The sequence below is a fragment of the Balaenoptera musculus genome, chromosome 1 (genome assembly GCF_009873245.2).
Source record: "Balaenoptera musculus isolate JJ_BM4_2016_0621 chromosome 1, mBalMus1.pri.v3, whole genome shotgun sequence".
Taxonomy (NCBI): domain Eukaryota; kingdom Metazoa; phylum Chordata; class Mammalia; order Artiodactyla; family Balaenopteridae; genus Balaenoptera; species Balaenoptera musculus.
The window spans coordinates 5,830,369-5,902,457 of record NC_045785.1 but is presented as its reverse complement, the minus strand read 5'-3'; the positions used below and the strand labels follow the sequence as shown (position 1 = coordinate 5,902,457).

General features: G+C 42.5%; 1 protein-coding gene and 1 non-coding gene across 4 annotated transcripts; both read left to right on the top strand.

Moving 5' to 3' along the window:
* The first annotated feature begins 36,722 nt into the window (after nucleotides 1–36,722).
* Nucleotides 36,723–50,793, top strand: ERRFI1 (ERBB receptor feedback inhibitor 1). Of its 3 annotated transcripts, XM_036848302.1 has the most exons (5): nucleotides 36,723–36,860; nucleotides 37,195–37,404; nucleotides 46,856–47,053; nucleotides 47,142–47,239; nucleotides 48,099–50,793. In XM_036848302.1, the coding sequence occupies exons 3-5, from the start codon at nucleotides 46,932–46,934 to the stop codon at nucleotides 49,277–49,279; spliced, it is 1,401 nt and encodes a 466-aa protein (XP_036704197.1). In that variant the 5' UTR covers nucleotides 36,723–36,860; nucleotides 37,195–37,404; nucleotides 46,856–46,931; the 3' UTR covers nucleotides 49,280–50,793. The 3 variants fall into 3 exon arrangements, with proteins under 3 accessions (XP_036704197.1, XP_036704205.1, XP_036704187.1); XM_036848310.1 differs by lacking the exon at nucleotides 37,195–37,404 and having other exon boundaries at nucleotides 36,725–36,860; nucleotides 47,163–47,239; XM_036848292.1 differs by lacking the exon at nucleotides 37,195–37,404 and having other exon boundaries at nucleotides 36,725–36,860.
* Nucleotides 50,794–60,022: 9,229 nt separating this feature from the next.
* Nucleotides 60,023–60,095, top strand: TRNAA-CGC. Its single transcript has one exon. It is a non-coding gene; the product is annotated as a tRNA-Ala (tRNA).
* The last annotated feature ends 11,994 nt before the right edge of the window (nucleotides 60,096–72,089 follow it).

The window sequence follows — 72,089 nt, the reverse complement described above, 5'->3', positions numbered from 1 at the left end:
CATTGGGTCTTCTTTGCTACACGTGGGCTTTCTCTAATTGCTGCAAGCAGGGCCTACTCTTTGTTGCGGTGTGTGGGCTTCTCATTGCAGTGGCTTCTCTTGTTGTGGAGCACAAGCTCTAGGTGCACGGCTTCAGTAGTTGTGGCTCGTGGGCTCGGTAGCTGTGGCTCTCGGGCTCTAGACCGCAAGCTCAGTAGTTGCGGCACGTGGGCTCTAGAGCGCACGGCCTTCAGTAGTTGTGGCGCACGGGCTTAGTTGCTCGGCGGTATGTGGGATCTTTGCGGGCCAGGGCTTGAACCCGTGTCCCCTGCATTGGCAGGCGGATTCTTAACTACTGTGCCACCAGGGAAGCCCCTGTATGGTGTTTCTTTACTGCACATACAGATGAAAGAAAATTGTCCTCTTCGACGTATTACTTTAGAATTCAAAAACATGCTGGATAACCAATAGGCATCTCACGTTTGTGGAAGCTGAGGTCCTCGCCTGTCTCCCCAAAATTGCTCTCCCACAGTCTCCCCATTTCCTTATTGGCAACTCCATCCTCTGGCCACCCAGGCCAAACCCCTGGGAATCATCGCTTTCCCTGACATCTCACACCTGATCCATCAGCAAATCCTCTTGGTCCTTCCTTCAAAATAGATCTAGAATCTAAATCCTTCTCAGCATGCCCACCACTAACACTCTGGGTCAAATCACCTCCATCTTCTGCCTGGATTATCGCAAAACCTCTCAACGAGCCTTCCTGCTCTCTGTCTTGCTCCCTTGAGTCAATTCTCCAGATATAGTTCAGAGGGATCCCTTTAACATGTAAGCTGGACTTACACCCCTCCCCTGCTCAGACCCTCCAATGGCCCCCTTCTCATGCAGAATAAAATTAAAGCCCTCAATTCCTCCTGCTCTCTCCCCAGCTCACTCTGCTCCAGCCCACCAGCTTTCTTGCTGGTACTTGAAAACGCCAACGCCAGCTCTGCACTGCTGTTCCCTCTGTCTGGAATGTTCTTCCCCAAACATCCTTCTAGCTCACTCCCTCACCTCCTGCAGGCTCAAATGCCACCTCCATGAAGCCCTCCCTACTAACCTATTAAAAATGGAAACATACCTCCTACCACCTCACCTGGCGTTCCCCATCCTCCTCTCTTGCTTTCTTTTTTTAATTTTTAAAAAAATTTTATTGAGGGACTTCCCTGGTGGTCCAATGGTTAAGACTCCGTGCTCCCAATGCAGGGGGACCGGGTTAGATCCCCGGTCAGGGAACTAGATCTCACATGCCGCAATAAAGATCCCGCGTGCTGCAACTAAGACCAGGTGCAGCCAAATAAATAAATATTTTTTTAAAAATTTTTATTGAAATATAGTTGATTTACAGTATTGTGTTAGTTTCAGGTGTCCAGAAAAGTGATATATAGATAGATAGACAGATAGATAGATAGATAGATAGATAGATAGATAGATAGATAGATATTCTTTTTTAGATTCTTTTCCATTATAGGTTATTACAAGAGAGATATTGAGGATAGTTCCCTGTGCTATACAGCAGGTCCTTGTTGTTTATCTATTTTATATATAATAGTGTGTATCTGTTAATCCCAAACTCCTAATTTATCCCTCTCCCCACCTTCCCCTTTGGTCACCATAAGTTTGTTTTCTATGTCTGTGAGTTTGTTTCTGTTTTGTAAATAAGTCATTTGCATCATTGTTTTAGATTCTGCATTTACGTGATATTATATGATATTTGTCATTCTCTGTCTAACATACTTCATTTAGTATGACAATCTTTAGGTCCATCCATGTTGCTGCAAATGGCATTATTTCATTCTTTTTTGTGGCTGAGTAATATTCCTTTGTGTATATATATATATATATATATATATATATATATATATATATATATATATATATATATATATATTAATACCACATCTTCTTTATCCATTCTTCTGTTGATGGACACTTAGGTTGCTTCCATACCTTGGCTATTGTTAATAGTGCTGCTATGAACTTTGGGGTGCACTTATCTTTTCAAATTAGAGTTTTCTCCAGATATATGCCCAGGAGTAGGACTGCTGGATCATATGGCAACTATAGTTTTAGATTTTTACAGAACCTCCATACTGTTCTCCATAGTAGCTGCACCAAATTACATTCCCACCAGCAGTTTAGGGGTGTTCCTTTTCTCTCCTGCCTTCTTATTCTCCAACACTTGCCATCAGCTAACATGCTCCACACCTGGCTTCATTTATTATCAGGCCCTCCCTACTAGGATATAAACCCCACGAAAGCAAGAACGTGTGGCTGTGTGTTCATTGCTGTGTCCGCAGCCCCCAGAACGGTGCCTGACACAGAGTAAGGGGATTAGTAACTGAATGAATGACTGCCGTGATAGACTCAATGTTCTGTCTTGGGCTAGGTGGCTGTATCACTTCTAGTTCAGGGAACACACACCTGGAACCTCTTGCATGAGGCACACTCCGTGCTCTGCAGGATCTAGGGGTGTAGAGGTGAACTGGAGAGGCCACCCTTGCCTTTGTGGAGCTGACAGTCTGGTCTAGCGAAGGAGACATTAGAACATCGCAAGCGTCAGGAACAGAGATGCTCAGGAAACAGGTCACAAGGACCCTCAGTCTAGTCTAGGGGCTCAGGAAAGGCCTACCATGAAGAAGTGACATTAACACTGGGACCTGGTTGACAGTACAGTTGGCCAGATGCAAAGAGAGAAGAGAATATTCCAGGCAGAGGAAAGAGCAGGACAAAGTCTGAGGCTGAGAAAATTAGATCCAGCTCATTGGAGGATAATGAGAGAGGACAATGGCAGAGACAGAGACAGAGAGACATAATAGGGAGAACCAGCTCCAGGAGGATCCTGGGCTTTATTCCCAGGCAGTGAGAAGTCAGGCTTTAAGTGATATGATCAGATTTGCAAGTTTTTAACATTTGCTCTCTATTAGGAGAAATGACTTGAAGACAGGCACGAATGGATGCAGCGAGATAATTTAGGTGGCCAGAGCTGATAGGGGTTTGCCCTAGGCTAGTGGTCATAGGAAGGACGTACCAGGAACGTAGTATGAGTTTATATAAAACTATCATCTTTACTCAGGTACTCCATCTCCCTCAAACCCTCATGATTCAAATCACCCAACAACCTGAACAATGAGAGAGGATAGAGTTGTAGATGAACTAAGATAAAAATGATTCTATTATTACAATTTTATGTTTATTTTAGAAACATATTGCAAAGTATGTTAATATTGTCTTGTTGTTTATATTGCAGGAATAATCAAAACAAAATATTTTAGAGCATTTGCCAAATTAAATGTGCCATTAACAAAGAACAAAAATGGTGTTCTTAATGGTGTTAAAGAAGATAAAGCCCAGAAAAGTATTTTACTCCATTCTACAATTGAGGAAATTGAAGCTCAGAAAGGTTAAGTCACTTCCCCAAGGTAATACAGCAAAAAAGTGATAGAGCTAGGACTTAAACCTAGTCTTTTGGACACCAAGTCTGGTTTCAATCCACTGACTTTTCTCTACAGTGCTAAGTGTGTATCAGAGTCCTTTGATGTATGACCCTGTCTGATTTAATCCCTCCTTCAGGATTTTACTTAGGAGAAATAGTTTCACTTGTTTATTAAGTGTCCCCTATGTGTACAATGCCAGGCTCTGTGGACACATGATGGGTAAGACCAGGTCCTGACCTCAAGGGACTTACAGCCTTGTAAACAGTGATAACACTGTCTGCAAAATGCTAAGAGTACAGGATGGTAGGGGCATGTCTGGAGAGCACAGACCTGGGTGCGGGAAGGGGTAGGGTCAGGGGAAACTTTCTTGAGGAATTTCATCTAAGTTACCCAAGTGGGGCCCTTCCCAATGCCCCTAAAACCTCGCTCTAGAATGAATTCCCAAAGAGGATGCACTTTCCTGCCTGTCTCATATTTTCTTTCCAAAATAACAATTACATGTTACTTCTAGAAAGAGCTTTATTTCTTTAAATTATTTTTTATGTTTTTTTTTTTTTTTAATTTTTGGTTGTGTTGGGTCTTCGTTGCTGTGCACGGGCTTTCTCTAGTTGCGGCGAGCACTGGCTTCTCTTGTTGAGGAGCACAGGCTCTAGGCGTGTGGGCTTCACTGGTTGTGTGCACAGGCTTAGTTGCTTCGAAGCATGTGGGATCTTCCCAGACCAGGACTTGAACCTATGTCCCCTGCATTGGCAGGTGGATTCTTAACCACTGCGCCACCAGGGAAGTCCCTAGAAAGTGATTTTTACAAAGTGATTTTTGCATACAGTATCTCATTGCATTCCCACTACCATCCTAGGGAAACAGGCCACACGGGTGTTACAATTTCTATTTTATAAGTGAGGAAAATGGGGACTCGAGAGGCTGGGTGACATTGTGCAATTTCACACATCCGAGCAGGGAGCACAGCCTAGAACCCAGGTTTCTAGACTTCTGGTCTACCGCTGTTTCCATTCAATCCCAAATGTCTCAGGGAGTTTACATTCTCTCCTTCCTGACAGTTTCTTCCCGCCTATTTTCTTCCCTTCAGGCACTGTGTACCGCCTGGGGCCCTTAAGCCTGTGAGCTGGCTGGAGAGAACATTTACAGAATAATTCACATATGACCGGAAGATAAGTTAGTGCTTGGTAGGTAAATTCCTAAAGGAACCAATCAATTTAATTCAAAATAAACATACCCTGGGCTCACTACCATTAATTAAAAACTTTCCAACATGACTTTTGATGATAATTTTGAAGGGAAGGGAGGGAGAAAGAATGGCAGGAATGAACAGTGCAGTTTCCTCCTCTTTATCAGGCCTGGAACGAGCTGTACTCCTCAATTCTGGGAGTACATGTTGCTTTTATTTAACTCATTAGTCACAGGTTAAATGAAGCAACTGAAAAACAAAAAAATGTGGCAAGAAGGAATCCACACACAGATGCTGGTCATCAGAGAAATAGAAATACACGAATCGCAAACTATGAAAAGTAGGAAAACAAATTCATCTGAAATAAAAATGGCAATTTCAAGGTCACTTTTACTTAAGGGGTAATCTCACGGTAAATGTGAAAGGAATCCACCACTCTTAGAAAGACTAAGGTTTGTGAACTAGATCACTGATGTTTCCAAATTTACTCCCAGTATACATGGGTATGCTGTGGGGCGAGGCCTTGCGGGGTCAGATATTATGCACAGTCCTAGGAAATCGGGGAATATGGGCTTGGATTTACGGGGTAAAATCTGTTCAAGGGACTTCGGGGCCCCCGACCTCACTTTCTAATTCTAGAAAGCGCGAGAATTCATTTTCTACAGGTCCGGTCTGACAATGCAGGCAGATCCAAGCACTTTTTCTCTTGAACAAAGGAGTAACCATGCCCAAAGCCCAGTCCAACCTGAAATACCAGATTTCCTAATGAGAAGTCAGCCCAGAGGCCTGTCCCAGCAACTTCCTACCCTGTTTAACCCCTTCCTTTCCTCCTGCGGGGCCCCGGAATTCTACCTTCAAATACCATGAAGATTATTTGAATTTAAAATACATGTATATCTCTGAAAATCCTCACATCTAACTACTTTTTAGAGATAAGTATGCATAACATTCTTCATACACACATCATTATTCTAAACAGTACTGAATGAGAACACTGCAGGAGATAGTAAATAGTACCACCAATCACTACAAAGTTATATATTCATCTTTCTAATTCATATACCTTTTTGGATAAAAAAATTAATTAATAGCTCTGATCATTTTTCAAACTATATCACCAAGAAATTTTGAGCTGGTCCACAAATAATATAGATCAGATGTCTCTTAAATCACCAAAATCTCTCTATTACTAAACTTTACACATTCCCATCCAGTAACTGAAAATACAAAGTTCCAAACTGAGTTTCTTTGATTCCAGTTGTTGAGATTCCTGTTGTCTTTTTTTTTTTTTTTTGGTTGCGCTGGGTCTTAGGTGCGGGGGAGGCGGGCGCCTTAGTTGCAGCTCGTCAGCTCCTTGGTTGTGGTATGTGAACTTCTAGTTGCGGCATGCAGGATATAGTTCTCTGAGCAAGGATCAAACCCTGGACCCTGCATTGGGAGCACAGAGTCTTAACCACTGGACCACCAGGGAAGTACCCCTGTTCTCCTTTTTGTTTGTTTGTTTATAATTTATTTTTGGCTGCATTGGGTCTTCGTTGCTGTGCGCGGGCTTTCTCTACTTGCAGAGCATGGGCTTCTCATTGCGGTGGCTTCTCGTTGCAGAGCACAGGCTCTAGGTATGTGGGCTTCAGTAGTTGTGGCACGTGGGCTCAATAGTTGTGGCTCGCGGACTCTAGAGTGCAGGCTCAGTAGTTGTGAAGCACGGGCTTAGTTGCTCCGTGGCATGTGGGATCTTCCCAGACCAGGGCTCGAACCCGTGTCCCCTGCATTGGCGGGCGGATTCTTAACCACTGCACCACCAGGGAAGTCCACCCCTGTTGTCCTTTTTGAAAGTCAGTCTTTAGGCTCTGGAGTTTAGTCTTGTGATCTTTCTTAATCTCAATGCATGTAATAGCAGTATCTCTTTCTCCTCTTCTGTTTAAGTTATGTAGGTTTTTTTTTTAAGTATTAGATATGAAGAGTTTTGGTTGTTAAAAATCCTGTGAACAGAAAAATAGTAGACTCTGAAGCATACTTTTTTTTTTTTTTTAATAATTCTTTATTTTATTTATTTATTTTTGGCTGTGTTGGGTCTTCGTTTCTGTGCGAGGGCTTTCTCCAGTTGTGGCGAGTGGGGGCCACTCTTCATCGCAGTGCGCGGGCCTCTCACTATCGCGGCCTCTCTTGTTGCGGAGCACAGGTTCCAGACGCGCAGGCTCAGTAGTTGTGGCTCACGGGCCTAGTTGCTCCGCGGCATGTGGGATCTTCCCAGATCAGGGCTCGAACCCGTGTACCCTGCATTGGCAGGCAGATTCTCAACCACTGCGCCACAAGGGAAGTCCCAGAAGCATACATTTTTTATCAAAAACTAGTAAAGAAATGTAAATGAGAGTGCAATTTTTTTCTCCCGTGCAAGAGCGAGCTATACCGTTTCTGTTTTTCCTTTTCTTCTTCCTTTTTTTTTTTTTTTTGCCTATGAAGTTAGGCAAGATAAAAAAACAAATACTCTTTGATAGCAGAAATGTAGAGGAAATGAACACTTTCAAACACTGTTGGTAAGAGTATAAATGAGTAAAAACCTATTTGGAACGTAAGCTAGCACTTAGTATACAAAGACTCAATCATTTCCTTTGATCTGATCATTCTGCTTTGATCCATTTATTCTAAGGAAATAATTAAAGATGCACAAAACTTTTGGGTAAAAGATGTTCATTTCAACACAATTTTTAATGGTGAAAATTGGAATCATCCAAGGGAGAACTGAAAAACTAAACTGCAATTCCCTGATTACTAGTGGCCAAGGAACCAGCCAGACATCTTTACTTCTTACTTCTGGATCTACTCTGCACATTAATGTAACTTAATCTGTGCACTGGATTCTTCAGAAACCGAGTCAATGAGTTTAATAAATTGTAGATAATCTGCCAATCAGTCAAGGTTCTGACTTAAATTACTAAAATTCAAGAACTGTGTTAAACTTTTCTGCCCATGAGTAAACAATTTCTTTATTTTAAAAATTTTTCATTTTCCTGGGTAAGAACCCTACCAACAAACAGCAATTTGTTGCGATTGATATTAACATGATCCAATTTATTCTCTTACAACTGAATACAGCCCTATTTATTTATTAACATTTAACTAACATAACTAAATGAATAATTTTAAAATAAAATATTTTTAAAGTACTTTCTCTAATGAGATCTATGCAATTCACATGACAACTTCCTCGCGGAATGAGCAATGTGACAATTAGCTTGTCACAGGCAGTGAGTGGTGCAAGAATTTTACGTGCATTGATTCACTGAATCTTCAGTCCAGCCCTAGGAAGTGGGTGCTATTATTATCCCCCTTTTACACATGAATAAGCTGAAGTATGAGAGCTTCAGTAATTTGTCCAGTAACCCAGCTAGGAAATAGCAAAGCTAGAATCGGAATCCAGGCAGTCAGCATGGAGGTCTCAACCACCTGCCACATCGCTATTAAAATACAATAATTAGATACAAATGAAATAATTAAAATTTACATAACCTAGATTAATATTGAAAACACATTGGGCTTTTGGTTAAATCAAAGCAGAGGAGGGAGGGAAGAGATGATCACATAAGGTTTATCAAGGAGGTAATGATGCCAAAACCTTCACTGGGCCTCAGGGAGGGGAAGTGGCTGGTGAAGAACATTCTAGGCCAACAGCACCATGTGATCAAAAGAACAGACTCAGAAAAAAAAAAAAAAAAGAACAGACTCAGGAGTGATCGGCTTGTCCCTGAGGCTGGAATACCAGCGATGAGGAGGAAGGAAGGGCAGTCAATGATTAGAAAGCAAGGACTGTCTTTTATCTTGTCTCTGTATTTTGTGTCTCTTAATTTTGGTTTTTTATTTTATTTTTTTCTTTCTGGGAGAAATAAAGGTGGAAGAATTTTAAGTGGCAGAATGACACAACCAGGTATGTTTTCTAAGGAGCCATCACTCTGGCAGCAGTGTGAAAGGTGGGTTGGAGAATGGAAGATTTGGGGGCCAATAAGACCAGTTAAAAGGCAAGAAATATAAATAACTGCAGAGGACTTCCCTGGTGGTACAGTGGTTAAGAATCCGCCTGCCAATGCAGGGGACATGGGTTCAAGCCCTGGTCCGGGAAGATCCCACATGCTGCGGAGCAACTAAGCCCGTGAGCCACAACTACTGAACCTAGGCACCTAGAGCCCATGCTCCGCAACAAGAGAAGCTACCTCAATGAGAAGCCCACGCACCACAACGAAGAGTAGCCCCTGCTCGCTGTAACGAGAGAAGGTCCGCGTGCAGCAATGAAGACCCAACGCAGCCAAAAATAAATAAATTAATTAATTTAAAAAGAAAAGAATGTTCACCAAAAAAAATTTTTTTTTAAATAGTAACTGCAGGGCAGTTGGATTGGAGAGGAAGGGACAAAGTCAAAGCTTCGTTTAACAGATAGAATTCAGGGCTTTGATCACCAATTAGATGTGAGGGATTAAAGAAACAGTGATGTGACAGGTAATTGGTTAAAGAAAACTTACTTAAATACATATATATGCATATATTTTAGAGGCACCATGCTGAGTAAACTACTTGCCAGAAGACCATGTAAGTTCCAAAGAGGGGAATTTACTTTTTTTTCCTTCCTTGTATTTCCCCTCCTTATAACATCCTGAATCACAATGGTTCTGTTTTCACTTTTAATTACTGAGTCACTTCAAGATAAACACAGAATGAAAGACAGAATTGGTTTCTCAATCATCTTTCCATAATCAAGTTTCTTCTGAATTTGTTAAGGACCCAAGAATGCACATCGAATACAGACAATTCCTAATAACCTTGTTTTTTAAAACATAAAAGTTGTTTTTAAAGTATAGACCTGACTCTGACATAGAAATGCAAATACCATAAAAATTTCCGTTTTACCTCTTTCAAATTTCACCCTTTAAGTAGTCAGCTTCCTAAAATACATCTAAAGGAATACAATTATAAATTTATGTTCTAGAGGAAAATTAAACAATCAGCTTGAGTATCTTAGTTGATAGTAAATGTGCCTTTGTCTCATCCAGTTTGCAATTCTGTTCTAACTGAGGAGAGCAAGCTGTCCAAATAATTGTCAAAGACTGATAAAATGAAGAACTAAGAAATACATATTTAAATTAAATAATAAAAGCCTTTGAAAACTACTAAAAGCACTAAAAAACAATGATCTCCCAAGAACCAGAGAGTGGCATCTGAAAACCCCATACAAGAAACAGTAAGGATGACACACCAGAGAAGCATGTAACAAATCCACTGTTCTCAGAGACAGGACACAGATGTCTGCTAAAGCTGCATGTCCTGACCTCCATGGCTAGGAGGCTGAATTACAGCCTAATTAGAGCCAGAGAAGAAGGCTTTGTCTCTTTCTTCTCCCAAGAGATGCAAAGGTAAAGCTGGAATTGTAATTTTCTGGGCGGCCTGGACCAAGCATAGTTTTGCACCATTCTCTAAAGTAAAAGAAAAGTATATGAAGGAAAAGCCGTAATGGAAATATAAGACATCAGAACAATGACAAAGAAAGCTTGTTCAGAAAAATGACAGAATACATGTATTTTCTAAATCCAGTAACATTCCCTTTTATCAATAACTGCTGTTACTAAGTATTAATGGGAATAAGAAAAAGTACACCGGCTTTTAAGTCAGACAGACCACCACCACTTGGGAGCTGTGTGATCTTGGGCAAGTTACTCAACCTCTCTGACACTTCATTTCCTTCATCTGCAAAATGGTGGTAATGATACCTATAATTATACCTTTCAAGAGATGGTATAAAAATTAAATGAAGTAATAAATGTAAATAAATAAAACCTCTAACATAATGCCTGGCATATAACACAAATGGTCATTACAATAGTATGCCTGAAGGTTCTTCATTGACCTAGTATTTGTAAAAAATAAGTTATTAGAGATCTTTTTCCCTTTTAGCACCAAGTGAGGCGAAGTTGACTCTTCTCCTCCTGCCTGTCCAACCTGGCCTCATCTTATGATTTGAATCATGGCCAAAAAAACAAAAACAAAAACAAAAAAACCCAAACAAACAAAAACACTTGAGTGCTTACTGTGTGTGTCTAGGAGCATGCTAAGTGCCATGCTAGGTACAAAAGAAGAGAAAGGACGTTCTCCATCCTCATGGGCCCTGCAACAATACAAACAAGAAAGTGAGACCTCCATAGATGAAACAACTGGAATCAAGCTTAAAAATATAAGGTCCTGGGGCTTCCCTGGTGGCGCAGGGGTTAGGAATCCGCCTGCCAATGCTGGGGACACAGGTTCAAGCCCTGGTCCGGGAAGATCCTACGTGCCGCGGAGCAACTAAGCCCATGCACCACAGCTACTGAGCCTGCGCTCTAGAGCCCGCGAGCCACAACTACTGAGCCCATGTGCCACAACTACTGAAGCCTGCACACATAGAGCCCGTGCTCTGCAACAAGAGAAGCCACCGCAATGAGAAGCCTGTACACACCACAGTGAAGAGTAGCCCCCGCTCGCCACAACTAGAGAAAGCCCACACGCAGCAACAAAGACCCAAGGCAGCCAAAAAAAAAAAAAAAAAAAAAAAAAAAAAATATATATATATATATATGTATATATAAGGTCCAGCACAAGATTACATGATATCGACTGGATAACCATGGCGACTCACAGTGGGAAGAACTGATGTGGGTTAGAGCACTGATGCTCAAACTCTCTGTGGTGAGAGACCAGTTTTGTTTTAATTTCCAATCCATCGCGAACCAAGAAGTGGTCCTATTGACCATGGCCGCAACACAGCTCAGGCTACACCCAGTTCATCACCTAAGTTTGACAGCACTGAGGGTGATCTATGCCTTGTCAACAAGACAAATTCATCCGTCACGTGCTTGGATGCTGGGGTAATGCTAAATTGCCAAAAAGCTTTTAAATGCTATTCTCTATTTCTCTGCTCATACTGTTGCAGACCATTTACAAACAGTTTCTGAACTACTTTTGAACTTGTAGTCTGTGGGCTACTCTCCAAGTTGTCCGGAGCTGGACCTAAGGGGAAGGGTTTTGACTGTTCCAGAAGGAGCAGTGGCAGACAGACAGAGAAAGGTCTGGGGGCTGGGATGAGCCCTGCATGTACTGGGATAATTATTTTTATCACAACTTGGAACAAATCAGCAGAATTTGGGGCAGGGTCTAAAAAGGTAAAGCAAGCACCTCTATATCTCATAATGCAAGGGAACAATTCATTCAGTAGGGATCCCGAAAACAACAAAAAGGAGAGGACCTACAGGAAGCATTCCCAAACTGTCACCTGATTGGCTTATGAGCTACTGAGGAGGAGAGTCAAAGGCACACCCCTCAGTAAGAACATCAACACTGTGTTTGTGGGTACATCTCAGGGGTCCTCTTAGTCATCAAAGCAAAAGAAGCAGGAATGGGTTCAAGGTTTGGGGCAAGTTCTGCTTGTGATGCAGCAATGAGCACAGGCTCTCAAGCCACACTATCGGAGTTCAAATCCCAGCTCCTCCGTTTACTTGCTGTGCCATCTTGGGCCAGCGGCTTGATCTCCCTTCACTTTGGTTTCTTCAACTGTCAAGTGGGGGTAACAATAGCGCCTTCCTCACAAAGGGTTGTTGTGAGAACTGAATGAGGTCATGCATGTAAATCCCTTAGAACAGTGCCTGGCACCCTGCAAGGGTTAGCTATTATCATTATTACCACTACTGCTACTATTATTATTACTACTACTACTCATTATTATTAGACTTTTCTCCTCTGACAGGTTCATCCCCAAGGCCAATTTTAGAGGTATTTAAGAAGTCTTCATCCCACACCCTTGAACTCAGACGATGAGCCCCTGACATTCAAAAGCCCCCAGTCCAATAATTCAAAAAGATGCATGCAACACTATGTTCATAGCAGCACTATTCACAATAGCCAAGCCATGGAAACAACCTAAATGTCCATCGACAGATGAATGGATAAATAAGATGTGGTACATATATACAATGGAATACTACTCAGCCATAAAAAAGAATGAAATAATGCCATTTGCAGCAACATGGATGGACTTAGAGATTATCATACTAAGTGAAGTCAGAGATTATCATACTAAGTGAAGTCAGAAAGAAAGACAAACAACATATGATATCACTTATATGTGGAATCTAAAATATGACACAAATGAACCGATCTACGAAACAGAAGCAGACTCACAGACATAGAGAACAGACTTGTGGTTACCAAGGGGGAGCAGGGGAGAGGGAGGGATGGATTGGGAGTTTGGAATTAGCAGATGCAAACCACTATATATAGAATGGATAAACGACAAGGTCCTACTGTATAGGGCAGGGAACTATATTTCATAGCCTGATTTACTGTACAGAAGAAATTAACACAACATAGTAAATCAACTATATTTCAATAAAATTTAAAAAAACAAAAACAAAAAAAACCAAAAGCCCCCAGTCCAAACAGACCGCTTGAAAAGACTTCTTTCCTTGGCCCCCTTTCCCGGTTAGTTGCTACTCAGGCCCTTCAAAGCCCCATTCAGATGCACATAAGCTGTATTCATTAGGAACTGCATGCAACTGTGTGGAGTGGAAAGCCAGCTGCTGCGCCTCCATCAGGTAGGGGCTAATTGTCAACACCTACCAAAAAGTCAGGGGGTGGAAAATCCGGGGCTGGTGCACCAGGTCTTCGACATCCTCAAAACCCCGGGCTCCTTTTACCTTTCTCCTCCACCATCCTTAGCATGTGACATCAGTCCCCATGTCAATCCATGAACGTCCCCATCAGGCAGGAAGCGGAACAAAGAGTCGAGGATGAAGAGGTAGCACCTGTACCTGGAAAATAGCACCCGCCCAGCATTCTCCTTGGTGGAGGCTGTGACAGGTGGACATCCCGAGTTGTAGAGGAGGTAAAAAGAAGGAGTTTTTAAAGCTGGATAGTTTGCTGATCCAAACACAATCTGGATTCTGTTCATAACAAAGAAGGAAAGAATGATTATTGGAAAGATAACCAGCAAAGATGCTATCCTTGATGCCTAAAATTGTAAGATATTTTCATAGCATCATACACTCCTCCTTCATGAGTCACTTAGATGTACGTTGTAATTCAGTAATTTCTTACGTGAATAACTTTTAATATCTTTCTCACAACAGAACATAAGCTTTAGGGAGGTGGGAACCATGTGTCTCCTGCTCAGCTGACCCCAGGACCCCCAGGGCCTAGCCCAGTGCCTTATGTACAGTAAGCACACAATAAATAGATACAGAATTGGCCAAAAAAAAAAAAAACTTAAGAAAAGCTAATGAATATACTTATTAGCTGTAGACAATTAACTTCACTTTATTCTCGTTTAATCTCAGACTAGAAATTTTTTATATGCCTTATAAGGTTAATGTTATGAAGAATATGTGAAAAGAAAATCAAGAAACACTGGGAAAATATGTTGGGTAAAAACTTGATCCATGTGGTAAGAGAAAAAACAGAACCTTACTATTCATAAGGGATATGCTTTAAGGTCATGGGAATAGAGAAATGTCACATAGGAAAATGCCAGGAATATCACTATATTACTTGGTATTAAGTACTGGAGGTAGAGACATATTTAGATATGGCTGCCTTTTTCTTTTCTCCTCTTTCTCTCCTCCCAGTAAAAGACAGACATGTTTTTATAAGCTGAATTAAACTACTCAGGGGAACTCATTTACCAGTAGAAGGTGATCTTTGTTCACTCACTTAACCAACACTTGTGGGAACATGCCCTGTATTAGATCCCAGGAGAGCAACAGTCCTTAAACAAACTCGGTCTTGACCCACATGACACTATGTGCCCGGTGGGGTAGTAGGGCAAGACAATAAAGAAGTAAACGGGGCCTTCCCTGGTGGCGCAGTGGTTAAGAATCCGCCTGCCAATGCAGGGGACACGGGTTTGAGCCCTGGTCCGGGAAGATCCCACATGCCGCGGAGCAACTAAGCCCGCGAGCCACAACTACTGAAGCCCGTGCGCCTGGAGTCCGTGCTCCACAACAAGAGAAGCCACCGCAATAAGAAGCCCGAGCACCGCAACGAAGAGTAGCCCCTGCTCGCCGCAACTAGAGAAAGCCCGCGTGCAGCAACGAAGACCCAACACAGCCAAAAATAAATAAATAAATTTATATTTTAAAAAAGTAAACAGATTTACTGCTGGTCATAAATGCTATGAGGTGCTGTGCATAGAGTAATGAGAGGGAGGTGACATTGAAGCCACCACCCGAGAATGAGAAGGCAACCATTGGAACAGCCAGGGAAAGAACGCCAGGTGGCCAAAACATCACGGGCAAGGGGAGAGATTGATATGGTCCATTTCTCTGATGGCATCTCTTACCACTCACCTTGACTCACTGGCCAACTCTGCTGGTACTTGAACATGCCATGCATGCTCTTGCCTCAGGCCCTTTGCATGTGCTGTCCTGCCACACTCTACTTAAACACTCTTCCCCTGCACCTTCCAGTTATTCACTCTGATTCAGATCTCTGCTCAATAAAGTAATAAGGAAACGGATGATGCTACAATGATATCCCTTCCTGCATTAATTCAACACATAGGGATTGAACACTTATTATGTGCCAAGTACAGCCTCAGGACCTGGGGATATAATGATCAGATGCAAGATTAATTTCCTGCTCTCACAGATACTGCATCCTAGTTGGGGAAGTGGACAGTAAACAAACAAACATAAAATGTCAGATAGTGATACATGTCAGAGGATGAGAGTTTCTATTTTAGATAGGGTGGTCAGAAGAGGCCTCTTTGAGCAGAGAGCCAAATGATCTAAGTAAGCCATGAGAAGACTGGGGGAAAAGAAAATGGAAGCAGAGACACAGCAAATGCAAATAAGGCAGAAGCTATTTTTCAAAAAACCACAAGAAGATATTTCAACAGAGCTGTTATATAAAAATTACATTAAAATGCTGTGTCCCCCAATAAAGATAGGTTGAAGTCCCAGCCCCCAGAACCTAACAATGTGCTCTTGTTTGGAAAAGGTGTCTTACAGAAGTAACTAGTTAAGATGAGATCATAGTAGAGTTAGCTGGGCCCTTATTGTTAATCCATATTGGATTAACAACATGACCAGTGTTCTTACAAGAAGACCATGTGACGATGGGGGCAGAGATTGGAAGGTTGCAGCTGCAGGTCAAGGAGCACCAAGGATTGGTGGCCACCACCAGAAGCTGGAAGAGGCAAGGAAGAATCCTACCTAGAGTCCCAGGGAGGATGGCCCTGGCGACACATTGATTTTGGACTTCTGGACACCAGAGCTGTGCACCAATATATTTCTGTTGTTTTAAACCACCCAGTTTGTGGTGCATTGTTATGGCAATCCCAGGAAACAAATACAGATGCCTATTAGACATCCAAGGTCTGGAGTTGAGAGGAGAGTTTGGGGCTAAAAATGTCAATTTGGAGATATAATTTTAACACCATGAGCAAATAGACTGGACTTCACTATAGCGCAAAATCCAACAGTCTGCTACACACAGGCTACAGGAGTTACATAAACATGAGCAGAGGCCAACCTCTGAAGTAACAAGATGGTCTACATTCTAAGACACCTGCACAAATTCAAGAACAGAGTGATCACCGTAGTATCAGATTAAATCAATGCCAGAGCAAGAAGCATCAGCAGATAAAATCACCATATAATGGTAAACCACTAGGCAATAAAAACATAACACTAAATTCATGTTCCAATGAATATAATAAAAACGTCTTAAGTGGTGGAAATGCGGCCAATAAACATATATAATGGTAACCAAGGTCTCAATACTTACCCAAGCGACAGAATTAAGTATCAAAGAATTAGACAAAGAAAGTAGCCCAAGATCATACGATAAGTGAGATAAAATGAGCAGGTATAAATGGAGAATACTGGCAATTCAACACTCAGCTTCCTTTACCAGTATACAGATCTCTCTCCTAAAAAGTTTCCAAATTCTAGAACAGAATTTGGTTATATTCTTAGCTCCAAATAAAAACCAAAAAATGAACAAAAATAAAAACTACCTTGAAGTAATCTAAACCTACACACTGTGAAACAACATCTAGAATGGGATAAAATTCAGAGCATGTCAGACTATTTTCACAGTGACTAAGATACATATAATACCTCAATTTATAAAATGTTGTCTTAAGGTATAAGTCTTGTTCATTAGGCTCTTGGGGGTGAGAAAAGTCTGCCTGGGAGTACTGTCTTCCATCCCTCAGACTGCCGTGGCTGGCTCTGCTGATTGGTCAGGCCCTGTGCATCCCTCCCCAGAGCTCAGGCCCCATCTGGAGGGAGCAGGCTGAGCTTTTCCTGGAGAAGCTGTTGTTCCCTTTACAGAAACTTTACTAAGTTTTCTTTTCTTTTTCTAAAAAGTCCCTGAAGATGCTCATTTTTAACGAAATCTCATTGTATCTAAACACCGGGTCCAAATTTTTATTCCAGCAGCCTGATAATCAGATTAAAAATGGTGTAGAATCCGTTTTAACAAACAATGATTCTCAGACTCCAGTGAGTGTAAGTGGGTGTCTGGCAGCGGGAGGGATTTCCTGCCTCCTGTGTTTGATGAAATCTCTAGTTATGACATTGTTATGTCACTAAGACACGTAGCTTGCCAAACCTCATCCAGGACATTTATGTGGGTTTTCCCGAACTCCCTTCAGCAACTTAAATCTTCGATGTGATTGCCAGCTACCAGGGAAATTAAACAGGGAATATTCAGGAAATATAAAGTGACTAACAGTTCATAGTTGCACAATTGTTTCTCACGGGCATTTTCCACGGCTGGGAAACAAACTTGAGGATACAGTAGAACCCCATAAAGTGTTCACAGACTCTGAGGTTCAGAGTCTACTGACGTATGCAGACATTTCTGGTCCTGTTCCTGGAAGGACAGGGTGTTTTTGTCATGATCGTCTCTGCCTGGGGCTTGCTCAGTGATGTCCCAACAGTCATGATTAAACACAATCAGAACTGCGTTAGCAAAGGTCAAAGTTTGAAAGTATTTTAGGTACATGATCACCTTTCCCTCCTAAAAATAATGAATTCCTAATCATCTGAAATCAAGAACTGTCAAAAGAAGCACAGTAAAATCTTTGCATTCAAACTTAACATTCCACAATCATTTGAGATTATGTTGTTATACCCTCAAGACATAAACAAACAAACAAACAAAAACCCAGAAAATCTGAATAAGAAGTGCTAATTTGTTACACAGAATGGGGGAAATGTTAGGAGTTAGCCAAATCTGGACATTACCTAACAGTGTGACACAACTTCTTGAGATGAAGGTGCCCAGGAAGGGAGTGTGATTCTTAGGAAAGTAAAGAGATGACCAACGTCAGCTGTCTAAGCTCAAGCTCAAGTGTACGCAAACAGAACAACTGAAGACCAGAAAACACAACATGGCCCTGTTTGAAGTGGACTGAAAAGATATCTTCCACAAAATGGAAAACAGGATTTTTGGACCAGGATCATAGACTTCTGGAATCCCCTCTATTTTTAGATAAAATAGGAACCAAAACCTTCTGTGAAAACTTTACTTTTTAAAGTATATATTTATTTATTTATTTGGCTGCGTCGGGTCTTCGTTGCAGCACGTGTGGGTCTTTCATTGTGGTGAGCGGGCTTCTCTCTAGTTGTGGCACGTGGGCTCAGTAGATGTGGTGTGCGGGCTTAGTTGCCCCGCAGCATGTGGGATCTTAGTTCCCCCACCAGGGATCAAACCCTCGTCCCCTCTATTGCAAGGCAGATTCCTTACCACTGGACCACCATGGAAGTCCCAAAACTTTACTTTTATAATAGGCTTGTTTTATCTCAGACTTTCCTGTGGCAGTTAATTTATATTTATATATAAACTGAATTATATATTAAGGTGTTTATTTGCAAAATATGTAGCATGTGCTTTCTCTGTCCCCATTCATCCTGTAACTAACAAAAAGAGGGGGGGGAAACTCAGAATCTCTAAAATCCTGCTTGGGTGAAGTGTTTTTGTATCTATGGACCCATCCCACAAACTCATCAACTGTTTCACTCCATGCTTGTCTACCCTCCAGGATATATACTGGAGCCAGATGGAAATTCCACTGCCTAAATTAAAACACACTAATTGGGCATCAAATTTCTCCTGAAAATGTTCCTTCCCAGCATCATAAATGAGGTATCGTGTGGGTGTCGGATGTACGACTAAGAGGAAATTCACTCTTTCTGTACAAATAAATCATTCAGATTCACTTTACTAAATTTTCTTATTGGCTCCTGGAAATGATCAAATGTAGAGTGTGGGAATTTAACTGCTCAAACATACAAAAGGTTTATTCAGTGAAGGGGAAATAAGAATAGTGGAAACAAGACAGCTAAATGGTTTCTAGATAAGATGTATTCCTTTGCAAAACAATACTAGAAAATCGAAGGCTACATCTGGGATACAGAGGTGTACAGATGCTCTTACCTTCAGTGGATGCACGCAAGTATTTTTGCAGTTCAAATAATTTGCTAAATGTTTTGAAGAACCAGTTTTAAGACTTTCTGTTCCAACATTAATTTCTAGTTTGTAGTATCACCAAAAACACACTGTATAACATTAACTTTATAGTTAAGCAATTCCCATCAATATATTATTCAGGCCCATGAATTGCAATGAATATAACAGTTCTTTAGCTATTGTACAGTTTTTATGATGATTAAAAGATAGCTTGAAACACCAAGTTTTGTTCAGAATAGTTGACCTGGCCTAAATGCCACTGAGGATGTTTTTTTTTTTTTAATCTTTATTTTATATTGGACTATAGTTGATTCACAATGTTGTATTAGTTTCAGGTGTACACAAAGTGATTCACTTATACATATACATATATCTATTCTTTTTCAAATTCTTTTCCATTACAGGTTATTACAAGATATTGAGTAGAGTTCCCTGTGCTATACAGTAAGTCCTTGTTGTTTATCTATTTTATGTATAGTAGTTTGTATCTGTTAATCCCAAACTCCCAGTTTATCCCTCCCCACCCACCTTTCCCCTTCGGTAACTATGAGTTTTATTTCTATGTCTGTGAGTCTGTTTCTGTTTTGTAAATAAGTTCATTTGTAACTGATGATATTTACATAGACGTTAAAAGGCTCTGTATTCCTCAGATCCAGGTCAATGTCAACAATGACAAATCATGTTAATAGCCTGTATCCTTGATAGGAAGTGATGCAAATAGCACTTTCCCTCCATGGTCTTCCTCCCCCAAACCAGTAACATCATAAGAAAAACATTAGATAAATTCCAATAGAGGGACATTTTACAAAATACCTGACCAGTCCTCCTCAAAACTGTCAAGGTCATCAAAAACAAGAAAAATCTAAAAAACTGTCACAGCCCAGAGGAACCTAATGGGACATGAAGACAAGGCTGTATGGTGTCCTGGATGGACTCCTGGAACGGAAAAAGGACATTAGATAAAAACTAAGGAAATCTGAATAAACGATGCACTTTGGCTGATAATAACGTATCAATATTGGTTCATTCATTTTAAGTATGATGTTAATCATAGGGGACCCCGTGTGCGGGGTAAGTGGGAACTCTGTCCTACTTTCTCAGTTTTTCTGTAAAAATAAAACTGTCCTAAAAAATAAAGTCTATTTTAAACATCTTTATGGCTATTTTTTTAAATGCTATAGCTTCATGTCCATAACTTATAGTTCAAATAAAAATTATATAGATAGAGAAAACCGAAAAGGAAAAGAATAAGATGAAGGTAATAAAATGTTAACATTTGAGGACTCTGGGTGAAGGTACAAGAGAATTCCTTGCACTAATCTCACAACTTTTCTGTAAGTCTGAAATTGTGTCAAAATTATAAATAATTGTCGTAAATAAAGAGACATATACTAAAATGTATATACATGTATTTGTAACATATGTGATAGACAATGAATTAATTCCTCAATATATAAATCGTAAGAAAAAAACAAATGCCACAATAAAAAAGAGAACAAGTATAAGGGCCAATCATCGTATGCGTGTGTATGTATGTATATATGGGTACATATGTATACACACATATATATTCAACTTCAGTACCAATAAGAGAAATGCACATTTTCTTAAAACTATGATAAAATTTTGCCTAATAAATCAACCTTCAAAAACAAAGAAAGAAACAAAAAAAAAAATCTGAAACTAATCCAAAACTCCAAAGATGGAGAGTGTATCACTAATTGAGTGTACTTCTACTAGGTGTCCCAACAACCTGGTTGCCATTTGGCAATTGGAAAAGTTTTGAAAGATGATTTGTCTCTTTGATTCAAGATTTCCTTTACTTGGTAGTATTTATCCTGAGGAAATAAGCAGAGAGACAGAAAATTACATACAAGGCAGTTCATTATAACATTATTTATAATAATATTATGTTCAAAGTCTAATACTCAGGACTGGTCAGACATGAATCATGCTATATCCGTAAGATGGATTACAAAGTAGCTATGAAAAAACCCTGTCGTGAAAGGGTGCTTATTGACAATGGGAATAATATTATAATGTTAACAATATGTACACTGTTAGCAGTTATCTTTGGGTGGTGTTATTATTTTGCAAGCAGTAACTTTCAGACACCATGAAAAGAGATTCTACATGGGTCTTAGGGCATAAGCACAGCTGTGATTCTATTCCCAATGGAATGCAATGGCTGTCATGGAGGCTGAGCCTTAGGAAGAGCTGAAGATGAGAAATGGCATGGACTTTACAATAAAATACTGAGTTTTCCCAACTTAAAAAAAAAAAATTCGGGCTTCCCTGGTGGCACAGTGGTTAAGAATCCACCTACCATTGCAGAGGACATGGGTTCGAGCCCTGGTCTGGGAAGATCCCACATGCCACGGAGCAACTAGGCCTGTGCGCCACAACTACTGAAGCCCACATGCCTAGAGCCCATGCTCTGCAACAAGAGAAGCCACTGCAATGAGAAGCCCACGCACCGCAATGAAGAGTAGCCCTCACTCGCAGCAACCAGAGAAAGCCTGCACGCAGCAACGAAGACCCAACGCAGTCAGAAATAAATAAATAAAAATAAAAATAAAAAATTCTAGGGGCTTCCCTGGTGGTCCAGTGGGTAAGACTCTGCACTCCCAATGCAGGGGGCCTGGGTTCAATCCTTAGTCGGGGAACTAGATCTCACATGCATGTCACAACTAAGAGTTCACACATTGCAACTAAACGATCCTGCATGCCGCAACTAAAGATCCCATGTGCTGCAACTAAGACCCAGCGCAGCCAAAATAAATAAATAAATAAATTTAAAAATAATAATAATTTTAAAATTCTATATATTCATCCATTTTGCAAATATCTAAGTACCTGCTCAAAACAGTAGGCTAGGGGCTCTGTGACAGAAGGAGAAAAGTCTACAAAGTTGGATAAGGGATGTTCTCTGTCCTAAATGAGCTTACAATTTAGCAGGGATGATCAAAACAATTTTACAAATAACTATAATACAAGGCACAACATTGGAGGAGGGAGAGAGTATATCCAGTTAAGATGAAAATAAAGGAGGGACTTCCCTGGTGGCGCAGTGGTTGAGAATCCGCCTGCCAAGGCAGGGGACACGGGTTCAAGCCCTGGTCTGGGAAGATCCCACATGCCGTGGAGCAACTAAGGCTGTGCACCACAACTACTGAGCCTGTGCTCTAGAGCCCGCGAGCTACTACTACTGAGCCCACGTGCCACAACTACTGAAGCCCGCGCACCTAGAGCCCATGCTTCACAACAAGAGAAGCCACCACAGTGAGAAGCCCGCGCACTGCAATGAAGAGTAGCCCCCGCTTACCACAACTAGAGAAAGCCCGCACGCAGCAACGAAGACCCAACACAGCCATAAATAAATAAATAAACATTAAAGAAAAAGAAAATAAAGGAGAGGGTATCTGAAAAGCGAGTCTTTTTATTTTTATTTTTTGGCCGCACCACGTAGCACACGGGATCTTCCCCGACCAGGAATCAAACCCATGTTCCCTGCATTGGGATCATGGAGTCTTAACCACTAGACTGCCAGGGAAGTCCGAAGAGAGTCATCTTTTAACTGGCTGCTGTTGCCATGGGAAATACTAAGGATGAAATGTGCAAGGATAGTACAGGGAACAGCATGAAATGGGAGAGAAATGGGGAAAAAAAGAGCTTATTCAAGAAAGGGAGTAGAGGGAGCTAAGAATTGGAAAGATAGACTAAAGGCAGAGAATAAAAAGCCTTAAATGCCCATCTGAGAAGTTTGGACTTAATATGTTAAGCAAGTGTGGTTATTAAAGGTCTCCCAGCAGTTTGAAAGTCTGAGAAAATCTGCGCTAATAAGACGAATCTGACTCCCATTGCTGACTTCCATCCAGAGAAACCCTCCTGGTGCAGAACAATTAAACTGCAAACAAAATATTCTAAAACATCTTTTTAAATACATTGCTGGACTCGCAAAATAGTAAGTGAAATCTTCAGAGACAAAAAGAAGAAAGCATGACTCCAAATAGGTAAGAAAATGATGAAGTTGGCATCTGCTCTGAGGACATCTGCCAATTCCTGATGGCCTAGAGCAGAGGTCAGAAAACTATGGCCCAGGGGCTACATCTAGTTTATCTCCTCTTTTTGTAAGTAAAGTTTTATTTGAACCCAACCCCACCCATTCATTTATGTATTGTCCATGGCTGCTTTCATTCCATAATAGCAGGGATGAGTAGATGCCACAGAGACCATATGGTCTGCAAAGGCTAATATATCTACCCTCTGGCCCTTTACAAAAAAAGTCTGCTGAATCCTGGCCTTGAGTTTTAATGGGTTGAGTTTATGGGATTTGGGAGACAAAGCCAGGCACCTGCATAGGGTGGGATGCCTTATGAAAGACTGAATAAAGTGACACCTTCAATAGATGAATTAGGAAAATGTTTGTCCTGAAGAGGGAGATGGAGGAGATACTTGCTTGTTCATATCTTAGCTCTGGTGGAAAGGAAAATGTTTCCCCTGAGAATTTCTACCATAAGCCCAGCCTCACACAGGTTAGAACCCACATTATCTATGTGGTGGCCCAAAAAAACTCTTAGCCAAAACTTCAGTTTATTCGAGTGATCTTGGCTAAGAAGTGCCCCTAGGTGTCCAGCATAAACAAACACCAATCCTTGAATTCCCATAGATAAAGAGCCAAAGAATAAAAGCTTCAAATCAAAAAGCACAAAATGCATGAGGAAACAAGTTACTAAAAGTAAAGCTAAGCAGAAAAAACAAACAGTAAGAGTAGACCCACAAAGACTGCAGATATTGGAAATATTAGATACCAAAAGTAAAACATTATGTTTATGATAATTAAAAAAAATGAAAGAAAATACCAGAGAAGGAAGAAGATTATTAAAAATGAACAAGCATATTTGAAATAGAACCAAATACAACATCTAAAAATGACAAATATAATAAGTGATATCATAAAGTCAATTAATGTTAAGTAGCAGATACAATGAAAGAGAGTAGTAATCGATTGGAAGATAGATTTGAAGAAATTACACAAAATCCAGCACAGAGAAACAGAAATAGAAAATAAGAAGAGGGCTTCTCTGGTGGCGCAGTGGTTGGGAATCTGCCTGCCAACGCAGGTTCGATCCCTGGTCTGGGAAGATCCCACATGCTGCAGAGCAACTAAGCTCGTGTGCCACAACTACTGAGCCTGTGCTCTAGAGCCCACAAGCCACAACTACTGAGCCCGCATGCCACAACTACTGAAGCCCACATGCCTAGAGCCTGTGCTCCACAACAAGAGAAGCCACTGCAATGAGAAGCCCGCACGCCGCAACGAAGAGTAGCCCATGCTTGATGCAACTAGAGAAAGCCCATGCACAACAATGAAGACCCAATGCAGCCAAAAAAACCCACAAAAAACTGACAACTAAGTTTTCATCAATTATGATAATATTAAAAGACAATGAAATAATACTTTCAAAGTTCTGAGGAAAAAATTGTCAACATAGAGTTGCATATACATGAAACTATCTTTTGAGAAGGAGGGTGAAAAAAAGACATCTTCAAGCAAACAAAAACTGATAGAGTTTCAACCAATATATCACCCCCTAAGGAACTTTCAAAAGAAATATATTGTAGAGAGATAGAAAACTAACCTTAAAACAACATCTGAGGGACCAAAAAAGCAAGAAAGAAGGAAAAGAAACTCCCTAAAACAAGACAAATAGGAAGTTCAGAATAATATAGTAAAAATGAATTCTAATCACCAGTAAATATATCAGCAATCACAATAATTATTAGTAATTAAACTCTCCATTTAGAGGACAAAGTTTTTTTTTTTTTTTTTTAAATCTAGCTCTGTGCTTTTTACAAGACATACCTAAAACTTAAGGGAACTCAAAGATTAAAAAGAAAATACTGGAAAAAGATTCACCAACATACTAAGTAAAAGAAAGCCAGTATGACTATAGTCATATCAAACAAAACAAACTTGAAAGCAAAACTTATTACTAGAGGTAGAAGTTAATTCCATAGTAACAGAATGTGCAGTTTACCAGACAGGTTTAACAATCCTAAACTTGTATGCACCGAATAACATAGTCTCAAAATATGTAAGTAAAAAATCAACAAAACCACTAGGAGAATAGAGAGGAAGGATAGACTAAGAGCAGAGAGAATAAAGAAAGCTACTATGGTGAGCTATCCAGATTTCCCTTGAGCACTGAAACTCTTACTTCTAGGATTAGTCCCCATACTTCTAGGATTGCAGCCAGAAAATAGCCCTTAGCCATCAATTCTCTTTCCAGATTGCCTCAGCTGAAGAAAACTACCTTGCCCAAGCTTACTACTACTCCCAAGGGCAACTCACATCCAATGACTGGCTGATGAGGATGGAAGGAATACAGGCCCAGCTCCCTTGCCCGAGTTGGGACAATCTGGCTATAGAGCTTGCCATAGGATCAGCAGAGGTCTGTATCACAGCTCAACATCTTCTGCCCAAGTCTGCTTCTTCATCCTCTCTTCCTCAGATCCCAAGAGCAAACTCTAAAGAACATCCTCTGTCTCAAAGCCTGCTTCTCAAGGAAGGCAATCTGCAACAAATATCCATGGGAGAAGCACTGGTAAGAAATTGAAAATATGGAATTAAAGGTCAGGAAGGAAGATAGGGTTACCATTAGATTTTGAGGCAATTCCTATAGAAGTGATTTTAAAAGTTCAGGTATTGAATGAGATGACTAAATTATAAACAAGTAAAGACAGCTTCAAAGGATGCCTACAGCTAAGCATCCAAGAAAGAGAAGCATAGATGACTTAGGAGAGGCATCAAAAAGGTGTAATAGTGTAGTGTCACCGAGGTGAAAGGACAGAAAACATGAAGAAATGTGTAAGTTAATGTTAAATGCTTAATTTATAGGTAAGAAAATTGTTGTTGTGGCTACATAATGTGTACTAACAACATCCATTTCTCTTTTCTCCTAGTCCATTCTCTAATTTTACTGTAGGAAACTACCACCCCCTCTACTCTTAGCTGATGTGCTTTGGATGGCACTGATTCTACCCATGGTTCCAAAGGTGGGCTCATGTTTGGGTTTCGACAGTCAGAGCATTGCATTCCCTGGCCTTCAGTTTGAACTAGTGAGAGTAAGGCTCAGGGTTTTTGTTCAAACCATTAAATGAACTCTTTTTTTTTTTTTTTAGGCTGACCCTATGGTTTGCTGGCAGACACCATGCCACTGAGGAACCTCAAGATGAAGTCAGTATAAAAGAGGACAAAGCCACAGTGAGATAAAGTCCTAATCGGGTGACATCATTTGAGCCCCTGAATACAGCTGTGCATATAGCTAGACATCCTTAGACTTTTCTGTTACTGAACCACTGAATTCCTTTTTTTTTTTTTCCTTTTAACCCAATTTGAGTTGGGTTTTCTTTAACTAGCAAAGTAAAAAATTCTAAGTGATAGCATGAGGATAGCTATTCCATATTCAATTTTGTAGTCCACTTTTTTCACTAAACATGATAATGGAAGAATTTGGGGTGGTTAAAAGTAAGTTAACTGCCTAGGTTTGAGTCCACAGTTAGTAGCTGTGCAACCTTGGGCATATTACTTGACCTCAGTCATAAAGTGAGGAATAGCATGTACCTTATAGGGTTGTGAAAGTTAAATTAATATATATAAAGCCCTAAGACTGTACCTAATACTTGGTAAATGGTGTAAAAATGTGAGCTATTATTAATTATTATTTCTAATTACAAAATCTTCACAAGCATCATTTTAATAGAGGAATGGATATTTCATACTTTACTTAGCCAATTGTCCTACTAACAGGCCAGTTTTTCACTATTGTGAATAACACTGCATTGAACATCTTTGAGCACAAAGCTTACTCTGTTTATGATTATTTCCTTAGTTTAGAGTACTAGTGAAAATACCAGTTCAGGGCTTCCCTGATGGCGCAGGGGTTAAGAATCTGCCTGCCAATGCAGGGGACACGGGTTCGAGCCCTGGTCTGGGAAGATCCCACATGCCGCGGAGCAACTAAGCCCGTGCACCACAACTGCTGAGCCTGAGCCCTAGAGCTCGTGAGCCACAACTACTGAGCCCACGTGCCCCAACTACTGAAACCCACGCGCCACAACTACTGAAGCCCGCACACCTAGAGCCCCTGCTCTGCAACAAGAGAAGCCACCACAACGAGAAGCCCGTGTACCACAGCCAAGAGTAGCTCCCGCTCACCACAACTAGAGAAAGCCCGTGCGCATCAACGAAGACCCAACGCAGCCAATAAATAAATTAATTAATTAATTAATTAATTAATTAATTTTAAAAAAATACCAGTTCAGAGTCTATTTGATTCTCAAAGATTTTTAGGGAGGTAGAATCTACAGCCTTGCTCCAAAGATACTTCCTTTGCATTTTTATACCAATTAGTCTATTTGCACTCATCCAAATCTTCCTTCCTGTAATTTAAGCTTAGACCTATGACCAAAAGGAGATATAAAATACAGGCAGACCTTGTTTTATTGCACTTCACTTTACTGCCCTTCACAGATACTGTGTTTTACACAAATTGAAGGCTTGTGGCAACCCTGCATCAAGCAAGTCTATCGGTGCTATTTTTCCAACAGCATTTTCTCACTTCATTTCTCTGTGTTATATTTTGGTAATTCTCACAATATTTCAAACATTTTCTTTATTATTATGTTTGTTATGGTGATCTGTGATTAGTGATCTTTGATATTATGATTGCAAAAAGATTACAACTCACTGAAGGCCCTGATGATGGTTAGCATTTTTTAGCAAGAAAGTATTTTTTTAAATTTATTTTATTGAGGTATAATTGATTTACAATTTCTATTTACAGCAAAGTGATTCAGTTATACATATATATACATTCTTTTTCATATCCTTTTCCATTATGGTTTCTCACAGGATACTGAATATAGTTCCCTGTGCTATACAGTAGGAACTTGTTGTTTATCCATTCTATATATAATAGATTGCATCAGCTAACCCCAAACTCCCACTCCATCCCTCTCCCACCCTCCTCCCCCTTGACAACCACAAAGTCTGTTCTCTATGTCTGTGAGTCTGCTTCTGTGTCGTAGATAAGTTTATTTGTGTCATATTCTGGATTCCACATATAAGTGATATCATATGGTATTTGTCACAAGAAAGTATTTTTAATGAAGGTATGTACACTGTTTTTACAGACATAATGCTATTGCACACTTAATAGACTACAGTGTAATGTAGACATACTTTTATATGTACTGGGAAACCAAAAATCACATGACTTGTTTTATTGGGATATTCGCTTTATTGCACTGGTCTGGAACTGAACCTGCAACATCTCTGAGGTCTGCCTGTAAATGAGTCTTTACTAGGATCGTATACACTAATTAATGAAATGGAATAAATGTTTAAAAAGTATCAAAGAAATTTTAAAATAGAAACAATCAGAAAGCTCAAATAAGTGGATATTTTCTGAATTTTACTTTAAAAAACTAGAAACCGTCAGAAGAATATAGTAGATTGGCAATAAATATTTATTGAGTGAATGTGATGATTACCCTAATGTCCTGAAGTGCCTCCTGATGGATGCATCATTACAGGATGAATTAATAGGGAGTAGGCTTTAGTATATTTCTAAATCGGTGAAAACGAAGTTTTTGTTACAGTTTTCCTCAAACAGCCTTCATTAATGACAACACCCTAAAGTTAATGATATAATCACATGTGTTTTACAATGTAAGAAACTGAGCAAAGGAATGGTCACTTGTCTTAATTACACAGTCAAATATGCCTTTTTATTAAAAAAAAAAAAAACTGGCCACCTTTAAGATATCAGTGATTCACAATCATTATTTTAAGAAAAGTATAATCTGGAAAAAAAGATGACTTTATCCCACAGTCTTAAATTGACAAAGGAAGAGATCAGAAACAACTCAGAAGAAATGACAGTGGCAAATTGAACTGAAGTATCAACCAACATTCACCTAACCTTTATAATAGATTTGAAGTTCACACCCTCTCTTATAAAAGGGTCATTGAGGGCTTCCCTGGTGGCGCAGTGGTTGAGAATCTGCCTGCCAATGCAGGGGACGTGGGTTCGAGCCCTGGTCTGGGAAGATCCCAATGCCGTGAGCCACAACTACTGAGCCTGCGCGTCTGGAGCCTGTGCTCCGCAACAAGAGAGGCCGCGATAGTGAGAGGCCCGCGCACCGCGATGAAGAGTGGCCCCCGCTTGCCACAACTAGAGAAAGCCCTCGCACAGAAACAAAGACCCAACACAGCCATAAATAAATAAATAAATAAATAAAATTAAAAGTGTGTTTGTGGACCGGGGATCTTTAAGGAAAAAAAAAAAAGGGGGTCATTGAACCTAAAGCCCTGAGTTCTAGTGGTGTCTCCACTAGAAATCTGTAACTTTTGCAATGTTGTAGACACTGAGGGATTTATTATAAAACACCATGAACCCCAATCTATATTTCCCCAAGCGAGGCCACCAGCCACAGATGCCATTCCTGTCACCCCAAGTGGCTGAAAACCAAGGAGCTGACCAAAAACCTATGCGCTTGTCTCTTTCTCTCTGTCCCTCTTCTTGTTTCCCATCCGCTTCGTAATTACTGCCAAACGTTGGTGCAGCTCTCCATGTCCCAGGGTTAGAAGAACTAATGCCCTAGCCAGAATGATAATTCAGAACTAAGAAGATAACTTAGCACCCTCAGCCCCAAATTATAAATCTTTTGGTCACATAATGCCTGTGGCAATAAGAGTGACATCTCACCATGCAAATGTAAACATTTCACTGTCTACTTTAAACCTTTTCAATAGCACCCTCCGCCTATTTTTAGCACCGAGTCTGAACTTCTTCACATGACATGACATATACAGTCAAGTAAAATCTGGCCTCTACTTAACCTCTCCAACCTCACCTCTTACCTTCTTGTCATTGAGAGTGAACTTGACCTCCTCAAATGTCAACATTCTGAACATTTTCTGTTTGCCCTGTTCTCCCTTCATCGTCCCACAGCTGAAGCAACCTTCACCTCTCAGTAGAGACCTCACATGGTCCGAAAAAGCTCTCCTGACTCCCCCGGGTCTGGGTGGGTGCCTTTCCCATGATTCCCATAGCACCCTGCCAGCCTCTATCACCTTATGGCTTCCTGGGTGCTTGTCTACAACTCTCACAACTGAAAGTTCTCTGAGGGGAGGGATTGTGTATCTCTTGCTTACTGATGGGTACCTAGTATGGCCTGGCACATAGGAGTTCAATAAACATTTATTGATGAATGAACGGATAAAAGTATGAATGAATAAAATTAGAAATACAAAAAGCGGGGTGAGAGAGGGTTGGATTGGGAGTTTGGGACTAACAGATGCAAACTATTATATATAGAATGAATAAACAACAAAGTCCTATTGTATAGCACAGGAAACTATAGTCAATATACTATAATAAACCATAATGGAAAAGAACATGAAAAAGAATATATACATATAACTGAATCACTTTGCTGTACACCAGGAATTAACACAATACCGTAAATCAACTACACTTCAATTAAAAAAAAGAAGGAGAAGAAATACCGAGAGGTGTTGGCATTCATTCAGTTCTTACAGCATCTAGTCACTGGGTATATCCCATTGCCTTTGCATTCCAGAGAAAATGGTAAAGCTGTTCATATTAAAAAGTTCTGTAGGGACTTGAAGTTTATGGACAAACCAAACCTATTTTTTTCTAAAGGAAACTTGCCTATGGATGTTGATGAGTATGGGCTTACAAGTAAATGTTCCTAGACTTATGACCACTTGTTACCTTCCCTTCAGAGACACTAGGAAGATTCTCCCTGCCTGTAGCTTATCTCTCCAAGAAAGGCTGGTGCCTGAAATTTCACTATGACAAATCCCTTTCTTTGGCTTAAGCTTTTATAGCCTCTTAAGTGGAAATACTGCAAAGAAAGTAAAACATTTTATCTTATGAATCATTTATGCTCCTGGAATTTAACAAAACAACCTCCTGGATAAATTAAATCATGTATACTAATAAGCAATAGAGAATTTTGGAATCTTAGACTGAAAGGTGTTCAGAAACTCAAAGAATATATAACAGGGAATTCTGTGGCGGTCCAGGGGTTAGGACTCCATGCTTTCACTGCTGTGGGCCCCAGGTTCGATCCCTAGTCAGGGAACTAAGATCCTGCAAGCCATACAGCTTGGTCAAAAAAAAAAGAATACATAACAACACTAACAATGAGAATAACAATATTGATTTAAAAAACAGCTAACATTTATTGAACCCTGATTGGAGCCAGGTTGTGATCTAAATACTTTTATGTACACAATATCATTTATCTACCCCATGGAGTAGGACGTACTGTTATCCCCAGCTCACTAGGTGTTGAGAGGTTAGGAGCGTGCGTGAGTCATACAGCTAGTGATAGAACTGGATTCAAACCCAAATCCTCTGAATGCAGACCCTAAGCTCTTCATCCCTACACCATTTTCCTTCTTCTTCTTTTATCCGGAAGAAAAGAAAATATCTGCTACCAAGGGACCAATTTGGTAAACTGATACCAAATTAATTAATTAATTTATTTTTAAAATTTTTATTTATTTATTTATTTATTTGTGGCTGTGTTGGGTCTTCGTTTCTGTGCGAGGGCTTTCTCCAGTTGTGGCAAGCGGGGGCCACTCTTCATCGCGGTGCGCGGGCCTCTCATTATCGCGGCCTCTCTTGTTGCGGAGCACAGACTCCAGACGCGCAGGCTCAGTAGTTGTGGCTCACGGGCCTAGTTGCTTCGCAGCATGTGGGATCTTTCCAGACCAGGCCTCGAACCCGTGTCCCCTGCACTGGCAGGCAGACTCTCAACCACTGCGCCACCAGGGAAGCCCCCAAGTTATTTTAGAGCTAAATCCAAAGAAGGAAACATCTCTGTTTTCTTGTTTTAATATAACAATTTAACTTTCCATATATGTTGTGTTTGCTGAACTATTCGCTTGTGTCTATGTAAACATACCTCATCTGTGTCGATGGCAATGAAGGAGTGAAATATATTTCTGAAATCTCTTAATGAAGAGTTGACATTAATATTTTTAATTAATTAATTAATTAATTAATTTGGCAAGGGACTAGAGCACACCCTACTGGCCAGCTAATGGGAAATACAGCATTTACTTGGAAGAAAATGTCATGTTAAAATCTGAAGATAAAAATCAGATTAGTGTTTTAAAGAAATTTGAAAAAATTGTCTCGTTAACATCTATATATTAAATTAGTGTATCTATAGGACACTAAAAAATTTCTAAAGGTTTTAAGTTCTAGAAATGGGATAAAACTAGAAATATATTAACAGCCAATAGCATCAAATGTTGGTTAAGGGAGCATTAAGTAAATGAAAAAGTGGCTCAATTAAAAACAAACTATACAAATAGCCCTCCAAAACTCATACTAAGCAAAAGCAGGTAAGCCCTGGCCCTAACACTTAAACTAGTAGATGGATAAATTAAAACCAGCCTCTTCAGTCTTTTCCCAGGCCGAGCATACTGCATGTATTTTTTTTTCTTTCTTTTCTGTTTTTTTTTTTTTTTTTTTTTTTAGGGGAAAAGCTAAGAAGGGGGAGTAATATCCCTAATTAATATCCCTGGGGAAAATGGAAGTTGTAAAGAAATCTTTTTCTGTGCAACTTTTCAAATGGCTGCTAAATTTGAAAGCTCCATGGAGACTTTGATTTGATGAAGCAATTCCCATGGGTGAATCTCGGCTCATATCAGTGGGAAAGTTTAAAGTAATCCACAAAGTTTATTGGAAATACTGTATAAATATGTGTGTGTGTGTGTGTGTGTGCCCAGATGTTTCCAAAACATAAAGTGACAACTAAACAAATGACCTCTATGAAATGCAATTCTTCCATTCTCATGTATTTTTTTTATTGCACACATCTATAAATTGGTTTTTAAAAAAGTGCATAACTACATATACTGTGAATAGAAAAGGCTCTAGGACTAAGAGAGTAATGCAGAAAGTGTCTCACTTTAAAATATGTCTCTATAGGGCTTCCCTGGTGGCGCAGTGGTTGAGAATCTGCCTGCCAATGCAGGGGACACGGGTTTGAGCCCTGGTCTGGGAAGATCCCACATGCCGCGGAGCAAGTAGGCCCGTGAGCCACAACTACTGAGCCTGCGCGTCTGGAGCCTGTGCTCCGCAACAAGAGAGGCCGTGATAGTGAGAGGTCCGCGCACCGCGATGAAGAGTGGCCCCCGCTCGCCGCAACTAGAGAAAGCCCTCGCACAGAAACGAAGACCCAACACAGCCATAAATAAATAAATAAATAAATAAAAAAAAAAAAAAAAAAAATATGTCTCTATAAACAGAGCCAAAACACAAAAACATCTATAATCAAGATGAATAAACACCAAGTTGTGATCCTCTTCTACAGGATTCGCATAATATCCAAATAGAAATTTGGAAGTGTCATAAGGCCCTGTCCAGCACATGCGTGCTTACACATGACTTGCAGGGATACTGGGAGAGGACAGAAAGAAACAATGTCCTTAGGAAAGCAGAGACTGTGATCCTAAGGTTTCTGAGCCAGAACCTCCCCCTGTTCTCACTCCAAGGACAGCCTCTTCTTACTCTGAAAGAAGGGCAAGTGCAAAGTGACAATCTGGGTAATGTGATGTAAGTCTAACATTTTAGATGTTACATTTAGGGTTTTTTTATATTAAATAACAATCAGCCAATATAAATTCCTTGGGAGGTGGCGTCAAAATTAGATGGATTGGGGAGATGTAAAAAAAAAAACATTGTCTGACTTTAACTTTCTTCCTTACTGGAGATAATTTAAAGCATGCTAGATTCAGTACAAAGAGCGTATTTTTTCCCTAAACCTCTAGACTAGTGTTCCAATCTGTTAAAAGTCATGGAATGATCACTTGATAAACACAAAATGCTCATTTCAAGTGGCTTAGCATTTTCCTTTTAAACTGTTCCGCAAATACTCCACAATATTATTGACATGTCAGTGTTATTACAAAATATAATTAATAGAGTCTTAGATAAAAGATATGTGGGGTATAAGTGTTCTCATGTAGTTCATCCACAGCTGAGAAAGCCACATTGTATGAGTATTATTGTAAGCAAAATTCAGTAAGCCATCAGCTCTAACTGGTTTTTCCCCCAAAATGAATAAATCAAGATGTTTATTTTCCAGCGCTGGGGGTGGGGGTGGGGTGGAAATTTAGGAGTTTGGGATTAAAATATACACACTAGTATATATAAAATAGATAACCAACAAGGACCTACTGTATAGCACAGGGAACTACACTCAATATCTTGTAATAAGCCATAATGGAAGAGAACAAAAAAAGAATATATATATTCATATAGATATGTATAACTGAATCACTTTGCTCTCCACCTGAAATTGACACATCATAAATCAACTATATTTCAATAAAAAAATTTTTTAAGATGTTTATTTTGCAAGTTTTAAATAGATCAGAAGAGAAAAAATCATATTCATCCAGAATGACTCATGTGATTTTGTGATTTTTTTTTTTGATAATTTACCAAAACAGCCCATCATACAGCTCTCAACCCTATACTGAGTATCCTGTTGATCTTCTTTCTCTAAAGAAGGGGTGTGTTTGATGGTTGCTCTGGTGATTATCACTGTTTAATGAATAGGAGAATGCAAAAGCATGCCAATAAGGCCAAAGCACAAATTACAGCTGTATTGTGGTTACTTGAAATAGTGCAACCAGGGTGCCTTTTGGATGAAACTCGAGCTTGGCTAAGTCCCCATTCAGTAAATGCTGGACTGTGAGGTCTGAAAAGATGTTCTCTGGCAAGTTCTCAGGCTGATCCTTTTTTTATACTGATAGCGTATGGGTAAGCCGTAAACATAAATGAAACCAAAATGGGGGAAAAAAATCTGGATAGATTGTCTGTGAGTAAAAAACCTAGTTAATTTGGTAAGAAAATTAGCAATTAGTTGTGACTAATTTTCATCATTCTAAAATGCTACTACACGAATGGCAGTAAGAAAAGTTAACAGAAAGATGGAATAACTGAATTGTTAAGTAGCAGAGGCATGAAAATGACCCAAGAAGCCCTGTAGTCCAGAAGGAGCCCATCAGAATGAGGGACAGAGCTCTCTCTGCTAAATATTTGTTTATCTTGCAAATAAAAGAGAGTTTTGTTTTGTTTTGTTTTTAGTTTTGGTTCGTAAGGCCTTGAATTCAGAATTAAGCCTTTGAATTAAATTTAAAAGAATGTAAGTAAATAATAGGGGAGAAAAGGCAAATCACTTCATGGAGTGTAAGGTTAATAGTTAACCTGATAATGAGGTCGGAATCTCATTCCATATGTTAAACTACCCCAATTAGGTAGTGCTAAATGTCTAACTATTGGGCATTACTGCTGAAATGCAAGAAGGGCCTCTGAGGAGACCAAAGAGGTCAGCAGGAGGTCTCTGGCCTCTACTCAATAGAGAGTACCATTCAGGGGATTTGTTCTAGTTAAAACTGGAGGGTTTCTGTCTGTTTGCTTTTTTTCTTACTTTAGTTACTCTTGGTTTGTTATCATTTGTATTATTTATTTTACGGTTAAACTATAAGCCTAAGTTGCATCACCGGCGCCTCGAGAAACCTCCTCCTGCCGGTTTGCTGGTGTTTTGTCCTTGGGCATCAGTGGTTGCCCTGATGCCAACAGATGTCGAGGTCTGCCTGGGTGTATTAAGTAAACACGAGGTTGGGAACTCAAGCGGACGCCGAGTTGGGGTCGGGTGGGGGCTTCTGGAAGCCCGTGGGCGGCCCTATCCGGGTCAACTGCCACCAGGGCCTGGCCTCCGTTGGCAAACGTGTGGTCAGAGGAGAGGTGGCCGGGCACCCTGCCAGGAAAGGCCCTCACCAATGTGACCTCGCTGCCCCTCAAGGTTCCGATGACTCACTCTGTCCTTCCTTGTCTTGCGCTGCCCGTGATGTCCCACACTGTCCCACCTTGTCCCGCGCTGTCCCTCCCACGCCGCGGCCCGCGAGCCTCGTGGTGAGCGCGTGGCTGCAAACGGCAGACGCGCCCCCCCGCCCCCGAGGCCGGCCCAGCAGAAGCTCCGCTCGCCTCCCCCCGGTGCCCTCGGCCCACCCACGCGGCGGCGGCCCGCGGACAGGGGAAGATAAAACCCTCCCTGGGTCTGGAAACGGTGGAAACCCCGCGCGAGGCGCGGCGCCGCCTTTGGGTCGGGCAGGAACCGCGGCCGAGGCCGGGCGGCCCGCACACTTCAGAGGAAGATTCCTGGGAGGGGGTTCTCGGAGCTGGGCAGCGGCTACCAGGATCCGGCAGAGGGGAGGAGCCCAGACCGCGGCGGCCCAGAAACACGGCCCGCGGGAGACAAAGACTGCTTCCCCGCGGAGCCGCGCGACGACGGCGGACCCCACGCGAGCGCCTCCGGACCCCACGCGAGCGCCTCCGCCGCGATATCGCCCCTTTAAGCGGCTCGCGCCCGGGATTGGCTGCGCGGGGGAGGTGGGGCGGTGAGCGGCGACGTCACGGCCCCGCCCACTCACTATATAGTGAGGCGGCGACGGCGGCCGAGTGCAAGTGGGGAACGCTAGTGGGAGCGGGCGGCCGGCGAGCGGCGAGGCGCCTGCGCGGTGTCCGGGCCCCTGAGCCCGCGGCGCTGAGACAGCCGGGACGGACATGCGCGGGAGGGCGCCGTGGGGCAGCCGCGGTTTCGCTGGGGTAAGGGGCCTGCGGGGTGGGGGGGGCGGCGCCGCGCCCCTCAGGGCTCCGGGTGGCTGCAGACGCGGGGCGGGTCCCCGGGGCGCGGAGAGGGTCGCCCGGCGCGGAGTCTCCCGGGACGGAGGGAGGGGCCGGCCCGGGGCGCCAGGGACGCGGCTCCGGGAGCGGCGAGCCGGGGTCCTGCGTCCGCGGGCTGGCGGCGGCCTCGGGCTCTTTCCTCCTCCCGCCGGGGGCTGCGCTAGTCTGGTCCACACCGCGCGCCCGCAAGCCATGTCCTGGGAGCTGCGGGGGGCTGGGATCGGCGCCGGTGCTGACCCGCGGTTCTTCTGCCTAGTCTCGGCGACGACGGTCATCCCCAGTCGGTGTTCTTAATTCATCCGAGCAGCCCCGCGCCCTCCTCCTCCCCCTGCTCCTCCTCCTCCTCCTCCTCCCAGGAACGTGATTCTTTGCTGTGAAGGTCCTAAATGCTGCCTCAAACGGGAAGGAACTGTAGAATTCTGTGTTCGAAACGAGAACACTTATTGGACATTCATTTGTTGTGTGTGTACGTGTGTGTTTATATGTATATCGTAGTCTTATACAAATTAGATGACTCCTTTATCAGGATTGATACTGGATTGGTGCTTGCAAAGTCTTTATTAAGATTTCGTCATTGCTCGAAAGAAACCAGTCTCTTACCTGATAAAAAAATATGAGTAGAGTGTTAGTCATAAACGTAAGTGCAATCAGAATAGAGACTGTAGCTTTAAAAGAGATGTGTTGGTGACTTTAGGTGCACCTGCAACACAGGTAGGGCAGGACTGGTTTCTAGGCAACTGTCGGGGGTGAAGAAAGGTGAGGTTAAAATGCCTTTTTCCCCCCCTTCTGGAGAACAAGTGTTCTACGAAGTTTCAGGCTTTTATAAATCTGTTAAGAATGCAGTGGGGATACGTTTGTTCAGGAGACTGAAGCATCTAAATAAGTTCACCATATCTGGTTTTGCCTTCTTTTTTTAACTGCATTTCTTTCTTTTTCTTTTTCTTTTTTTTAAAATCCTTACTGGAACTATATAGTTGTAAGTGAAGTTTTCCTTAAACAAAGGCATTTTGGTACCCATTTCAGAAAATGACCAAATTTTGCTAAGACCAAAATAAAAGAAGTCGGTTGCTTGTTAACAGGCCGACTATGATTGATTACCAGTATGTCATCAATCAAGCTCTTTTCCAGATATTAGCAAATTTGAAGAGAAATGCATATTGGTTTTAGCATGGAGTTCAGACACTGTTTGTCATTGCCTTCACTTCATACAGAAGTTTCCTTTTCAGCTGTGTGTTCTTGTGGACACTTACTGGTAGGTGGGAGAGGTCTGGGAGTAATAATTTATAACCCAACAGATATTAGACTGTAAACTCCTTAAGGGCAGGAACCCTGCCTTGCACAACTTCTGTCTTATGCAGCTTTGCACATAGTTGATGACTGATAAATAATTGCAGGAAAGCATATTTTACATTTTAAAGCTCAGCAGGATAGGACCAGTCACTGATAAAGTTCGGAAAGCAAATCTGTTGTTTTTTTTTTTAATGGCCGTTATGAAATGTCTGAGTTATTCATATTTTTGGCAGATAGGGAAAACCACTGTCGTGATGCACTGGGTTTCCTACTTTCGGTTCACAGTCGATTCTAGTTGCTCTTTCTGTGAGATTTAATTATACTGTAGACTTGAGTTTTTGTGTGAAAATAACTGCTGCTCCTCAGAGGATGAACCAGATAATACTTCCTTTCTGCTAATAGTAATGGTAGCTTTTAAAAGCAAGTCACCTGGGACTTCCCTGGTGGTCCAGTGGATAAGACTCGGCACTCCCAATGCAGGGGACCCGGGTTCGATCCCTGGTCAGGGAACTAGATCCCGCATGCATGCCGCAACTAAGAAGCCCGCATGCTGCAACTAAAGATCCCACGTGCCGCAGCTAAGAGCCGGCACAGCCAAAATAAATTAAAAAGAAAAAAAATCAAGTCACCTAAATTACAGGTGCAATCTAACATGCTTGAAACTGACCTGAATGTCTACATACCATGAGGTTGCTTTCAAAAGGTGACCAGAGGAGGGGAAAGGTGGTGCCAGGGGTAATTCCAGGAATTGGAATGTCACAGACTCCTGCCACAGAGAGAGTCTGCTCTTAAGCTAAATGCATTTGTGTGGGTACCTCATCATCAGGATTTCTGTAGCATCCTTTGGTGCTCGTGTTTGGCAATGCGTTATAGAAGCTGATCGGGATAACTCACTAGATAAACGAAATCCAGTTGCGGCATTCTGGCATTATTCGCACAGTATCAACATGCTTTGTAAAGATAGGTAAAACTGGCGAGTTTTGGGGTTCTGAACGTACGTTACTAGCTTAAATACAGAAGTTCGTTTTAAGGTAGGGGGAAGTTAATGTGGGATTCAGATTTCAGAAAAGAAAAAACGATTCCGTGGTTTGGAGTCCTCGTTGATACTTGAATCCAATTCCTTATACCATAAAATTGGGCAGTATTACCAAAAGGCCGTTGAATGTATTTTTTAAATATGGGGCTCTGGCTACATGACGTAGCCGTTTTCAACCCCAAAGTGCCGCGACTCAACAAAAGGTTACAGTTTAACAGAGGAAACAGTAGGAAGGTCAGGATGAGAAGACATTGTCCAAAAGCTCTTGTTAAAGACCCCCAGAACATGAAACTCGACGAGTTACAAATTGGGATTTGAAAATACTGTTCCTCTCTGCGCGGAATGCTCTTCTCCTGACTCTTCTCATGGCTGCCTTTTTTTTTTCATCCTTTAGATTCAAATTTTAAAAGTCACCTGAGAGAAGCCTTCCCTAGCCACCTGTGTGAATAGGTTCTTCTGCCTCCTTGCCCTCTCCTGCTCCCCGCTCATTCCCTTGGAAGTGACCACAATCTGAAATTGTGTGCTTACCTCTTACCTCTCTCCTCGCTAGACTGAACCTTAGGCAGCACCACCTAGCGTCGTATCTAGTCCAGAATAAGCATCCGATAACTTATTCGTGAAAATAATGAAGCCCTGCCCTCTAAAAACCAGTGAGCCAAATGCATGAGCTGAGTTCAGTCTTCTCTGCGCAGCTGACCAGCGCTTGGGTCCTGTCCTTTGTGTCAGTTTCTCCATCTGTAACCAAGAATGTCAGGAGGAGAAACGTGGCTGTCGCCTGAAATGAAGACGCTCTAGAAAGGAGAGGTGGTGAAAGTGTAGTGGGGAAAATGCTAGATTACAGGGCAGAAGAGCCGCGATGGCCCTTTGCCAACAGGAAGATGCTTAACCTCACTTCATTTCCTCCTCTGCAAAATGGCGACTGTAATCCCTGCCTCCTCTTACAGGGATGCCTTGGGGATCAAGTGAGATAACACGTTAGAAAGTGTTTTGTCATCTGTGGACCGCTTTCCAAATACAAGACATTCTATCATTAAATTCTGGATTTTACAATAGAGGCTGATTATCACACCCCACAGGGATCCATGCTGGGAGTGGATTAAAAGGAGGCCCCTTGGGTATATGTAGGGACCCCTTTGTACGGGCGGAGACAGACCCACGTATATCAAATACCATCTTGTAACGGGTTGTATGATGCTGGGGCATCCACGTGTCACTGAAGGTTGACGGTTTCAAAGAACTGTTTGAAGTGGTCACAGAATATCAGACTGATAACCTTAACCCACCCTTTCCAGAGGATACATAGGACAGACCTGCAAGTAATAACTTGTACAGGAGAATTTGAGGGAGTTGAAGTAAAATAGGAACTTTCATAGGCTGAAGGTTGCCCAAGAAAAAACCATTACCAGGCAGCGAAGCCCCAGGACAGTCTGTCTGAGCCACCCTGAAACCTTGAGCATCGTAGCGGGTCAGACCTTCCCCCGGTTTAATTAAGAGCTTGGAGAGCCGTGTGGTGTGTGGGAAGAGCCTGGCTCAAGTCTGGGCCCCAAGTTCCTGAGCTCTGCGCTTCCGGCTCCTCGGCTGTAAAGGAGGGTGGTAATAGGCACCCACCTCCCAGGGTTGTGGAGAGGATTAAATTAGTTAATACACAGAAAGCACTTGGAACAAAGCCTGTCAGATAAGTGTCCAGTGAACTAGTTATTATCCTTACTGGGTTTCTGTTCACTGTAACAATCTCGAATTACCCACTGGGTGACTTAAACGCTCATTAATTAAATTTGAAGTTTTAAAGACTCGCTTCCTATCATTAGACTATTGTGCTCACTGCCATTAAAATTTGAATAGAAATTGTGTATCTTTTACGATTAGAAATCTACTGTGTGTATGTCTAAAAGGAATAATATTTTTCCGCCCGGTGTGTCTTTGTGTTCTGCTGGTGCTATAGTGCTCTGTAGGAAAAGGACAAAGGACAAAAGAATCCATTCCTGCTGTGGGGCGTTTCTGCTCTGTCACCAAAGCCGCGTAGGAGACTGAGGGAATCCAGAGGCTGTCGGTGACCATGGTAGTTGAAGGAATACGTTTTCTGTCGGCTTGCCATTTCTTAAAAGACTTAGCTGGAGAATATTCTGAATTATTTCAGAACTAAGGTCACCTAGCTTTGACTGCGACAGTGTGAAGATAAAACATTTTCCTGGTTGCCTTGGTTTTTACCACCTACAAGTGGGCCATTATGGGCCAGGTGCAGGGCTGCAGGAGGACAGAACGTCCATCCCCACCGCACTGGGCCACACGCACATCTTCACTGAAACCACTGAGTTTAGTTACGTGTTACTAACTTGATATAACGCACTTTTAAATCATCTGGGCATTGAACGCAGAGGCTGTTGATGCTTCCGCAGTAGCAGGGCACGGAGAAGGGCACTCCTACCTTGACTGCCCTTCTCCCTTCCCCCAGATCGCGCCGATTAAAGTGAAATCCGAGAAAAACCCTGAACTAGGGCCTGTGATTTGTGAAGAATCTTCTGCTTTTAGTGAATCAGCTCAGGCCACACAACACTATAGCGATCATAAACACTGAATGTGTTAGGGGAATGTCAAATAAGTAAGTTTTCTCCTTTTATTAACGGAAATTAAAATCCTGTAAAAGAGCTAAAACTGAACGTTCAGTGCAGATCGCTTGGCCACCAGTGCTTTAGACACTAATCACAGTAAAAATAGTGAGGTTTGGTTTGGTTTTGTTTTCTTTTTCATTTTCCCAAAGGTGATTATTTTAGGCATCTTCCAAATGAAAGATGAGTTGGTTTATTTGGGGAGGGTCTGAAATCATGGTATTTGTCATGGTCTTAAGTCAGTTTCTTTTCACAGATTTTGGCTGTGAATATAGTTACCTTCTATCTCCCTGGGTACGGAAATAGGTAGGTAGGTAATTGTTAAATGCAGCTGAGAAGACCATTTATCACCCTGAATAAACAGAAATCAGGTTCTTAAACCAGATTGAAAGAAGGAAATTACGTCACGCTTTTAAATAAGGAAGCACTGGGCAGAACTGGATGAGTTGTGTGACAAAAATGTGCCCCTCCCCCTCTCGTGGATTGCCTCTGAGATTTATTAATGAGATCTGTGGCCAGGTAAGCCTATCTAGGTTATTGTCTGAAGGTAGCCTGGTTTTTAAAGAACAGTCTCAGAGGCTATCCTCAAGCAAAAGGCATGTGATTTCACCTATTGGATAAAGAATGTGCAATGTGCTTTTGGGTGTAACCCTTTTTTTTTTTTTTTTTAAGGAAAATGACCTTAAATTTAGCAGCAAAAACACAGGAGGTGCGTTACAATCCAGAAGAGAGGAGAAGGTGAAATTCAGTGTTTCTAGAAAGCATCCCCTGATTGCTTTAAGTAGACACTTAGTACCAGATGCCAGTTGGGAAAGTTACACTGTTAACCACTTAAGGTTCTAATTTTTTCCCCAGTCTCAAACTGTCCCCTTTGGATTTTGGAAATGAATTTAGTGAAAATTCCTTGCTGGCTACCTGCCCTACACTTGTTCTGTTATAACTGGGCAGCGTCAGCAAATGTGGAGTTTATCCCTTACAAACCTGTGTTTTTCCCCTTCTTCACTGGTTTGTATTATAGATTACATGACTCTTTCATGTAATTACTTTTTTAAAAATGAGATGAATATTTTCTCAAAATCCACTTACTAAGTAAGTATGTGTCAGAAATGAATGAGGTCAGGATCTGCTGGGGCGGTGGGAGTGCTGTCCCAGAAAGTTAGGCTGATAGAAGGGGACCAGGGGCACAGAATAACCCGAGCCCCGGAGATCCTCCTCTGGCTTCTCCCAAGGGAGCGGGTTCCTGGAGAGGGTGGCCCTGAAGCCTAAACTGATTCCTAACATCGACTGGGGAAAGGAGAGGCAAGAGCTTGAGAAAGGTAGATGGGGGCCTCGTTGTGAAGGCCTTCAGTGCCAGACCGAGCAGCTTTCACTGAGAAGCCTTTGAAGACTTTGACGATGTCAGAGTAGTGGGAGATGAGGGACGGCGATCTGGTGTGCAGGGTGGGTGGGGGGCTTTCAGACCCGAGGCAGATCGGGACGGAAGGAAGATAGATTTGAGAAACGGCGTAGAAATAAGCTGTGGACCTTGGCGATTGAATGTACATCTGCTGTAACTCAGGTTAAAAATGGTGCCTTTCGGAGACCTGTGATCTGCTTAGACTGTGAACTGGTTTGGGAAGGGGGAGGGGATGTGCAGTGGGTGACAGGAGGCTTTTGGTTAGTAAAGTTGGAGATGCCAGGGGACCATCCGACTGGAAAGGTGATCACCAGACAATAGGAAATGCAAGGTGGAGGCTTGCGCCTGGGCTGGACGCCTGGGCTGGACTCGGGATTCGGGAAGCTGTCAACGTAGAGTTGAAGCCCTAGAGGGGGGTCAGAACTCCAGGCAGGGCCGGGTTGTAAGGAGAGAAAATAAAGGGACAGCCTCGAGAAACAGATGGTTTTAGGGGTTTTGTTTTGTTTTGTTTTGTTTTACTTGAATTAAAAAAAAAAAAGTGATGTTAACAGGAGAAAGTAGTTCACACCTGGGATGGGTATTTAACAGCATTTTTGACACAAAGGCTAAAAATTAGTTCATGTATTTTAGAAAAGTTACTATGCCCAAGGTTATCGAGACCCTGGTCTATACCAGGCTGAGTGGATTTACATTAGCTGTCGTATTTTTGCATTTCATCACACAATGCCATCTTGGACTTATAGATCCTGGTTTTCCCACGCAGGTATCTTTTCGCAGCCGTTTTCCTAATGAATCGTAAGGTAGAGCTAGTTTTACAGTTATAAGGGAACAAACTTCGAGACACGGCAGCATCAGTTAAATTTCACTTGAGCGCCGTGTTTCTTTTTGACTCGAGGTTGACCAAATTGATTGACTTTTTTTTCTTTTTTTTTGTTTTTACAGAGGAGTATACATATTGAATACTTCCAGAGTTTTGAGAGAGGCATAAAATAATTCCAGGTGGTTGAGTTTACAACCTGAGGAACACACTTTAAAAGTTTGCTTCCAGACCCCCTGCAGGTTCCCCTTTTTGAGTCTACAGTTGGGAGTTATTTTCCAGAAGAAGAGAGCACACAGTGACACTGCCCTGGGAGCTCCCCGTGCGAGCCAGTGGGAAGTTTGGACAGTTTCATAACATGGCCCATTCACAATTCCCCATTGAAATGTAGAGGCAGGTCACCTTCGATGAATGCACAAAGACACTATTGTAGTCACAAGCGAGCTGCCTCAGTGAACACAATTCTTTTTATACTAAAAAAAAAAAAAAAAATTTTTTTTTTTTCTTAAGAAAGCTTAACAAGGAGGTGATGGAAACAATGACCGAAAAATAACTTTTTCTAGAACGTGTACATAATGTTAAGGGACCACTGAAATGGAAGTCCAGAATTCCGGGGCCATTTCAGCAGAGGCGATGGTTACACAATCACCCTGTTGAAAGCGAAGATTTAGATGGCATTCGGAGGCCGACCCACAGTAATTACTGGTAGTTCTTGCTGGCCTGCAGACAGGTGAGGGCTGGGCCTCCACCATCCCCTGCAGCACTTTCCTGTAATCTGGATGGGCGATCTTCAAACGTGTGCTTTCAAACCAGTCAGATACCATATTCTTCTTCCTATCTGGCCTTTCAATTTTCTATCGCCACAGATACTGTCCCTGCCGTCCTGCCAGGGCTCGCAGATTGCTCAGAAACAGCACCCTAGACCACCGGGCAGGGACAGAGAGGGCGTGTCTAGCAATTTTTTGCTAAAGATTGTATCTTAAATTTTTCTTAGAGCTTAACTGCATTCAGGGGAAGTAAAAACACATTTGCTTTGTTCCTGATCTTAAAAACCAACCCTCAGAAACAACAAAAAAAAGCCCTCCCAATAACTTAGATTTCTGAAATGATGGGGGGTTTTTTTCCCCCTCTTCTTAATCACATATCTTTAGAGACCGATGAAAGAAAGATAATGCTTGACTATTAGAAATAATATTTTAAACCTGTTGAAATCTCTGCCTAGTATATGAAAACAGCTGACTTTGGGAGAGTAAAAAGCTGAGAAGGGCTGATCGGGCCCCGTCCTCCTTTGTCACGGAAACATTGCTGTCTGCATTCCTTTTTACGTGAAAAAAAATGAATCATAAACATTTGCAGAGTGTTTTTTTAGACCCTTAGCTTTAAAAAAAACAAAAAATAAACCCTATGCCTTACATATTGTATACATTCACTTGATGCTGACAATACTAATAGTTAGATGGCGTTGTACAAACATCTATTCAACAGACGTTCACTTACTGAGCACCTGCTAACACCTGTTCAGGTGGTGAAATTAATGATTGGGGCGCAGCCTCTTTCCTGAGCTCACAGTCTTGTAGGGGGTGACGGATTTGACCCTGAAACAAAACTCTGACCTGCGTGCCCCTCCCCCAGCACAGCACCCATCTCACTCGTCTTGTGTCACCCACAGTCCTCAGCACGGCGCCCAGCTCTCTCAGTTTGTGCGAAAATACTTGCCAAGAGAATGAGAAAGCGTTAGAAAGTGTATGTACACATCGCACAGGGGGTCAATGTAACACGGAGACTTGACAAGTGACATCCTCACCTTATTCTAAGCAAACATGCATGTCTGAAGACAGGGCAGACCTGGATGCTAATAACCGATGCACCTCGGTCATGAATACGGAAAATGGGGACTGGGGACGCCAGACACATCTGACAAGGGGGCGGAGGGGTCTGAAGGTGAGGAACTGCTGGGCTAAGAAAGCTGTAATCCATGCCTCGCAGCTAGGCAGGACAGACATAAATTACTAGGCACTTCACAGGGGAGAATGTGGAGCATGCAGTCTTCAGTTTGCCTCTAAAAGGGAGGGGGACGCCATCCAGGCCTCTGCCGAAGCCGGTCATCCTGCAGAACTTGATTTCCACAGGAGAGTGGAAACGAGTATCTTCACATGTCACGATTTCTTTATTCTCGCAAAAGTAATAACTGGAGAATTTGTCTTCCCGGGGCCCACCCCGAAATACAGAACCCAAGTGAATGCTGGGCTTGTGGGGTTGGTTATCAGGGGCCGAGTGTAGACTCTCCTGCTTCATCAAAGCGTTGGGTCTTAGAGAATATTAGTGCTGCAGATTTCGAGCACAGTAATTTCTGAAATTACTTGTGTAGCTCGGGGGTCGGGGTGGGATGAGCTCCACTCTCAACACAGCCACACACTGGAAGGTCGGCGTGTGTGCTCTGGCGGGTGAGGCCGCTGTGTTGTGCAGCTCTCAGCGCGCAGGAGCTCTGCCTCCGCTGGCGACAGACTGTATCCCCCAGACTGAATCCCGTTGGCTGAAAGCATCTCACATCCTGGATTAGTACATACCCCCGCCCCCCAAAAAAAGACTTACCATGTCTACATTTCCGTACCCTCGTGAAAAGTAAGAGCCAGGTAACATAAAAATGGAAGAACTGAGTGGAAGTCGGTCGTGGAACGTTTCTATTCCACAGCCCCCGAACTTCTCTCACCGTGGCGAGTTCCGCGTGTTTCGGGATTGTTCCCTTTACTCTCTCCTCTGTGTCCCCTCTAGGGAATGAAAACCACTGGCTGACCACACATCCCTCCCTGGGCTTCACGAGTTTGAAGACTTCCCAGAATAAGGCACAATGTCCATGGCCGGAGTCGCTGCTCAGGAGATCAGAGTCCCGTTAAAAACTGGGTTTCTTCACAATGGCCAAGCCCTGGGGAGCCTGAAGGCCTGCTGGGGGGGCCGCGGCGAGTTTGAGAAGTAAGTGCAGGACGTGGGGCCGCTGGAGCCTGAGTGTGCAACGTCCGAGTGAGGGCGGGGACGCGACTGCTGCCTGTTTGACACCAAGGTGTCCGTCCTTTCCTTTCAGCGGCTTTTTGAACATCGACCCCATAACCATGGCCTACAGTCTGAACTCGACGGCGCAGGAGCACCTAACATCCATAGGTACGTGTCCTGAAAGCCCAGGCGCCCCTGGCACTTGGGGAGGAGGGTGGTGGCAGCCCCTGCCGTGAGCTTGGCCTCCAGCGTTATTTTCTAAATGAGGGAACGACCTGAGCCGTTTCCGACAGGAGCCGGACCCCTAGTGGCGACAGATTCTGAAGCTAAGCGTGTTCTTAGCCGCCTTTGCACCGCAGCCTGAGTCGCTGGGTCTCCCTGTGGAGGTGTGAGCTTCTAAAGGCATCCCAGCGATGAGACGTAATAACTTTTAGGAACCTCGGACAGGATCTCTCTTCTTCCTGACGAGCCTCGAATGCTCGTTTCAAAGTGACAGAGCGGTATAAGTGTTGACAAAAACTTAGAGGAGTGTGTGTGTTAGTCCTTCTAACGTGAACCTGGCGTTCCTTAGATTTTTGCCAAGGGCTGCTTGTCCCATCGCAGGCGCGTCTCTGGCTCGCGGTATCGCGAGGGGCCGGGTGAGGCTTCGTCCTATCTCAGGGCCGCCCTGCATGTGCTGTGTGGCCCACCTCCCAAAGGGCCAGGTTGGCGCAGGCTGGCACTCGCGTAACTTACACGCTGCTCGCCTTCTGTGGATTCTGCACACGTCACAGAACCTGTCTGGGGCGTGTGGGCATGTGCCGCGCACACGTCCAAGGCAGGTAGAAGAGATCATTGGTTCTCTGAACCAGATCGGGTGCGTTCCCCACCTCCGGGCAGACCCGACGCCCGCAGCGCTTGCCTAGGTGTGCTCGGCGTTCCAGCGGCTGGGTGTTTGGCCAGGAGCGACCCGGCAGAAGGTGGCAGGAGCGCGGGCAGCTGAGGGCGAGCACGGTCGGTTTTGGGTAACCTCTCGGGTTCCTTCCAGGGCGCGCTTCCAGGTCGGCTCCGATGAATGGGAGCCACTTTCCAGAGCACGGCCCCTCCGCCAAGTCCCGCCTGGCCCCTCTCATCATCCCCCCGAGTGAAGGCTGGGGGCAGCAGGAGGACCGGGTGGCGTGTGGGTTGAAGAAGCTGGCAGTGAACGGGGTCTGTGCCTCCACGCCCCCGCTCACCCCCATCAAGACGCCCCCGCCCCTCTTCCCTGGCGTGGCTCCCTGCGAGCGGGGCTCCAGGCCCCTGCCGCCGCTGCCCATCTCCGAGGACCTCTCCCTGGACGAGACGGACTGCGAGGTCGAGTTCCTGACCAGCTCGGACACGGACTTCCTTCTAGAAGACTGCGCGCTCTCCGACTTCAGACCCGACGGCCCCGGCAGACGCAGCTTCCGAGGGTGCGGACAGATCAACTATGCGTATTTCGACACCCCGGCCGTCTCGGCCGCGGATCTCAGCCAGGCGCACGACCAGGCTGCCGGGGGGACGAGTGCCAACCCCCCTCCGTCCCAGGCCCACCGGAGACTGAGGCGGTCTCACTCGGGCCCCGCAGGGTCCTTTAACAAGCCGGCCATCAGGATCTCCAGCTACGTGCACAGGGCTTCTCCCAACTCCGACGACGACAAGCCCGAGGTGCCCCCCCGGGTCCCCATCCCTCCCCGGCCGGCCAAGCCGGACTACAGAAGGTGGTCGGCCGAAGTCACTTCCAGCACCTACAGCGACGAGGACAGGCCCCCCAAAGTCCCGCCGAGAGAACCCTTGTCCCGGAGTAACTCCCGCACCCCGAGCCCCAAAAGTCTCCCGTCTTACCTCAACGGGGTCATGCCCCCCACGCAGAGCTTTGCCCCCGACCCCAAGTACGTGAGCAGCAAAGCCCTGCAGAGACAGCACAGCGAGGGGGCCGCCGGTAAGGTCCCCTGCATCCTGCCCATCATTGAAAACGGGAAGAAAGTGAGCTCAACGCATTATTACCTGCTCCCTGAGAGGCCACCCTACCTGGACAAATATGAAAAGTTTTTTAGGGAAGCAGAAGAGACACACGCGAGCACCCCCATCCAGCCCCTCCCTGCCGATGGCGGTGTCTTTTCGGCCCCAGAAAAGCTGGACTCGAAACCAAGAGTGGATCTGGCAGGCCACGCGAAGCGCAGACATTTCTCCTACGTGGTTTCCCCTTAGACCCTGGGTCCTGGCTCAGCAGAGGTGCCACAGCAGCCAGCAGTTCTCCTGCCGTTCTCCAGCCTGATGGCGGTTCACAGGAAGACGGCGCAGGTCGCAGGGTCAGAGACTCGAACTGTCTGTCTGAAAGAGAAGGGTTTAGAGGGTCGTGAGGTGCTGCCATGCTGAGCATCCCTGACCGTGTTAGCGGCGGAGAAAAGTCTGCTCAAGTCTGTGATTTAAAGATGTGATGAGGGAAGGAAGGATGGGGACATTTCTGTACGTGCGCACGTTACGCACCCGTACCTACACTTGTGGTAAAATCGTAGATCCTAGTTGCAAGTTAACCACGTAGTTGCTATCTTAGAGTAATATATATTTAGAATGATAAAAACTAAAGCTGGAGGATGGCTCCTGATAGACTGAAAACTGAGCAGATGGAAGAGAATACAGAATACAGTATCGTTTAGATCAAAATCATTAAAAAACACACACACAAAAAACCAACTATTTCTGCTTACTAAGTTTGAGGATTTCTGGCTCTGAGGCCTGTTCTGTTTTGCCTCATTCATTTTTGCAACAGTTTTTCCATGGAGGGCAGGCCATTCGTTCTTTCCGTGACTTAACCTGCCTCGTTCAAGTCATCCCAAGAGCTAAATCCTTTAGGTCTTGCTTTCTGGTCTGTTGAGGGGAGGGATGGCCACATATTTGGTACTGTATTCTCACCTGTCCATGTCTCACATCTTGAAAAATGGGAAGGTAACAGAATTAGTCAATCATTTTTCCTTACCATGCCTGCTGTATTCTACACCCCCCCCCAACCCCCGAAACACAGGGCGCTCGGGGGAAAACAAACTAAACTCTTCGCCAGTGCTGAGGATGTCAGTTGAAGCAATAATGAAACAGCAATGTGCTTGAGAGGATCTGTGTGGGGACGTGTGTCGTGGTTTTTTTGTTTGTTTGTTTCTTGTTTTTTTGTCTTGGGTTTTTTCCCTCCCCTTTTTTAGACTGTATAAATAAACGAATACAACACAAGCTGGCCTTGTGTTGCTGGTTCCTCTTCAGTATTTCCTGGGGATTGTTTGCTTTTTAAGTAAAACACTTCTGACCAACAGCCCAGTATGTCTTAAGAGCAGAGGTCACCTCAGCACCTGCTGTGGAAACTCTCACAGTCCGCTGCTCCGCTCGGATTCGCTGAGACACAGAGCTCACGTTCCCATTTTCACAAGCTTCGCTGTATTTATCTTGTGTAGAGCCGCACAAAGGAGATGGTGCTCAGTAACAGAAGTACCTTACTGCGATGTTCTTCATATTAAACAAGCTGTTTACAGTTTAAACTGCTGAGTGATGTTATTTGAGCTATTTAAAGCTTATATTTTAGTATGAACTAAATGAAGGTTAAAACATGCTTTAGAAAAATGCACTGATTTCTGCATTTATGTGTACAGTATTGGACAAAGGATTTTATTCATTTCTGTTGCATTATTTTGAATATTGTCTTTTCATTTTAATAAAGTTATAATACTTATTTATGACACCGTTAATAATGTTTCTTGCCTACACTCTTATAAAATTTTGTGTCTCGAGTAATATGACAACATGACCATTTTTAAGCACAAGGGAAGATTTTTAAGCAGTCTAACATAGGCTTGAAATTTACCACCATTCCCTAAAATGACAAACGATTTAAGCAATGTACATTTAAGTAGTATACAGACAGTGAAAACGAGCTGTTTGTATTTACCTATAACAATTAAGAAGGTGCGTCTGAATTGATGCTGGTTTGTTGCTGTGGAAACAGATTCCTTCTGGGGAGGGGCGTCCCCATCAAGGGAGCTGAAGCAGGAAGGAGCCGGCTCTGACGTGGACCTGATGTGACGCATTCTGAGTTTGAGGACTAGGTCTGGATTGCCCTGGGCCCTTGGGGAGGCTCTGCTTCTTGCTTGATGCAAGGCCACCAAAGGAAGCCCAGCCTGCCCTGGCCTCTCATTGAGTCACAGATTTGGGAGGCGGGAGGAGGCTGGGATACTGTCAGGGAGGGTGCCTGTCCGGTGTCGCCGGGCCCTTTGCCTGTTCTCCTCCCTTTCCTCTCCCTGTGGCTGAAATCCAGCTGCCTGCCGTCCCCCGCCCCCGCCCTCGACACTCCCCAGCTTCCTGGGTGACGGCAAAGCTCTCCATGACTTTAACTGCACCCCTGCCTGTGCTTGGTTCCTTCCAGAGTAAAGAGTGAGGACTCGAAAATGGAAGATCTGGGCTGAAAGTCCAACTCCGGCTCTTTCTAATGATGTGTTGGGCAGATTCTTCGAAATCTCTGTATCTCAGTTTTCTCATTGGTAAAACTGGGGGAGAGGGTGACAGCTACGATAGGGAATTATCTGTGACAACTGCCCATAAACCAGTAGCTGGTACACAGTGAGGGTCCGGTCTGTGAACTGATTTTATGATTCTCTGTCGCTCATCCTCACCCCGTAAGTTGGGCGTTATTTCTGGCAATTGACAGATGAAGAGATGGGTTTGAGGAGTTCCTTCAGCAGACATTTGTTGAATAACTACCAAATGCTAGATAGGGCCTCAGAAAACACACCCAGGCCCTTATGGAATTCGAAGCAGTACCTAGTGACCATTTGTGATAAACGCTGGAAAGGAATGAACAGTGGTGGTGACGGAATGACAAAGCGGCCCCCACCTCTCTGAGGTGATGAGATCTGAAAGGATGGAATCTGAGCCCAAGGAGGCAGAGTGAGCTGGGAGGGTCAGTAGAGGGGACCGCAAGGCTGGAGGGAAGCTGGGCATCTGCCAGGGGCCGGAAGTTACCCAGCGAGAGGCACAACGGGAAAGGGTAGCGGATGCCACTCAAAGGTCTAAGCAGGGGATGGATGGGATGGGATGTGTTTTAAGAAGACCAGTGGCTGTTGCATGCAGAACGGATTGGAAATGGGGAGACTTCAGGACAGAGGCTGTCGGAACTGAGATCCGCGTGTCCGGCGGTGGAGACGGAGAAACACTGGCGTGGAAGATACTTGGAGGTAGAAATAGCAGGTGGTGATCTCAGGTGGGAGGCAGACCCAGTGTGTGGCCCGGGCCACTGTGCCTGTCCCGCAGCTTCTGGGGGCTCCTTATCACGGCACTGACACGGCACCATCTGCAGCTCGTATTTGTTGCCTCTTTCTCCCCCTCCACTGCCTTTTCTTTGTACTGTGGTCAAGAACATCTTTAATTCATTGCGTATTTGCTTCCCTCTCACCTTCATGTTGTTCCTTGATTTTTTTTTTTTTTTTTGGGAACTCCTTTATTTATTTATTTATGGCTGTGTTGGGTCTTCGTTTCTGTGCGAGGGCTTTCTCTAGTTGCGGCGAGCAGGGGCCACTCTTCATCACGGTGCGTGGGCCTCTCACCATCGCGGCCTCTCTTGTTGCGGAGCATAGGCTCCAGACGCACAGGCTCAGTAGTTGTGGCTCACGGGCCCAGTTGCTCCGCGGCATGTGGGATCCTCCCAGACCAGGGCTCGAACCCGTGTCCCCTGCATTGGCAGGCAGATTCTCAACCACTGTGCCACCAGGGAAGCCGTTCCTTGATTTTGCGAGACTATTATCTTTTCCTATTTCTTCCTGGCCAGTGCCACTATGACCAGAATGCTATCCATAACACCACTTGCCAACTCAGTCCTTGGCCAGCACACAGAGCAGATGGAATTCTAAGTGCTCCCCTGGCCTAGGGCAGCCCTGGGCCTGCCCTCTTAGTGTTGATAAGACCGTTATGGGCGAGGAGACAGCCGGCTCTTAGCTGCCACTGAATGCACTGTTGAGTCCTCACTTAAAGACAGGTCTTACCTAGTTAACAAAGCTCTGGCCTAAAGTCAGGAAGTGCAGGCTCATCTCAACCTCCCACGTCCTCTGGGAAGGATTCCCTGAGCTTCCCTTCCCCGTCAGTGGGAGACCACAGCAGAGCAGGGACCAGCCCTACGCAAACAGAAGGAATTTATTATTAAGGACCGTTTCATGGCAGAAAGCAGAAGCTAAGTTCAAGAGGACTCCTTTGTTAAGTCAACCCAAAATCTGGATAGTATTAAATTCCAAGTCTCTCTAGGCTGCAATAATCAAGTATGCATTGCCGATCTTACTAAATTCCACATTCTAATGGAAGTTTAATCTTGTTTATGCATTGCTTATTTCTCTTTAGGTCTCAAGGGATGTCTTAACTGTGTTATGAAAAGATCTTGTAAAAGGATGTTTCTTCAATGCTAGGGGCCCTAGTCAAAACAACAGAGCCATAGATTTTTCTAGAGCAATTCATAGTCGGAGAAAAGAGAACTACATCCGCCTACTGGTTTAAGAATCAAAATATATATTAAGCTATTCTCTATTTTAATTCTTTTTTTAAATTTTTTATTTATTTTATTTTTTGACTGTACTGCACGGCTTGCGGGATCTTAGTTCCCCAACTAGGGATTGAAACCCGTGTCCCCTGCAGTGGAAACACGGAGTCTTAACCACTGGACTGCCAGGGAAGTCCCTCTATTTTAGTTCTTAATTTCATCACATAATTTATTATATTAGGGTATATGGAGACATTTTCTTAAGAATAAGCTCCTAGCATGGTTATTTCATACATAGCTTTGTTTTTCTTTGTTTTGTTTTTTTACTTTTCGTTTTGAGATTAATTATAGATTCAAAAGTTTCAAAAACAGTACAGAGAGGTCCCCTGTACCCATTACCCAGATTTCCCCAATGATCACATATAATCATAGTCCAAAATCAAAACCAGGAAATTGCCATTGCCACAACACATATATATACAGTATTTTATTTAGCAATAGTTACTATCAAAATGGACTTAGGGCCTACTTTTTAAAATAATTAACTTAGAAATTCATTTCAGCATTCTGTTAGGCATTTTGTGAAAAGCTAATAAAACTTTAAAAATATGTTGCCATGTAAAAATTTCTACATTATGGTAATGGCAACTGAGAAGATAAAACTGACTCATGTTGGTTTTGACCTGCCAAGATTTTCCACAAGATTAATTTGCATTAGCTCTAGTAAAGATATTGCTTCAAACTTTGAGGATTCTTGAAGGATTTTTCCTTTAAAGGCCTTCAGATAGACAGATTGAGGTTCCACACCTTTGAATCTGAATCGTGTAACAAACCAGGGGGCAAACTGTGAATTTCCAATCCAGTACTAAAGCTTGGGAATGGGGGGCATGGTGGTGGTATGGATTCTTGATTTTAAGAAAATAAGCTTAGGTCAAACTAAGACACTCAGAGACTGGTTTGCTTTGCAGACTAGACCATTTGACAAACGTTCTGACCCTTTTCCTCTCCACATTTGAATCATACACCTTTTAAGAGAAGTTTTGGGGTTTTATTTGGAAAGTAGAGAGAGAATAGGGCAGAAGGTTCAAGTGCATCCGAAGTCAGCTAGCCTCTCCTTGTACTAAGCGAAACAATGTAACTGAAGCATGTCTAATGCAATCTGAGGGTGTGAATTTTCATGCTTGCTTTTCACTTGAATGTATCAAACTTCAAGATACTTCTACCTAAGCAGCCCAGATCTGTTACTAAAGCATGTTTAGACAGGCTTACCTCGGCTTTCACGTGATCTGCCCAGAATTCAGTGGCAAAGGTAGGTATAGTGTTTATGTTTTCCAGCACCTGCAGAAATGCTTTCACATCAGAGCAGCCCTTGACGGCCCTTTGCTTCTCAGGCCCACGGCCACCTGCCAGGGCCGCAGGTGGGGTTTGGGATGGAGAGGGGGCTGGAGATGGTTGGGAAGGTTTTCCCTGCCTAGAAAGAGAACTGCTGGCAGGCCACTGGGCTTACACGTGCCTCCCCTATGCCGTCATCCTTCACCCTGTGATCCCATAAAATGGACCGGAACCCAAAGCAAGCCCACCTGTAGCAAGTTCTCGAAAACAGCATCCATGATGGCATGTAAATCTTCTCTTCCTCCCTCTCCCAACCAAAGTAAAAGGGGGGACCGAGGGGTTATAACCAAGGGACTGGTCCTTGGGAACGTACGAGCATTCGTCATCTTGAACTCTGTGCCCCGATGGGAAAAGGCAGCACCTTCATTCCTTGGAAATAACTTTGGATCCATGTCAAATAAACATCTTAATCACATGCTTCTTGCGTGTTTCTTCATTTCGCAGTTATGAGGGATTAGCCCAGCGCCTCCCCTGGGACTGCGTGACTTTTGTACACTCCCCTCTTGTGTAAGGCAGGATGAGTCTCTCTGTCTGGCCTGAGCCCTGAGTGGCCCTGGGCTCAGCACACAGGAAGCTGTATTTCGCCTGGGCCAGCTCCTTGGCTGTGCTGGGGTTCTTGCAGGCACTAGTGTCCTGTACACAGTTTTCTACCTAGTAACCGATCACAGCTCTTGGCTAAGCAGAAGCCGGGTCCGGATCCCGAGGTTCAGGGAGGCCTGGGAGCCCGGCTCAGCGCACCCACAGCAGCCCACACGCATGATAAGACTTGTCTGCGTATCGTCCCGGCCCGAGAGGCTCTAATTACACGTCTGGGGCTCCCAGGAGCCCAGGTGGCCCGGCTCACACGATCCCAGAACTGTGAAGATAGCGCGGGCACAGTTCTCACTGCCTGGGCAGCCGGCTCGGGGAGGCTCCTCCGAGCCCCGTGCGTCATTTCAATACGAATTATGACACCCGCCTTCCAAAGACAACAGTCCATGTCTTCTCCAAGCACCGCCACAATTTTATCCTCCCATCAAGCTTTCAGGCTCTACCTTTCTGGTCTTTCCAGCTCAACTTTCCACCTGCCCCCTAACTGGCACAGCAGAAAACTGCTGGGCATCGCGGCAGAGTCAGTGCAAAAAGGCACAATATCGGGTCCCCAAGCAGCCGTGTTACCCCCACTCAAGGTAGCTCTGGCCTGAGAGGTGGCTCGTGGGATGCCACTTTGACTGATTGAACCTGTTCCTGCATTTCCTTGACCGTGTTAACAGTCACCAGTTATCAGAAACGTGCCCTTTGCCAGGGACTGTCCTGGGCACACAGAGATCTTGCATGAAGCTATCAGCATCTGCCTTACAACCAAGCGACCTGGTTCAAAAGAAAAGACACTTGGGACTTCCCTGACGGTCCAGTGGTTGGGACTCCGAGCTTCCACTGCGGGGGGCGCGGGTTCGATCCCTGGTTGGGGAACTAGGATCCCGCATGCTACGTGGTGTGGCCAAAGAAAAGAAAAAAGACACTTGTACGGAGCCGCGCGAGAAAGTCACTGTCACTGGGACCAAAATCTTGATTTGGCACACGTCAGCGGCTTATTGAGGAAAGAAAGCTGTGCCATGGGAGCAGGTAACACAACAGGTGTTCATCCTGTCATCAGTCAGCTGTGTGGGAGGATTTTGTGGACAGCAGCCAGAAATCTGTTTTTGTTTTTGTTTTCGAGGCTAGTTTTTTTTTTTTTTTCTTCTTCCAAGCTTACTGGATGCTGAATCAGTTCAATTTTTCCTTTTGCAGGAATCCACACACTTTAACAGTAATAGATTGGCACTTATTTGGTTACTGATAAGGATCTTATAAAGAAATTGATTTACCAAACTGAAATTGTCATTTTTTATAGTTGATTTAGATGTGGTACATATATACAATGGAATATTAGCCATTAAAAAGAACAAAATAATGCCATTTGCCGCAACGTGGATGGACTTAGAGATTATCATACTGAGTGAAGTAAGTCAGACAGACTAAGACAGATCCTATGATATCACTTATATGTGGAATCTAAAAAAAAGGCTACAAATGAACTTATCTACAAAACAGAAATAGAGTTACAGATGTAGAAAATAAATTTATGGTTACCGGTGGGTAAGGGGGGGAGGGATAAATTGGAAGATTGGGATTGACACATATACACTACTATGTATAAAATAGATAATAAGAACCTCCAGTATAGCACAGGGAACTCTACTCAATACTCTGTAATGACCTATATGGGAAAAGAATCTAAAAAAGAGTGGATATATGTATACATATAACTGATTCACTTTGGTGTACGCTTGAAATCCTCATTTTCTTTTCTTTTTTTTTTTTAAATTTGTTTATTTTTGGCTGCATTGGGTCTTCGTTGATGCGCGCAGGCCTTCTCTAGTTGCGGCGAGCGGGGGCTACTCTTTGTTGCGGGCTTCTCATTGCAGTGGCTTCTCTTGTTGCAGAGCACGGGTTCTAGGCACGCGGGCTTTAGGAGTTGTGGCACTCGGGCTTCAGTAGTTGTGGCTCGCGGGCTTTAGAGCGCAGGCTCAGTAGTTGTGTTGCGCGGGTTTCGTTGCTCTGCAGCATGTGGGATCTTCCCGGACCAGGGCTCGAATCCATGTGCCCTGCATTGACAGGTGGATTCTTAACCACTGCACCCCCAGGGAAGCCCCAAATCCTCATTTTCAATGTTTTCCTCTAAAACCTGGAGTATCAGTCTATAGACATCTTCTATTCATGTCTTTTTCTTTTTCTTAAATCGTATTCTTAATGGTTCTATGTATTCAGTAATCCTAAAAAGACAGCTTTCTGGATACAGAGTTTTCTCTGAACAGCCTTACAGGCAAAAAGAGGTGTTACCGTCCCACCCAGCGTGCATTATAATTCTGTCGTTGCTTAATCCCCACCCAAATGCCCATTTCCAGCTATACAAACTCATATTATTCTTTCTGAATCATACATACATGCCACACCCTGAGTTGCACATAAAACTTTGCCGTGTTATTTCTACATCACTGTGTCCTGACGCAAGCTGTGGCTGACTTAGAAGCCCGTGTATATTTTTCTGGACTCATTTATCACCTCACTTCCCCGTAACTGGTTCTAGGTGGGAATTTCATGGAAAGGTTTTCTTCTGAAATTCTATAGCCTAATGTTGAGGATATGTTTACAACCCCTCTCCCGGTTGCAAATCCTGATGCCAGCAGGTCTTTCTCCTTTAAGTTTGAACCTCAACCAGGACAAGCGACACTGTATTATTCGGAGGGGTGCAGAGCCCCTACCCTGTGGTCCATAACCAGGAATGTGATGCAGGCGAGTTGTGGGGATCCATCCGTGGCCCAGCGCAGGTGGACCTCCTGCCTCCCTGGTAAACATATCCTGGAGTCCCCTGAAGTCAAGAATAAACCTGGGACCTCCCTGGCGGTCCAGTGGTGAGGACTTTGCGCTCCCACTGCTGTGGGCCCGGGTTCAGTCCCTGGTTGGGGAACTAAGATCCCGCAAGCCACGCGGAGAGGCCCCCCCCCCCAGAAAAAAAAAACAAAAAAAACAAACTTGTAAGTAAAAACCCAAAATGTCTATTGGCATACCGGACTGTTTCAGGAATTCATGAAAGATACAGAGCAGATAGGTGTGGTTTGATGGAGAAATAGGATCAAAGGAAAAGGAAGGCTAAAATATTCACAGGCAGTGACTTCTGTGAAAGCAGTTCCAAGAGTTCTGAGAAAGTTCCGTGTTTATGGAAATGGAACAGGAAGCAGCCCTGGGGCAGTAGTCAGGGTGATTATCTGGGGAACCACTTTCGGAGTATCCGCTGGCCAGCGGCTCCCACTCCCTTCCCTGTACTAAACATGCCAGTGAGTGTCTGCCTCCAGGCTAGAGCGTTAGTGTCCAAGAGACAGGCAAGGCCCCAGGCAGCAGGAAGTCTCCAGGTGGGATGGCAAGCCCTTCCCGATGAAGAGGACCCAGCCCCACTGCACACCCTGTCCAGAAACATGGACGCTCCTCTTCCAAGCGCATGTGATGAGAGCCTGGATCCACAGACAGCAGAACTGGGGGTTTTCAAACACAAATAGGAGCATAAGATTAAAAAAATCACCAAACATTTGAAAACCAATGAATGTCAAGAAGAGCACAAAACTCTATAAACAGAGACCAGCACCCATGCAAAGATTTCACAAAGTAAACAGATGTGAAAATAATCCCCAGAGATCCGACACAATATTACAAGACACAAAAACAAGGTATTATGGGAAAAGTCCGAGGAACAGAAAATGTGAAGAAAAGTAAAGAGGCATTTAGAATCTGAGGAGACAGGAATAGAGAGTGGCATGAAAGAGATAATTAAAACATAATGGAAGAAAATTTCCCAGATCTGAAGAAAGATACAGGTCTTCACATGGAAAGGGCCCTCGGGTGACAAAATGATTTACTTGGAAATAAGACACACCCTTACACATTTCCCAAAACTTCAGAATACCAAGAGAAAAACAAAAACAAAAAACAACACCCTTTCCAAGGAAAACAAGCAGAAAATTGCCCTCAAAGAAGTAAGAATTATATGAGCCCCAGCAACATAGGATGCTGGCGGAAAATGGAGCAATATGATCAAGGTTCTAAGAAAAAATGACTTTGAGCCCAGAGTCCTTTACTCAGCCAAATTAGCATTCACGTGAAAGGTCACAGTGAAATATTTGGGGCATATAAACCTCAGGAAGTCGTCACTCTCAGATTTGCTCCCTGAAGGAATTTCTCAAGGATTGCAACATAGCAAGACACAGAGAATGCAAGAAGGGGGTAGCTGTGGTATCCAATGGGCAGTGGCAAACAGAGCAGCCATTACAGCTTATAGTGAAGTTTAAATAGTTTTTATGCATAGCTAAAAAATGAATAATAATAGAGAACTAAGATCCTGGATTAATTCAAGGAAAAGGAGAATGAGAAGGGAAGTGAAAACAGACTCAGGTTTTTGTCTTTTTGGAGGAGAGGATAGAATTGATTAATTCTGGATATTATTGAATACTATTAGTGTACATTAAAAATCTAGAGGAGGGACTTCCCTGGTGGTCCAGTGGGTAAGACTCTGTGCTCGCAATGCAGGGGGCCCGGGTTTGATCCCTGGTCAGGGAACTAGATCCCGCACGCATGCCGCAACTAAGAAGTCCGCATTCCGCAACTAAAAGATCCTGCGTGCCGCAACTAAGACCCGGCACAGCCTAAATAAATAAATAAATAAATAAATAAGAAGTGCCAGGGTCCCTAGGAAACCATTAAAAATGAAGCTGTAAAATACAGACAGTGGCATGGGAATTAAAAAAAAAAAAAAAATCTAGAGGATAGGAGACGATTTCTGAAGTAGGTTCCCGCTTCTCCGTTCTTTGCCCACTGAATAAAGCTCGTGCTGTTCCAGTCTCAAAAGAAGAAAAATCTAGAGGGTAAGTTCCACCTCAGGTAATAGCACAGAAGCTATTGACAGTTAGAAACTCGGGAAAAACATAAAAAACAACTATGTGAAGGCACAGTGCCCTAGACGGGAGGAATCTAGGGGTGGTCCACCTCATCGTGCAGGGCTGAAAAGACAGAAGCTGGATTTAAGGACTGCCAGAGTAGCTGGGAATTGAGGGAGGGCAGATCCTGAAAGGAGGAAGCCCCCAGATCTGCGTACAAACACCCCTTCAACCCTTGGCTGACTGCTGAACCTGCGCGTGTGGGTCACGCCTCCAAGGAGCCCAGCCGAGAGTGACAAGTGGAGAGGCAGAGGACTGAGCGGAGATTGCAGCAGCTGCCCGACCGCAGACTCAGAGTTTGGAATTCAAGTCCACTCTAGTTCGAGGTGTTTGGTAAACCCCTTGGGCTTTCTACTAAAACCCCAGAAAGGCCATGTTTTAGGAGTGAGGCCCACATCCCAGACTGAGGGCAAAACTGAAATAAACATACCCTCACAAAGCCTAGAACTAAGCTGCCACAGGACCAAGGTTATCTGCCAGTAATTTAACTGCCTTCTAGAACAAAGTTCATCACTTTTCAGAGGAAGTTGACAGAAACTATGTATCTGTCATAATGTATCACCCATAATGTTCAGTGTACAATCAGAATTTATGAGACAAGCAAAGAAGCAGGAGACTGCATCCCATAATCAAGAGAAAAAAGCAGTCAGTAGAAGCAGACCCACAGAAAATCCAGACACTAGAATTAGTGAAGACTCAAAAATAATTATTATAAATACGTTAAAGATTTGACAGGAGGGGCTTCCCTGGTGGCGCAGTGGTTGAGAGTCTGCCTGCCAACGCAGGGGACACGGGTTCGAGCCCTGGTCTGGGAAGATCCCACATGCCGCGGAGCAACTGGGCCCGTGAGCCACAACTACTGAGCCTGTGCGTCTGGAGCCTGTGCTCCACAACAAGAGAGGCCGCGATAGTGAGAGGCCCGCGCACCACGATGAAAAGTGGCCCCCGCTTGCCACAACTAGAGAAAGCCCTCGCACAGAAACAAAGACCCAACACAGCCATAAAGAAAGAAACTCTTTCAAAAAAAAAAAAAAGATTTGACAGGAAAAGATGGATATAATGGGTGAAGGTATAGGGACGACTTTTTAGGAGCAATATAGAAACACTAAAAAAGAGCCAAATGGAAATCTTCACCTGAAAAATGCTATATCTGAAAAAAAAAATTTTAGGAGATTGAAAGCAGATTGGATACTGCAAAAGAAAGGATCATAATGTGAACATAAAAACAGATAAGTAGAAGGTATTCAAACTACAGCACAAAAAGAAAATCGATTGGAAAATTGTCCCAAGTGGGATGGTAGAAATTGGATGTACACCTTCTAAAACACTTGAAGAAAAAGAAAATGAAATTTTAAGAGAATGATCAATCCAAGAAATGGTAAGAGGAGAAACTTAATATGAAAAATCATGGTAAAAAGCAAACATAAAATAAGATAGCAAGAATAAGTCAAAACATTTCAGTAATCACAAAAGGGGTATGAATTAAATTCCCATTTACACTCTTTGGCAGAAATTGCAGCAATATCTTTTTAGATCTGTCTCCTAGAGTAATGGAAATAAAAACAAAAATAAACAAATGGGACCTAATTAAACTTGAGCTTTTGCACAGCAAAGGAAACCATAAATAAAACAAAAAGATAACCTATAGAATGGGAGAAAATATTTGCAAATGATGCACCAACAAGGGATTAATTTCCAAAATATACAAAGAGCTCATACAGCTCAATAACAAAAAACCAAACAACCCAATCAAAAAATGGGCAGAAGACCTAAACAGACATTTCTCCAAAGAAATCACACAGATAACCAACAGGAACATGAAAAAATGCTCAACATCACTAATTATTAGAGAAATGCAAATCAAAACTACAATGAGGTGTCACCTCACTCTGGTCAGAATGGCCATCATCAAAAAGTCTACAAATAATAAATGCTGGAAAAGGTGTAGAGAAAAAGGAGCCCTCTTGCACTGTTGGTGGGAATGTAAATTGGTACAGCCACTATGGAGAACAGTATGGAGGTTCCTTAAAAAACTAAAAATAGAGCTACCATATGATTCTGCAATCCCACTCCTGGGCATATATCTGAAGAAAACTACAATTAGAAAAAATACATGCACCCCAAAGTTCATTGCAGCACTATTTACAATAGCCAAGACACGGAAGCAACTTAAATGTCCATTGACAGATGACAGATGGATGGATAAAGAAGATATGAGATATACACACACACACACACACACACATACATACATACATACATACATACATACACACAATGGAATATTATTCAGCCATAAAAAAGATTGAAATAGTGCCATTTGCAGCAACATGGATAGACGTAGAGATCATCACACTAAATGAAGTAAGCCAGACAAAGACAAATATATCGCTTATATGTGGAATCTAAAAAAAAAAAAAAAAAAGATACAAATGAACTTATTTACAAAACAGAAATAGACCCACAGACATAGAAAACAAATGTATGGTTACCAAAGGGGAAAGGGGAGGAGAGATAAATTAGGAGGTTGGGATTAACATATACACACTACTATATATAAAATAGATAGCCAACAAGGACAGGGAACTATACCCAATATTTTGTAATAACCTATAAGAGAAAAGAATCTGAAAAAGAATATATATGTATGTATATACATATGTATATATGTATGTATAACTGAATCACTGTGCTGTACACCTGAAACTAACAGGACATTGTAAATCAACTATACTTCAATAAAATAAAATTTATGTAAACAACAACAAAAAAGATGGTGACATTAAAAAAACAGAGACTTTCAGGTTAACAACAACCAAATTGATATGTTATTCGCAGAAGACACACGTAAAAAGAAAGTTATATATTAGTTGGAACTGCTTTTGAATACAAATAACAGAAACACCAACTACAGTGGCTAACAAAGTGGGTTTATTTTTCTTGTAGAAGTCTGGAAGTATGTGGCTGCTGGTGTTGGTTTGTCAGTGTAGGGCTGGTATCTCAGCAATTCTCTTGGCCTTTTCTTCATGGTCACAGAATGGCTGCCAAGGCTTCAGGCATTACATCCACACTGAAAGCAGGAAGGAGAGAAAAACAACACTGGTCACATGGCTTCCTCTTTCAGGAAAAGCAAAAACCTTCCCAGAGTTCTCAACAGACTTCTGCTGGTGTTTCAGTAATCAAAACTGTTGTCAGCTGGCAAGAGAGGAGGTCACCCCAGCTTACTTAGTAAAGGCAGACAAGAGATAAGGGATTTCGAAATGAATGTTCCGTAGCCAGTGAATAGTGTCTCACACAGGTTCAAAATACAGGGATGGAAAAGATACACTAGGCAAAGGCTGACAAAAGGGTAACAAGAACTGAGAGGCTGCAGAGTGGTGAGAAGCTACCCAGTAGCTCTGAGCAGGTCGTGATCAACGGACTCAGCACACTTTTCAACTCCTGTATTGTAGAGGCTGGAACATAAAAGCCTAATTTCTGATGCTCTTTTGCAGCTAGACTCTAGACGTGAATTAGGTTCTCCCAACTGCATGGACCTGCATGAGATTTGGTAGCTGGAAGTGAGGCCGAGACTGTCGTTCTGCTGGCAACCAAGGTCATGGAGAGGAGTGTAAAAGATGGGCAGTGGCCAGACTCAGCATTTCAGGGTTTTATCAGCAGCTCTGTGGGTAGATATGGTCATTACGGTCACAGCTGCGGCAGCGGTGGCCTCCTAACCCTGGCTTCCTTATGCCTGAATCAAAACTACAGTGATGTGGTCTTCAACTCAGTAGTTCCGTGGGAGGTTTCCTGATTTACCACACCTCCAGTTTTTCCAGTGATTTTATAAGCACCTAATTCCCTGTGTTAAACCCCTTTCTGCTTAAAATACACTGAGTGGTTTCTATTTCCTGCACTGAACTCTGAAACTGGTAACACACACAACCACTCAGGTCATAGAATGATAGGGCCCCTCAGGTGACTTTCAGAAGTAGTGTAAACCCTCTCTGCAAAGAACTCAAACTCAGTCTGAACCTCAAAGAATCCTATAGAATTAACAATAAAATAAAGGAAAATGAACACTTCCCAAGCAAAAACCACAAAACATACAGGGAAACAAAGCAACATAAACAAAAACAGCAGGAACCACAGACAGCAGAGCCAGAACTGCAAAGACTTTGGATTTGAGAATTATCAGACACACACTGCTACATTTAAAACAGATAACCAACGAGGACCTACTGTATAGCACAGGGAACTCTGCTCAATACTCTGTAACAACCTAAGTGGGAAAAGAATTTGAAAAAGAATAGTTACATATATATGTGTAACTGAATCACTTTGCTGTACTCCTGAAAGTAACACAACATTGTTAACCAACTATACTCCAATATAAAATTAAAATTAAAAAAAAAATAAAAAACATGTATGTTTGGTATATTTAAGTAAATAAACGTGTGCATAGAACAAATAGATTTGAAACAGAATAAAACATTTTAAAGTGAAATTAATATGTAACAATTAAAATTAATAATTCAAAGGACATGTCAGCCACCAGGTTGGACACAGCTGAGAATTAATGAACTAAATGACAGATCCGAAGAAACTTATACAGAATGCAGTACCAAAAGACAAAAAGATGGAAAAAGAGAGGTCAAGAGATATGAAACATATAATAAAAGGAGGTAAATTACATTATCTGGAAGGAGAGACAAGAGGGAATGAGGAAGAAGCAATATTTGAAAAGATAATGGATGAGAATTTGCCAGAATTGTTGAAATATACCAAGGCTCAAATCCAGAAATTCTAATAAATCCCAGCAGATTAAAAGGAAAGAAGGAAGGAAGGAAGGAAGGAAATAAATCCACAAATCATGGATTTGCAGTGCAAAACACCAGAGGAAAGGAAAAGTTTTAGAAGCAGCCAAAGCAGGAGAAAAAAAAAAATCACCTACAAAGGAATAACAATTAGATGACTAAATTCTCAACTGCAACAATGGGAGTCAGAAGAAAAATGCTAGTTAAAAGAAAACATTGTTGGGGACCTCCCTGGTGGTCTAGTGGTTGACTCCGCACTTCCACTGCAGGGGGTGAGGGTTCAATCCCTGGTCCGGGAACTAAGATCCCGTGTGCCTCGTGGTGCAGCCAAAGAAAACACTGTTGGGCCAGATTTTTAAAAAAATAATTCTTCTCTATGCTATTCACAAGAGGTGCTTCCAAAACATAAGGACACTAAAAATTTGAAAATATAGAAAAAGGTAAACCACAAAGTAGTGGCCAAGAGAAAGCTGAAATAGCTTATTAAACATCAGACAAAGTAGATATTAAAGCAAAAAGCAATAAAGAGGACTACTACACAGTGATTTTTTAAAAATTCAGTTCACCAGGAGGAGATAACAATTCTGAACTTAAATGCATCTAATAATATAGCCTCAAGATATATAAAGCAAATATTTACACATCTATGAGAAGAAACTGACAAAGCCACCAGTACAGTGGGAAAGTTGAACACACTTCTCTTAGTAACTGACATATCAAGCACATAAGAAATAGGTAAGGACAGAGAAGATTTGACTAGCACAGTTAACACACTTGATTTAATGAATATATAAACACTGCACCCAGCAATTAAAGAATAGATTTTTTTTATTGAAGTATAGTTGATTTACAATGTTTCAGGTGTACAGCAAAGTTATTAAGAATATACATATATATATTCTTTTTCAGATTCTTTCCCAAGAGTAGACATTTTTAAACTAAACTTTTAACTGAATGAGAACATAAATAGAGAAGAGTACACAGATCAAAAATATATAACTCAACGATTTCTCGCAAAGTGGACACACTGCAGATCCAGGACTTGGATTAAATCAGGAAATGGAAGCTTACAGCACCCCAGAACCCCCTTTCTTGCTGCTCTGCCTCACCCCCAGTCACAATCCATGCTATAGGTAACCACCATCCTGACTTCCAACACTACAGATTAATTTTGCCCCTTTTTACTTTATATAAATGGAATCATATAGTAGTACTCTTTTGTATCTCTTTTGCTCAATATTATGTTTGTGAGATTTAAGCATGTAGAAATGTCTTCTTTGTTTTTCCATTATATGAATAAACCACAAGATGTTTATCCCTTGTTTCACTGGTGGACATTTAGATAGTTTCCTCCTCACAGCTAATACAAATGATGCTGAGATGAACATTCTTGGACACGTCTTTTGATGATCATGTGTACACATTTCTGCTGAGCAGGTTGAGCTTATGTTTAGTTATTATGCAGATACTGCCAAAAAATTTTCCCAAACGGTTGTAGCAATTTGTATTCCCACCAGCAGCACATGAGCGTTCCAGGTGCTCCCCCATCATCCATGCTCAGTATTACCCTACTTTCTTCATCTTAGCCATTCTGATGGGCGTGAGAAGACCCATTCTTCTCCATCACACATGAAATATTTACAAAACTGACCAAATGGTGAGGTTCAACAAAGTTCAAAAGACTGTTACCCTACAGACCAGGCTCTCTGACCACGTTACAATTAAGTTAGAAATCAGTAGCAAAAGTATAGCTAGATAAATTGAAAAAAAGATGCATGCACTCAGAAATAAATCAGAACCAAATGCTAACACAAACTGACATCAATATATATATTAAAAAAAAAAAGTAGAGCCTTGAATGTTTATAATAGAAAAGAAGAATATCTCAAAATTAAGGAGCCAAGCATCCAAGTTTAGAGGTTGAAAAGTCTGGAAAGAGTAAGAAATTTCTGAAAAGTAGGGAATGAGGAAGAAGCAATATTTGAAAAGATAATGGATGAGAATTTGCCAGAATTGTTGAAATATACCAAGGCTCAAATCCAGAAATTCTAATAAATCCCAGCAGATTAAAAGGAAAGAAGGAAGGAAGGAAGGAAATAAATCCACAAATCATGGATTTGCAGTGCAAAACACCAGAGGAAAGGAAAAGTTTTAGAAGCAGCCAAAGCAGGAGAAAAAAAAATCACCTACAAAGTAATAACAATTAGATGACTAAATTCTCAACTGCAACAATGGGAGTCAGAAGAAAAATGCTAGTTAAAAGAAAACATTGTTGGGGACCTCCCTGGTGGTCTAGTGGTTGACTCCGCACTTCCACTGCAGGGGGTGAGGGTTCAATCCCTGGTCCGGGAACTAAGATCCCGCGTGCCTCGTGGTGCAGCCAAAAAAAAACACTGTTGGGCCAGAATAGAAAGTATTATCAAAGCCAAGAGTTGATTCTTTGAAAAGACTAATTAAATAGACAAATCCCTTGCATGATTATTAATCAAAGAAAATAAAAGGAGAAAGCACAAATGAACAATAGTAAGAATGAAAAGAGGGACACGATTCCAGGTGGTTGCCAAGATTAAAAACATTCTAAGAGATTATAAACCAGTTTATGCCAATAAATTTGAAAACTTAGGTAATGAAGATAAAGTCCTAGACAACTACAACTTACCAAAACCATCTCAGGAAGATAAAAGAACCTGACTAATCCTATTGCCTGCAAAGAATTTGAATGGTGGTTCCTCAAGCAGTTAAACATAGAATTACTGAACCCATAGAAAACCCAGCAATTCCATGCTCTAAAATGGTTAATATTATGTTATATGAATTTCAGCTCAGTTAAAACAGAAATCTCAGCACAAAGAAAACACTGGGTCTAGATTGATTTAGAGGGAAATTTCATCAAACATTCAAAGAATATATAATTTTAATCCTTCACAAATGATTCTATAGAAAAGAAAAAAATGGGGGTGGGGGGCAGATATTCCCCAACTCAAATTATGACCTTAGCGCAAGCTTGATACCAAAATTGTACAAGAAAGGAAACTTCCAGTTCAACCTTACACGTGAGATCCAAAAAAAAATCCTATAATAAACTTACCAAACAGAATCTGGTAAAGCATAAAAAAGATAAAACATGATGACTAAGTTGGGTTTATCTCAGGCATGCAAGAGATTAGTAGATTAGAAAATCTACTAATACAATTCACCACATTAACAGATTACAGGACAAAAACCTTTAATGATCTCAACTGCTGTGGGAAAAGCATTTAATAAATTTCAACATCCATTCATGACACAAATTTAGCACGCAAAGAATGGAAGTGTATTTCCTTACCTAATAAAGAATATGATGACGGCAGGCAGACTAATGCTCCCACCCACCACCTCCCCTCCCCTAAAGATGTCCCTGTTCTAATCTCCAGAACCTATAGTTTACCATTGATGGCAAAAGAGACTCTGAAGATATGATTAAGGCTCAGGACCTCAAAATGGGAGATAATTCTGGGTTATCCCGGTGGGCCCAAACCAGTCATAGTGGAGAAACTTTGCTGGCTGCAGTCAGTCAGAGAGGGCCATGTGACCACAGAAGAACAGTCAGAGATGCTGTGCTGCTGGCTTTGAGGATGGAGGACGGGCCCCGTGAGCCTAGGGCTGCAGGGGGCCTCTAGAAGCTGGAAAAGGCAAAGAGATAGATTCTCCTCTAGCGTCTCCAGAAGGAAATGCACACTGGCCCACACCTTGATTTTAGCCCAGTGAGACCAGTGTCAGAGGTCTGACCTTCAGAACTGTAAGATAATAAATATACTTGTGTTGTTAAACCACTAAAATTGTGGTAATCTGTTACAACGATAGAAACCTAATAACAACATAACAACAACAAAAGAACTCTACAGTAAATGTTCTATTTCATTCCCTTTAAAATCCAGTACCACCTAAGATGGCTATTGTGATCACCTGAATTTAGAATTTTACTAAATTCAGATCCTAACCAGGATAGAATGGCAAGATAAAGCCAAACATCTAAGGACTGGAAAGAGAGAAATAAATTGTCATTCTTTGCTGATGATGTGAATGTCTACATAAAAAATTCTGTATAATTTATAGCTAATTATTTATAGCTAGTTATATTAGAATAAGAGAGTTTAAAAACCTGAGTACATGATCAATATATAAAAGTATCTGCATTTCTATATACCAGCAACAATCTGAAAACATTTTTCATTTAAATATCAGAAGAAAGAAAGGAAAAAAGAGAGAGAAGGAGGAAAAAGAAGAAGGGGGGAGGGGGAGAAGGAGGAGAAGGAAGAAGAAGGAGGGGAGGAGGAAGGGAAGGGAGAAAGATTTAAAGAATCTAACAAAAGATGCGCAAGCTCGTGATAGAGAGATCAGAAAAGTTTATTAAAGACAGATATTAAAGAAGACGCAAAAGGGTAGAGAGTATACTCTGTTCTTAGTTAAGAAGGATCAACATCAGAAAGACGTCAACTTTCCCTAAATTGCTCTACAAATTCAATGCAATCCCAATCAAAAAATCCCAACAGTATGTTTTGTGAGACGTGATAAGCTGATTCTAACATTTATCTGGAAGAGCCAAGGCTACGAATTGCCAAGGTACTTCTGAAGAAGTTGGGAGAATTACCTCCACCAGGTAAAGAAATTAGCCTGCGTGGTACTGATGCAGACACAGATCAATAGATTGATGAAACAGAATAGAACCCCTAAACAAAGATAGACGCTATGGAAATGTGAGTTAGGACAGAACTAGCATTGCAGATTAGTGGGGAAAAGGTGGACCATTCACCAACTGGTGCTGGGACAACTAATTAACCACTTGGAACAAAGAGAAATCAGACCCGTACCTCACACATTCACAAAGTTAATTCCAGATGGCTTAAAGGCTTACAGGTGGAATGCAAAACTGTAAAAAATTTAGTAGACAATACAAGTGGACATCTTTACAATCTTGAGATAGAAAAGAATTTAGCACAAACTATAAAGACAAACATTGAGATTCTACTATATTAAAATTAAGAATTTCTGTTTATCAGCTATGCCATAAATAATGAAAAGGTTACTCAGCCATAAAAAAAAGAATGAAATAATGTCATTTGCAGCAACATGGATGGACCTAGAGATCATCACACCAAGTGAAGTAAGTCAGAGAAAGACAAATATCATATGATTTCACTTATATGTGGAAACTAAAAAATGATACAAATGAACTTATTTACGAAACAGAAATAGACTCACAGGCATAGAAAACAATCTTATGGTTACCAAAGGGGGACTCTGAGATTAACAGATACAAACTACTATATATAAAATAGATAAACAACTAGGACCTACTATATAGCACAGGGAACTATATTCAGTATCTTGTAATAACCTATAAAGGAAAAGAAACTGATATATATAACTGAATCACTTTGCTGTATGCCTGAAGCTAACAGAACATTGTAAACCAACTATATACTTCATTAAAAAAAAAAATCTTAAAAAAAAACAAGTGAAAAGGCAAGCCACAATCCAGAAGATATTTGCAAAACAAATAAATAACAGGGTTTTTTTTTCTTCTTTATTTAAACTAAAATCAAAAGCAGTTCACTCATTTCTCCCCATTTCTTCTCATATAAATGATAGTGATTAATATTCAGAATGTATAAAAAATTCCTACAAATCAAAAAGAAAAAGACGAAAACCCAGCAGGAAAATGAGCAAAAGAGAGTCATTACACAGAAGAAACCATAAGAAAAATGCTTCCTGAGTTACCAGGAAAATGCAAATTAAAGCCTCAAGGAGATACCATTTCACACCCACCAAATTGGCAATAACTTAAGAGTTAGACGATAGCTAATGGTGACAGGATATGAAGCAACAGTCATTCTTATTCACCGCTCGTGGAGAATAAATTGCCAGAACTGTTTGGGAAGTGGTTTAGCGTTTCCTAGTGCAAGACTTCTTAACCTGGGGTATGTGGTTAGAATTCAGGGGTGGGGGGTGGGGTCTGTGTACTCGAATGGGAAAAAAAGTATGTCTGTGTTGTCACTAATCTCTAACTGAAACTTGCTATTTCCTTCTATTAGGAACCAAACCTTTGTGTTACTAGTACTGTACCTGTGACTTGTACCAACCAAGAGAATACAGATTTTGTGTATCACATTGAATTTGTTGCAGATATCTCAAAATACCGTTTATGCTCACCACAACTTCAAAATTATGGTCGTTGTTAGACCGATGGCTAAATATGACCATTTAATGGTAGGAGGACATGTATTGCTTTATCACAAATTTGTATTTTTAACATTTTGAAAACTATATTCCAATACGATTGGTTTCCCTTGTAATCCAATGTATTTTATGTATTTTAAAATGTTATTCTAAGAAGTCATCCAAGACTTCACTACTGTACCAAAGGGGTCCATGAAACAAAAAAGCAAATACTAAAATAAGTGGTCCTTAACAAAGTGTCTACCCTGGAGAAACTCTTGCCCATATGCATCTGGAGATACGAGCAAAACACTGGGAGACTGGAAAGGGCCCAAATGCTCATTCATCAGCAATACAATGGATAAATTGTGGAATGCAGTATAATTAAACTTTTTTAAAAGTGCTTGAAGACTCGGGTGGCACTGAGCTAGATGTCTCATGGACTAATGACATAGTATTATCCACAATCCGGAGAGGCAATTTACTCTGTCGTAAGTAGGCTGAGCGTCCCGTCATTCATGGATGATGGAAGGAGAAGCATAACCAAGTATTAAAAAAGAGGGTGAGTTCATTCCTGCTTGCAAACTTGTCCATTATTCTTGCATTGATTCGCTGCTTAAGGT

Coding starts and splice junctions, on each gene's coding strand:
- ERRFI1 (XM_036848302.1), top strand. CDS start 46,932: ATGTCCATGGCCGGAGTCGCTGCTCAGGAGATCAGAGTCCCGTTAAAA. Junction 47,054..47,141: donor GGCCGCGGCGAGTTTGAGAA/GTAAGTGCAGGA, acceptor TTTGACACCAAG/GTGTCCGTCCTTTCCTTTCA. Junction 47,240..48,098: donor GGAGCACCTAACATCCATAG/GTACGTGTCCTG, acceptor GGTTCCTTCCAG/GGCGCGCTTCCAGGTCGGCT.